The following is a 72,089-nucleotide window of genomic DNA, read 5'->3' as shown; positions in this document are numbered from 1 at the left end:
TTCTATTTTTGAATGCTCATCCACTTTTCTGTAGGAAAGTGGCATACTTAGGAGATGGATATGCAAATATATTTTCCCCTGCTGTTCTAAATTACCACATGCAATGATTCTCTTTCCCACCACCACATGGTGAAGCCTTCAAAAATATGAGTCTGTAGAGCGACTGCCCTCTAGTGTAACACAAGAACTAACAAGAACTATCCCATCATAGTTCTGCATTATCATATTGCACCTGATTATACACCCACCACTTCATAAAATATTTATCTTGTGTTGAACATTTCCAGTGTTGCATATGAAAGAATCAGCTTTCAACTAGACAAATGTAGTAGTCCCCCAGCCCTGTGGAATATCCAGTTAAGAAATGTCTACAGTTGGAAAGATGATATAGTCCAAGAGATTTCCTGAGGCCAAGATTTAGATATGAGAAGACCAAATTACAATTTCCTTCTCAGCTGTGAAGCTCACTAGATGGCTTTGGGCAAAATTATCAGTGCAACATAACTCTTAGGGTTGCCGCAAGGATAAAACAATGTCTCATCCCTATTCCCAGCATGATAATCTCATACTTTGGACCCTAATTCTTGCCATTGAAAGAGGATTTCAGTTTGTCACTCCAGAAATGGGTCCTTTCTGTATTCACAGAATGATGCCTTCATTTCTAAGACCCCAGGTCTTTAGTCATCAGTATGGGAAGAAATGCGTCCACCACATCCCTGAACATCTCCTGCATCAGCTTCTTTAGGTTGGTTACCTTGGCCTCAAAGGAATGAGCTTCTTCCCTAAGAAACAGATTGTGGAAGTCAATGTGGTGACCTCCAGGAAGGTGCACAAGTTTCAGCTTGTGAAAGTCAATCCTGACATGGATGCCACTTGAGTCCCCGTGAAATGCTGAAGGACATTTGTGGATTACAAATCCCATCATCCCTGACCATTGGCCGTGCTGGCTGGAGCTGATGGGAAGTGTAGTCCAGCAACAGTAGAGGGCACCATGTTGGCTATTCCAGAGAGAGAGAGAGAGAGAGAGAGAGAGAGAGAGAGAGAGAGAGATGTTCCTTGAACCAAGCACTCACTTACAGCTTCTGCCCAGCATACATATGACACGGCTGTACACTGACTAGCACACTCATACCTCTCAAAGTCACACAAAATAATGTGAATGCACTCTGAATCTTTCTAATCGGTTCTTGTCCTTTTCAGCTGTCATTCATTTTCACTGCAATATTTTCTTAAATAGCAAATTGTTGTTGAAAGCATTGCTTCTTCTTTTCTTCTTCTTTTTCTTTTTAAAAAAGCCTCAAAATTGTTTTATTCATTGCAGCAAAAGGATAAATTAAAATGTCACTTTGTAAGTAGGAAATCAGGCTTGTGCACTCTTTTTTAAAAGTTTACTTTGGTTCAAAGACTAAACAGCTTTAGCATTTATTTCCCATGATGTATATTGCTTAATAGATGTCAGTGATGCAATACTTGAACCTTTTTGATTAAGCTCCTGTTGAACTTTAGATTGTAATAATCAACAGTCAGTACAATTTAAATTTTAGATTATTTAAGAAGTCTTTAGAAGCACAGACATTATAATATGAGATGATTATTGTAGTTGTTATGAAAGAGGCTGTTAAAATCCAGTGGGAATGTTCATCAGCATACTGTAATCAGCAACTACAGAGAATGCTTAATTACAGTTATTTAGGTGGCATGTTGATGCAGTAGTAGTGCTGAAAGCAGAAAAGTTGCATGAATTAGCACTCGGAGCCAGGCAAGAGAATATTAAAAGGCATCAATATCAATGCGGAATGTTGGATTATGTGGTTGTTCATATTAATTAGCCTTTCTGCGCAAATGATTATGTTCAGCACAAAAATGTACGGAGCATACTTACCCTCTCATCTTTGATATTTATTCAATAGGAAGACAAGTACAACTGGGTTTTTGTTTTGTTTTTTTGATAGGGAAAAATAAAGCATTCAGTCCATAATGAAATGTTTTTGCAGGCAGTTGCCTTTTGGTAAGACACATCTATGTATCACCTTTTAGAAAGAAGCATTTATGTATATTTCAAAGTGAGTCTTTAGCATCAAAGTTGATCAGATATTAAGACAGAGAGATAGGAACACACATCATTAAATTATTTCATTTTAATTAGGTTAACTGTCCCAACACATTAGCCGGTGCAGTTGTACCTCTGAAGTAGAACAGAATCCGTTCCGGAAGTCTATTCAACTTCCGAAATGTTCGGAAACCAAGGCGCAGCTTCCAATTGGTTTCTGATTGTGTAGGCATGGCCGGAAACAATAGTGAAAGCCTTGCCACACATTTGGCTTCCAAAAGAACATCCAAAAACCGGAACACTCACTTTCGGTTATCGATCATTTGGGAGGCAGAACGTTCAACTTCCAAGGCACTCGGGAGCCGAGGTATGACTGTATTAAGTAAGCCTACACAACTTGTGACCCAACATATTGATTACAGTCCATCAGTTGCATATGGTTGCCCATTGCAGACAGTCCTAAGCTATCTAGTTATACAGCTTGTGGGCTGAGTTTGTAGTTCTCAATATGTTATTGGACTACAACTCCTATCCTCCATGAACATTTGCCATGTTGGTTGTGACTGACAGAAGTTGTAGTCCAACAATATCTGAAATGTCACAGATTTGCCATCCCCACACATTGTGAACCCCCTTAGTCATAGCAGATCTAAATCATGTTCCATGACCCCAAATTGTGACTTTCCCCCATATTACCCTCACACTTCTCATGAGGGTGAGAGAAAACACTGCACTCACTACTTTAGACAATATGCATTTGTTTGTATGTTGTTTGATTGTTTACTATTTGTATATAACACCGCTCAATAACGTTGCTCTCTAGGGCAGACTGCTCACAAATAAAACAATAAAAAGTAATATGTAATAAAATAACAGATTGCAGCATAAACATTTCCAGAAGAATAAAAAATGGATAGCTAGAAATGTAAATGGCACACAAACAGGGATTTTGGCCTGGGAGTATAAAAACCTCTTCATCTGGCACCATTAATGACCACAAAGAAAGCGCAAAGTGAGCTTCACCAGAAAGGAGATTTCACAATTTAGGTTCAACTATTAAGAAAGCCCTCTTTGGTATTCTGAGCAGGGGTGCCTGGAGTAGATCCTCTGAAAAATATCTCACAGTTTGGGTTGGTATACAAAGAAGTTGTAAGAATCATGGCCCAAAATTGTTACAGATCTCAAAGGTTAAGAGCAACAGTTTTAATTGGGCCTAGAAATGGACACGGAGCCAGCACAGCTCATAAAGCACTGGCACAATATGATCAAATCTTAATAAATATTATTATTTAATATTCAATTTCTAACCCACCACCTTTGCCATGATGTTGCAAGGCAGGTTACAACAATATAAAAATACAATATTATAATATGCAATAATTATTCTTACTTTTGGTGCAACTAGTATTAAGGAGCAAAACGAGGATTAGAAAAAGTACATGTTGATAAGTTCAACATTGAGTTTTACAACTACAACAACCAAAACCTTCAACCCTTATTTATAGTAATCCTTAGTTCAATTTCTTTCAGTGGGTTCTAGGTTGCAATCCAGGCCTTAGAATCTGCCTTGGGAACAACAACAAGAAGAGTTTTGGATTTGATATCCCGCTTTATCACTACCGTAAGGAGTCTCAAAGCGGCTAACATTCTCCTTTCCCTTCCTCCCCCACAACAAACACTCTGTGAGGTGAGTGGGGCTGAGAGACTTCAGAGAAGTGTGACTAGCCCAAGGTCACCCAGCAGCTGCATGTGGAGGAGCAGAGACATTAACCCGGTTCCCCAGATTACGAATCTACCGCTCTTAATCACTACACTACACTGGCTAGGGTACACAAGTACCCTATGGAACTCGGTGGCTCTTCCTTCTGGGAAAAGAGATGCCAAATCAGCCTGTACAGTCTGTAAGTTGCCCTAGAACTTTTTGTTCTGCTTGCTTATATAGATAAACACAGCTATCCTTTGGGAACGTAGACTGTAAATACAAAGAGCCTAGAGCAAAAGCAAGAAGGCACTTTTGAAGATCCTTGTAAGATTTTGCTTTAAATATTCTGCTTTTTCTGAAAATGTTATTTTGTTGTCAGGCTTAATTTTCTTTAGGAAATGCTGTTTACTTTATTCCCTTTCTCGATTCCCTCTTCCATTTCTTCTTGCAGGCTGTAATTTTTAGCAGCATCCAACAAGATACAGTTTGACCTAAAGTTGTCTTCAGCCTATAGACTGTGGGAACATCTGCACTGAGAATAAAAAAGCTGTGCTATTTCCCTGAACAGAAGTGGAAAGTGTGCATAGCATATTGTAGGATCAGTGTAGTGCTGATCGCTCAGGTCTAACATATCTCCTTCTCTTTTCCCTTTGGATTGGGTCCATTCTTGAGCATCAGTATCAGGAACAGACTGAATCAGGTTGGCCGTTTAGATTCCCTACATGTTTGTTGAGTCCTGCACTCCTCTGGTTGCCCTGTAAATGAGGGATAAAGCCTGCCTTTTGCGCTCAGTTCTGTGTTCTTTTACAACCAAGTTTGCAATGTATAGCATTATCTGTTTTCTCAAAGGAGAAGTGGAAGAATAACCTGCTGTTAATTGCATTTAATTTCTGAGCAGGCAACCTCAAAGGTAACTGTGAAACTAGCAACAAGAATTCCCTTTACAGTAGCAACATATCCATTGTTGATATATGGAAGAATTTTGTCCTTTTCCTTTATTATGTGTTACAGTTTTATTCCATTTTCCTCCCACAAGGCCAGGGCAACATATATAGTCCTTTCTCCTCTGTTGACAATTTAGCTTCACAACTACCATGTGAAGTATGACAGCCAAGAGATTCACCCAAGGTCACTTATGCAATCTTGCATCTGCTGTGCCCAAGGTGGCTAGAGCAAGAAGCAGCTTTTGTGGCTAATCAGGGAATAGAGGGGCCTGGCAGTCAACACTAAAGAGAGGGGACAGAGCCTATATGTGGGCTATCTAAGCCCCTGGCCTCTTCATTCATTGGGCTACCCACCTTACTGGCAGTGTAGGCAGTGGCTGGTTGATTTTTGCAGGGTATCAAGAAGACCCTTCCCCATCAACTGTTTGGCCTTGCTGATGAGTTTTTTGACCTGTGCTGATGTGTTTGTTGTAATTAAACAGAGCAGGGGATAGTCATTAAACACATTAACTGTCCTCATTGGCAGGTACGTGTAGAAATTTATTAGGTAATTAAGTTTTGGTGGTGATGATGACCACGACTTAATTTCTATATTGTTTAATATATTAAAAATATCTCTAAGGAGTGTACAGAAAACAGAAGCAGCAACAGACAATTTAAACAAAAATACACATAAAATATACATCAATCAATATCAATTCATACTCCTTCTGAGACACCCTCCCTCTCAGCCTCTGGGTTCTCATCCAGGGTCCAAACAAACGCTCAACTCACCCACAAACGTCTCACAATGAGAAGAACTCCTCAAAACAGTGGACAGCACCCTAGTCTCTCACTCTAGATTGGCTTTTATGGGCATGTCCAAGGGAGATGGTACTTCCTCAGGCTACCCACAGCTGTGTCTCATTCAGCTGCACTCTCCACACCTAGTTCCAGGTACAGCACCTTTGAGGAGTTTCCCAGGGGGTCCAAAGGATAGGAAAAGGGCCCCCACCCACTCATAGCTCTTTCTTCACGCTCTGTCCTCTCCTCCTCCTCCTCCTCCAGAGGCAACCTTAGGCAACTTTAAAGGGGAAATGTTTAGTTTCAGGGCTGTGGGACTCAGTGGGGTGATATAGAGGATGGTTTACCACTGGCCCTTGGCAGGGTTGGCTCACTCACATTTGGTTCTTAAATAGACTCCTCCTGAAATTGATTACTACTATCAGAGGCGATATATATATATATATATATATATATATATATATATATATATGCAGGTTTTGGTGTCCTCGGGTGTCTTCCCGTGTAAAAGTTGGGGTGTCTAGGCGACGTTTCGACGAGGTCTCACTCGTCATCTTCAGGCTGGTGCTTTCGGCTTCTTGTTACTGGAACAGAGCAGGATCTCAGTGTTTGAGTTCCTATAAATACTGTTGAGGGGGTGTGGTGTATAGCCTCCAATGTTCTGGGCAGAGAGGAAGTTCCCAGGCTAGTGTGCCTTTTCTTCTTTTGTTCCTTAATTACTTGAGGGATATCTTGAGTGATTTCTTGGGTGATATTCTGAGTACCACTTAGGTGGGTCATTAGGTGTGGATTAGTTGCTAAAGCCTTCGAGTCTTGACATCTTGAGCTTTGTGAAGAGTTTTTCTGAGAAGATGGCTGTACTGCACTTAGTTGTGCTCTGGCTTGGCTTCGTGTATAGGGGCGAGCTGTGGTTTTGTGTCCTGTGCCAGCCAGATCTGTGTAGGGATTGCAGGGGGGTGCAGCATCCGGAGGTGCCAACATGGTTTGGCTACTGGATGGTGTCTGTAATTTATCTGTGGAGAGGGTCTGGGTTTGGGTCTGGTGTGGTTGATTGGTGATGGCGTTCTGTGTGCCTCTGGATCTGGTGTCGGTTTTTGTGGGGAGGGCTAATTTCCAGATGTCTGGCAGGCGGGATGTGTCGTCACGCTTGTTCATGTTGTGAGGGTGTTTCTCTATCTCGATGGCTTCCATGATTATTCTCTTGTGGTGATGTTCCATGTTAAAGAGCAATTTGGAATCTGCAAAATTAATTTCGTGTCCTGTTTCTTTCATGTGTTGGAAAAGAGAGGAAGTTTTTTCTTCTTTTTTGACGGCATTCTTGTGTTCTGCGATACGTGCATTTATTCGTCTGTTTGTTTGTCCAATGTACGTGGCTGGGCAGACTTTGCAGGGTATTTCATAGACCCCTTGGTTTTCCAACTGGATTTTATCCTTGGGGTTTCTGAGGATATTGGCTATTTTTTGGTTGGTGCAAAAGGCTGTTTTGATATTGTGTTTATGGAGGATTTTGCTAATTTTATCTGTAGTGCCCTTGATATAAGGAAGGAGGGTCATGCCATTGTTTTCTTCTGTGTCTTGGTTTTTGGGGGGTGTTTCTTTTTGGATTAGCTTCGTAACCCTGTTTTGCTGGTATCCATTGGCGATTAACACATTTGAGAGATTCTGTAACTCAGTTGTCAAGTGGTCTTTGTCAGCCAGGCGTTTGGTTCTGGAGATGAGAGTCTTGGCTACGGAGTTTATTTGTGCAGGGTGGTGGTGTGATTGTGCATGTAAGTAGCGGTTGGTGTGTGTTTTTTTCCGGTAGATAGTGTGTCCTAGGGAGCCATCAGGTTTTTTGTAGACTAGGACGTCAAGGAAGGGAAGTTGGTTGTTGGCTTCTATTTCCATAGTGAATTGTATTTTGGGGTGTAGGCTGTTGAGATGTGTGAGGAAGCTATCTAGTTTTTCCTTCCCGTGTGGCCAAATTACAAAGGTGTCGTCAACATATCTGAGCCACAGTTTGGGTTTGTGTTCTGACTTGTCTAAAGCATTGGTTTCAAAGTGTTCCATGTACAGGTTTGCGATGACCGGTGAGAGGGGTGATCCCATAGGTGCTCCTTCTATCTGTTTGTATCTTTGTCCATTGTGGATGAAGTACGTGTTGGTATATATATATATATATATATATATATATATATATATATATATATATATATACCAATATACCAATATATATATTGGTATATATATATATATATATATATATATATATATATATATATATATATACCAATATATATATATATATATATATATATATATATATATATATATATACCAATATATATATATATATATATATATATATATATATATATATAGCTTCAACATTTTTTAGTCATTGCATTGCAGTCTTTTCATCTAATCTGAAAGACATCAAAATATATTAATCTATTCTATTATTTTATTTTTTACCAATATTAATGTTGAACATTCCATTTTCCCTCCCTGTTGCAACAGATGAATGTTTGATTTGAGGCTTTAAGAATGATTTCCCCATCTGCTATTCCCTCATCACATTCCTGATCAGTATGCTGCTCTGCCTTTTCATTTAGAAGATGAGCATATATTGTTTAATAAGAAGGAATTATTTTTAGGATTCCACCACAACCCAGAGAATAACTGATGGCATAACCATGTCAACAATATTATTTTCAATTCTGTAGGCTTATTTGAAACGTGTGTTTCAAAATCTGAGTGTCGCAAACAAGAAGTTAAGAAAACACACAATTTATTAAAACTGTGGAGTACATCAACCGGAGAAAAGGAAATGAATTCTGATCTCACATAATACGAAGGTATTTGCACTAAAACACACACCCAGTAATCATGTTGCAATGGCTCACTGCAATGATTGTATTTCTACCTTACCAAATGACTTCTGCAGATGTAATAATTTTGTCTGATGACTGCTTCTGAAATAGCATTACAGTTTCTTACTGCATCGTTATTGGTTCGATACACTGTGGATGGCAATAAAAAGCAGACCAATTGAGAATCGCAATAAGGTACCAGTTTGCCATAGAAGGCAGAAGAGCCAACCTCCTCAAAATCTGAATGGCTTAATACATGCCACAAACACTTTCATAACACAAATGCTTCGGATTTCTCCAACCCATGATTCCTGTTCTTCTTTGAGAGCACCTGCATTCTCAGTCTAAATATTGCCCTGTGGACTCCATAGCATGCATACTGAAAAGTAGTTTCAGAGCATGAGTAGTTTCAGATATCCAATAAAGCGGAGTGTTGGAAAATTCAGGATAGATATAAAAAAATTACTTCGTCATGAAACATATAGTTAAACTATGGAACTTTCTCCCCCAGGAGGCAGTGATGGCTACCAAATTGAATGGCTCTGTCTCCACATTCGGAAGCAACAATACTTCTGAATACCAGTTGCTGGAAACCACAGGAGGCGTGAGTGCTCTTGTGCTCAAATGCTGCTTTCTGGTTTCCCACAGGCAATTGTTCAGCCACTGTGAGAACAGGATACTGGACTAGATGGGCTACTCGCCTCATCCAGCAGGCTCTTCTTATTTTCATGGGATATATCTTTGATCCAAAAGCAAGGGCAAGAATCAGGGCAAGGTTAATTTCATAGAGAGTACAGCAAGACAGAAAAACTAAAATCAGGAATGAGAAGCCAGAATTTGGTGTTGTTTCCAGTAACGTGTGAGCTGAAGAAAGAAACTCTGGCGTCCTGAACCTCACCCTGACTACAACTGTTGCTACTAAAGAAGTTTCAGTGACTGCTTACTCGCAAGTAGCGAGAATACTCTGAACCCAGAGGTGCATATTGTGCTGCCACTCTTCAGCTTGAACCTGGACCTTTTTGTGCCAACGTTCTTGAAGGTTGGGTGGTTGTTCCACTTCCTCCTCTGACAGCTCCAGGGGTTCTCCAGCTCGTCCCAACCTGGGGGACCCCTGAAAGAAATCTTCCAACAGTTGTTTCAGGGGACTCTGTCTGCTCTTCAAGGTCATTGACTTATGGGGCATTGGCTTTGTCAGTGGAGGACTTCATGCCTATATTGGGCCAGTGCTAGACATGACAGGGATGCCATTTAGATCAGCCCCAAGACTCAGTTGTTACTGCCTCTTATCGCCACTCACCCCAACACAACTTGCTGAGTTTGTGAAAGCATGTGAATGGAAGGGTGGGAGGCTAAGTGCCCTGCACTGAATCATTAAAAACTGAAATAAAACTGGGCTCAGCCTCAGTTCTACCATGTCAATGAAAACTAGACCTGTAATGTAACAATTTACCCACAGTGTAAGCAATTTGGAAAAAAATACTATGCTGGTGAACAGGTAGGCACATAGTTATCTATCATTCCTCTGTTTGCTGTTATTTGAATAGTGGTACTGTGCTACTCTGCTGCATTTTTTAAAAAAAAGAAGTTCCATAGATTTGGTGCCTTCCTGTTGCATTTCTATAGCCCAAAGAAATACAAGGATGCCGTTCGGTAGTTATTTCATTACTTTGATTGAAGACTTTTCTAAAAGAAAAAAAATGAAAGAGAACAAATCTTAGCCTGAGACCTGTTTTCTCCGCTTCCTGTATCAGGCGCTACACATTCCCTGACATGAACTCTTTGACCAGATCTCCAAGGGCATCATTAACTGTACCTTGCGTAGGAATGTTTTGTAGTGTAGATATAGTTTACAGCAGACTCTGTGCCTTTATCCTATAACAAGCCAAAGCCAATTACAAATAATGAGACATAAGCTGGAGGAGAATGGGGGCACGAAAATCCGGCATCCATGCAGGGCCCCAGCTAATTTAAGGTATTTCCAGAGTGTCACCAAGTGAGCATGGAGGCTTATGGGCTGCCTGTGTTAGTTTGTAATTCATGAGAGTGGCTCAGTCCGGAGGCTATTGCAAAATTGAGTGAGGACAACAATCTGTTTGGGAAAAAATAATGGCTGGCTACATCGTACCGCATTGGATCACACAGCTGTCAAGGTATAATTTCTCCACATGTCACAAAGGTTAGTCCAAGAGGTTCAGTGCTGGGCTTATTTTGTGAGTACATTCAAAGAAATAGTTTTAGCTTTGAAGATAAAACAAAGCAACAAGTGCCCACAAGGTTGGATGGGCAAGAAATGAAGGAAGACAAAAGGTTGGGTTTGGAATTCAAGGATTTGCTGGCTTAAATGCTTGGTTCTAGGAAGAAAAAGAGAGTTCTGAGTAGTAGAAGCTTGAATGAAAGATGAAGGACAGGCCTGCATAATATAGTGTCTTTCTGTTGGGTTGCAGAAGCAAATAAAGATTGAGATTATGGTGAACCTATGTAGATTTGTCCCCCACTTTGTCCCATGGGTTTAGAATGGCTATCAGAAATTTCTCCCCAATCCTAGCTCTTCTTTATCCTGGCAGCTCATGATCTATATAGTCGCTATGTATATGACAACATATAATATCCTATCCAAAGTCCAGTATAACATGAGGTGACCACACTTCAAAGAACAAAAGATGAAATTTGATGTAGTAAGCACTTTTATCTCTCACTATAATATTTAGCTTACATCATCAAAACTTACAAGAAGACTGCCCATTTTTGTATCAGCACAAGCACTGAGTGGGGCAGGGAGAGCTCTGAAACTGCTGGCCCTGTCAGTAATGTTTCGTAGTTCTCAAACCTTCCGAAAAGCTTCCTTGAAATCTCCTCCTCAACATGCTATATTATGGATTTGTGATAATGTCCAGCCAAGTCTGGCTACATTGGCTGAAAAGCTGGCAGTTATGATCCTAGGCTTCAGCTTCATGTGGTGCTGAGGGAAATGAAGGATATCCGTAAGAAACCTTTAGCTCAAACTTCAAGACTTAGCAGCCTCTAGGAACAGGTGTAGGGGGAAGTGTGAGGGCAGTAGTGAGATTACTCCCCCCCCCAATTTATCACTCCAAATAAACTTAAACTCTCCCTGATTCCACCTCCCTTGAATGTGGAAATGACATTGGAAAGGGGACATTTTGTTCATAATATGTATGAAGTGTTAAAATACAGTAGAATACTGTAATGTTACAAAACATAGTTTAAAAGCACTGAAACACATTATTTGTAAATTCTAACTTATTCAGTTGGTCCCATCTTCTCTTGAAGTCATCATACTACCATACTGGAGAATGAGTTACAGTGGCTGAGTGGCTGAACATTGGACATCACACTGTAAGTGCTTATATGGGCTTGTAAGTTTTGCTTTCCCTAATTTTTCTACTTGTTTTCAAACCAGGAAATTTCCAGAAATGTGGTGAAATAGGCTTTCAATCTTCACACATGATGGCGGTGTACGCTAACCTCCCTCCCATCTCCACAGGAGAAATATCACATAGGAAGTAGGAACTCCAGGTTTATCATTAAACCCAGCAATTCCCCACCTGGATAGGGCTCAGAATGGTATAATATTGTATGAGAATGTATACTGAATAATAAGAAACAGTGACAATTTTTACTTATCAAGCAAAACAGCATTTGCCTAATGGTTCACTTCATGAGTAAGTAGCAATCTGGGCTTTCTGCCTAGATATTTGATTTATGCTGCTGTCCAGAAAATATCCCTCTACCCCTGCAAATTATAGCAAAATGGTTTATATTATCAGGATTTTCAGGCCCCTGGGAAACTTGAAGTCATGCAAACAACTTCACTTTCACAGAAGAGAATTAATGACAGACCTGAAAATGCACAAATGAGCAATGACCTAAAATACTTTGCAGTTTATGTGGCAACATTCAGAGCTTTCTGAAATGCAGAAAAACAGTTACTAAAAATATCTTAGGATCTTTCAGATTGATTTTGGAATCATTTCTTAAATGTCTTGGCCATAAATGCATATAAGATCTTAAAAGGAGGGTTTTATTATTTTTACATAGGATTTTTTTGGGGTGGAGCAATGTAAGATTGTCTTCCATAAACACGGTTTTAACAATGAGTCTGTAAGTGACTGTGGAGGCCAATTCTGGATCCACACATCCTTCCACAGTGGGGACATCGGTTTCCAGGTGGGAGTTGCTCACGGTGTGGATTTGCCAAGCATGCCTTCCTCTTAGCACACTTCTCCCTTGCATCCTGAGTTTGAGTGTCTTCAAAGCCCATGGAACCTTTGGTAAAGGCTGTTCTCTAATTGGAGCGCTCACAGACAAGTGTTTCCCAGTTGTTGGTGTTTATGCTACATTTTTAAAAATTTGCCCTGAAACAGTCTTTAAACCTCTTTTGTTGACCACCAGCATTACGCTTTCCATTTTAAAGTTCAGAATAGAGTAGTTTCTTTGATCGCCAAAGAGATTGCACAATATACCAGGTTATTGAAGTACCGGGTTACTGAATGAACAAGGGGTTGGCAATGCTAGCAGGTTGCATGCTCAGAATAAAAATAGGTAGATAGATGATAGATAGATAGATAGATAGATAGATAGATAGATAGATAGATAGATAGACAGACAGAGATAGTATCCCACACATATGACTGGGTTGCCCCAGCCACTCTGGCAAGTTCCAACACATATAAAAGCATAATAAAACATTACAGATTAAAAAGCTTCCCTATACAGAGCTGCCTTCAAATGTCTTTGAAAGATTATATAGTCACTCATCTCCTTGACATCTGATGGGAGGGCGTTTCATTTTCAAGAAGGCCCTCTGCTTGGTTCCCAGTAGCTTCACTTCTCGCAGTGAAGCTTGCAGAAGACCCTTGGTGCTGGATCTCACTCAGTGTTATGGTGAACAATTGGGGTGGAGACACTCCTTCAGGTATACTGGGCCAAGGCTGTTTAGGGCTTTAAAGGCCAGCACCAACACTTTGAATTATCCTCAAAAATGTACTGGGAGCCGATGCAGGTATTTCAGGACTGATGTTATATAGTGTCTGCAGTCACTCCCAGTCACCAGTCTAGTTGCCACATTCTGGATTAGCTGTAGTTTCCGAGTCACCTGTTTTTCTTTTCTCCATTAGGGCTATGGTGCAACTTTAGGTCATATTACAAAGGTAAAATGATATGTATATGTGTTTGAGAAATGTATATGTCCATCCTCTAACAGCTGCATTAAAGCTTAAAAAAAGCTTAGAGATGTGATCTCAGATAGCTCTCATGTCTGTTTTGGCCTCTAGGGCCCCATCTCAGGAGTTCAATAGTCAATCTTCCTTCCTACGGAGCTCTGGGAATTGTAACTTTGTGCAGGAAAGGGGGTCTCCTAACAACTTTCACCACCCTACAGTTCCTAGCATCCTTTGAGAGAAGCCACAACTGATTAAAGTTGTGTGACACTGTACAATACAGTACAGAATAGGCCTAGGTATGCTTGTCTTTTAATGGAATATGCCTTGTATGGATTTTATCACTTCAATAGACTTAATGTTCATTTCATAACACTATAATACATAAATGATATAATTAAGAGGATGGCAATGTTAAGTCAAAATGCTGTTTTGAGTTTTAGTGTTAATCAAAAACATGGTCATTTACATGTTTTGCAATCAAATGTATGTGTATTGCAAGTTACATCCACTTACTACTTTTATAACAGTGATTTATCCAATTTATTATGTTTTGAAATGACAAGAAATAATCAACAAGAAGCATTAAACTGTAGCCTTCAAGCTTATTGAAGCATAATTGAATGACAACTTATCATGTCAAAAAGTTTCATTTTTGCTGGCATAGAAACAAAGCAAATTATTAAATCCATGTTTTTTAAAGCATAAAATGCTAGTCTAGTCCTATTTTTGTTTTCCCTCTTAATTAGCTGATAAGTTCTTCTACCAAAAACCCCATCAGCTTGAGAAAGTTAATTTAAAGTCTTCATTTTCATTTAAGTAGCCAATTACATGCAATATGGAAGATTTACTAATGGCAAATGTTCTCCAGTTTTATTTGAAAATGCATGTAAACTCATCCTTATTTTCTCTTGTTTTGGAAGAATAATCAAGCAATGCAATAAGAGCACTTTAATTTAACAAAGCAGTTTCTTAATCCTTTCCATCAGTTTAATTACACTGGTATAAAAGAGAATAAAATTGATTTCCTGTTCACCCGTCCTACACTGATAATGTAAGAACCTACTTTATCACTTTATGTATTGATGAAAGCATACATTTAAATAAACATATACATTGCTGAAACTACATTTTAGGTCAGGAAAAGAAATGTGGTCTGGGTATGGAAGCACGCCAGAAAACTGCTTAAGGTTTGCAAGTGTTGCCAGTGTCAGTCAGCTGCTTTGGGAGTGTGAAAATGAATCTCTTTTCCATATCAACAAGGATGATTTCAGGGAGAACATAGATTCTGATTCTCAATGCCTTCCAATAAGTGATCATTGCTGTCAAAACTGGAAGAATTATTTATTCAGCACTACAGTGACTTCTACCCCAATTTTCTCCAATAGCATAGTAGGATTCCCAAGGCCAAGGATCCATAAAGACCTTACTTTAGATACCAGCTGCTCACTACTGGCTATTTAAATGTATCAGCTTCATCTTGCCACACAGTATGGAAATCCCCACGCTATTACAAAACTCAGATAAAACTAAAATTAGAAACTGAATAAGCTTACCTCCTGAGCACTGCCACTTTAATGTTTGCTGTTCTGTCCAAGCCCTATAGAAATATCAAACTGGGACTGAAAACTAGAATTGCAAGAAGGCATCAATTTCTCTTCTGACTCACATTCATCACATGCAGCCCTGTTTCTGTTCTGCTGCAGTTCAGCTTCTGTCAGCAACTACATTTATTCATCCTTCGGGCTGCTGTGGTGGAACTTTACCAAAAAGAATTATGTAATTAATTACATCATCATTATGTGATTCCACACCATTCATTTCAATGCAAAATCCAGCCATTGAGATGAAAAACAGATGCAATGCAAATTGGGAGTGGGGAGGTAATCAATTACGTATCATTTAAAGACCAAGAACAACAGCAGCATTGGATTGATTCCATTCCAGATTTGGGAGAAATAAGCAAATATTGGCAATTTCTGCTCCCATTTTCATGAATCCTCCAACATTCCTATCAGGACACACTGGGCAGTACTCTGTCATCTCTCTGCCTTGTGCATGTGGTTTTCTTTGTTTTATTCTCCTTCTAGCTGCAGAGTCTCAGCTGTATCCATATCTGATTTCAATTGTAGGAAAATATTAAATATTTACAAGTTGTGATTATACTTGCAAAATAGCCCTCTTGGTGAAGTTACTTACAGAACACACTTTACTAAAAATACTTTCTCTCTTACTTGGATGGACTTCTCCAGCCCTATTCTAATGGTCAGGGCTGAATGGAAGTGGAGTTCCACAACATCTACAATATCCCTATGCCTGAATTTTTGTTGTTGTTTAGTTGTTTAGTCGTGTCCGACTCTTCATGACCCCATGGACCATAGCACGCCAGGCACTCCTGTCTTCTACTGCCTCCCTCAGTTTAGTCAAATTCATGCTGGTAGCCTCGAGAACACTGTCCAACCATCTCGTCCTCTGTCGTCCCCTTCTCCTTGTGCCCTCCATCTTTCCCAACATCAGGGTCTTTTCCAGGGAGTCTTCTTTTCTTATGAGGTGGCCAAAGTATTGGAGCCTCAGCTTCAGGATCTGTCCTTCCAGTGAGCACTAAAGGCTGATTTCCTTAAGAATGGATAGGTTTGATCTTCTTGCAGTCCATGGGACTGAATAATTCATGCCTGAGTTAGGCAGATTCAAACCAGATGAATGTCAGATTGCTGAGAAAGTTGCAGGGAGGGATCTCTTTAACGATGGAATAAAATATGAAACCCACCCATCCCCTACCTTTCCTTTCCAGCCTGGCCCTGATACCAGGGCTGGTGAGGGGCGTTGGGTGCAGGGGGGACAGCTTCAATACTTTGGGACTTACTTCTGAGAAAACATAGACAGGCCTGTAAACTTATATCTTATGGGAGCACTATTTTTTACAGGCTGCTTTCCTGACAGTGTACATTTCCAGAGCCAGGGTTATTTAAACCAAGCACATCCCAGGGAGCAAATATGCTTAGTTGGAATGGTACAGTACAAAATACTATTTGCCCTCCATTTCTTTTATCCCTCCCCATCCCCCAGCATGACAGTTTTTGGAGAAAAGCTTGCCACGGTTTTCTAGTGAGTGCACAGCAGGTGTGTCAAATATCACAAGCATGTGATATTGACACTTGGCTGATAAGATTTGCATGAAACTATAGTCACTGGAGTCTTGTTTTGCAAATAGACAGCACTGCACCACCTTTATCAATTTCAAAAACACTTAGCTTTTTCATGCATAAAACGAGCAGTAACATTTTCCTAGATTTTTTTTTCCCTAAAAGAAGAGAGGGCATGGGGGAAGAGAGAAGCAAGTATTTCATTTATGATCAGTTCCCCGTAGTGCCAGGATGAACGGAAAAAAATGTGAGGCATTATAAATCCTTGTTTCACCCCTCTGCATTTATTTCCCTGCAAATGTCTTATGCAAATGTGGAACATTAGCATGCTCTTTTTCAACGCAGAGTCTCATATCTTGATAGTTTCTTCTCCCTCATTTTCTCTGTTTCTTCTCACTTCAGAGCAAGTATGTGTTGAAGGTTGTGCTTTATTTTTATTTTTTTAAAAAAAACCTTTAAGTGTCTATTACCCAATTGTTTCCCTCAGTTTTATAGAAACACACAAAGGAGGTACATTTATCACTTCTAATTTACCTGTTCAGAGTTGTCGCTTGGATTCACAGACTGCATATATAACAATGGAGCAGCTATTGCACATAAGAGAAAAAGCCTGAAGCCTTTCCAAGTACTTAGTGAGAATCTTGCTAGTTTCAGCTTCTGGACTGGAGTATTAATTGCCACAGATTCTGCTAATTCTAAGGACTGATTTACCTGAAACATTTCCCCCCCATCAAAGCTTAATGGTCCAGACAATTCTCAAACAACTGCATTTAACTCCATTTTTTTTCTACAATGAACCTGATATTCATTGGTCAGTCCTCTGATCAGTGGCTTCTTCTGCGACCCAAACAATATCATACATACTTACAAATGAGGCAGATAACAACAGATTTGATTAACCCCAAGATTTGCAGGAAAAAATACTTATATTTGCTTTAAAAATTTTTTTGATAGCTTGGGTTGTATTTAATATGGTGCTAAGCAGGTAGTTCCATCCATCTTATTTTTAATTGTTTTTATGAATTGTAGCCATGTGTTATCTATTATTTTATCTGTATACTGCAGGGATACAGAGAAAGTATTGGATGAACAATGACTCGGCATCTGATGATGCTCCTAATCACCACATTGTTCAGTTTAAGATCCATGGGAACTTTACTCCCAAATAAAAGTTCTTGGGATCACTGTGTCATGTGGTAATTCCCACAAATAGTGGCTTTCCCATGCTTATCACATCACACACACACACACACACACACACACACACACACACACACACAGTCATGGTATGTACTTGATTGAAATAGCCTTACACCCTAGGTCACAGGGCCCTATTCTATATTTCTGACCATTCTAATTCTAATCCTGATGTCCTATTCATTTTTGTGCTGCTGGTGGTCATTGTTTTAAGAATGCTTTAGAACAATTTTGCTTTAGCTCTAGAGTAGAGAAATTCAGAAATAATCACAGGTAAAAGCTGGGCTGGGTAATCGAACATAGCTTCAATGGTTGCCCTGCAACTCAGCCTGAATATAGATCACACTGTAGAATTGGATTTGGTACTTGAAATGTTGAAGCTGCTCTTGGGTTTTCATTGCATCTTTTGTTCACGGGTGAGTTAATAACATGTTCTTGTTTTATTTATCTTCCTTTTCCATGTGGGTTAGCCAACTCCAGATAAAGTACTGCCTGCTACAGTATATGCAGCTTCTGAGCCATGTAGTACTGCCATCTTCTTTTCTAAGGGCTTTTCCACTCACATGGCTATTTAAAATGTTTAACAGATTTCTCTGCTTACTAGCTCAGTTCAGAAGGCAAAGACAACTACAACTCCCATTTTCCCCATCAGCAAATGACCCTCCTCAGTATGCATGCATTTTCTAGGCCTTAATTAAAATGGAGTTTGTATTTGCTACCTCCCAGATTTGATTTTGCCTCCATCTTTAGTGGCTGGGAGGGAGAAAACTATATACGTGTCAGAGCAATAATTTTAACTCTTGTCTTTAACTTAATGCACACTACATTCTCACATGTGCTGCTGTCTCCTTCATTTTATCAGGATGTATTATATATTATATACATATAAGTGCTCCAAAGGGTTTAAGAATCTAATTCTTATGCTCCTGGGAGTTATCTTTTATTTTAGCATAAAAAGAGTGAAAACATAAAAACTATGAAATTCAAAAACAAAAATATTTAATAAGACCAAGTCTAAGAAAGCACCAAAGTAATTATGTCTTGTAATTACAAGAAATGAAAGTGCCCAGCTAGTTTGCACTGAAATGCAACATTTACCAGCCTGCAGCGTGGTAGAGATTAGCTTCTAATTGGATGGAATTAAAAAAGAAACAACAGGGGAGTGAATGGAACGGTCTTAAACAGTCTGCACCTTTACATGTAAGGGTTTTCTTTATGAACTTGAATGTGTTCTATGCTATAGTATACCAGACATCCTGTAACACCAGACATCCTGAGAGCTGTTCTATGAGCAGAAGTTAGCACAAATCTGAACACTTTGTTGATGAATACAGGTAACCCATTTACCAATTGTCAACATACCGTGATGTGCATATACTTCCTTGGTATAGTGGGTTGTATCTAACTCTACAAATAATGAAGAGGATTTTACCACACTTTCACAACATCAGTGACCTTATATCCCAAAGCATCCAGCCATTAATGGTAGTTATGAAATCAAGAGCCACATTTCATTTACAGAATCACAATTCTATCCCATACCCCCATTCTGAAAAGCCCATTCTGAAAACCCCAAAACCACACCAACCAATCAAGCTTCACATTCCCAGACCCTCCAAGTGACAGTCCTGAATTTTCCAGTGACAGTCCTAGATTTACAGAAGCCATTCCAGCTTCTGATTTCATCCTGGAATGTCCCACTTTTCCTTAGGACATCCCCATAGGCATAGGAGAAATGTTGGAGGGTATAGAGTTATGTGACTGCTGAACCAAGGGCATAAGATATCTAAAGGGAAGATTTTTCATGTTTCATGTTTTATTATGTTTTTATGTATGTTGGGCAGAGAAGAAGAAGAAGAAGAAGAAGAAGAAGAAGAAGAGATGATGATGATGATGATAACCTTATTTTCATCGGAGAAATGTTGAAGACTATGTATTCCTAGTCTCACATTTCTAACTCAGTTACAAAGCCAACCTTATATCCACAAACGGAACCATTGTTACTGAAACCCAATCAGATTAAAGTTCATTTGAAGCCTTAACACTGGGACATAAAATGCTGCTCTCACTTCTCTACCATGTGTCTCTCCAAACCCATCATTTTACATAGCACATGGGAAAGCATGGTTCTATAGCTCTGGAATAACACTCCAGAAGGCCCTGATTCTCCTGGAAGCCTTGGAGTAGCATGAAATCAAAGGCAGGGCTGCCTCAGCAGAACATGAGCTGCAGAGAGATTGATTTGGAAAGAGGTGTCCATGAATATCCAGTACCCAGACTGATCTGGGCTTTATAGGTTAGCCAGAACATTGAAGTGGACCTAGGAACATGCTGATACACTGTTTCTGTACCAGTCTAATGCACTTCTCTTTTGTTATTCTCATGCAGATATTATCCTCTGACTTCAGAACACATCAGTGCCTTCATTTTTATGTCTACTTTTGAATTAGGAGAAATCCTATTTGGAAAATGCCAAGAGGTGTCATTTATGTTAGCCAGTTAGTGATGGCATGTTGACTCCTAGCTGAAACCAGAACTGACACATCTAGTCAAGAAAGTGCCAGCTGGATGGATTTTTGCCCAGTTCCTCTCCCAATAGAAGGATGACAATGTGCGATTAATGACCAACCATGTGGAAGCTGCGAATTAGAGTTATTCTGCCACTACATGAAAGGCACTCAACAATGAATTATTCTTAGTTATCATAAACAGACATTGGGAAAACCTTGAGAGACTGCCACCATAAGACTTTTTGTTCCTGCTACTGAGAATCCTTCCCCAACACACATCAATTAAGCTTGATAAAGCAGAATAAATAAAAGTCACATGTGGTGTATTTCTGACTGACTGCATTGATTTTGTCCTTGTGGGTAGATTTAATTACACAGTGTATCCCAACATTGGTGTTTTGCTTTGGGTGAGGTGTTGTTTTTTTGTAATTTTGTTGGCTCACTTCATTCAATACCATTCTATTTCTCTGTTAGGGTTATGGAATAGCTTTCACAACCTTTCCATTCTGCAAATTTGTATCAGTGCCAGTGAGTTAAAAAACAAATGCCAATTGTTACAGGATATGACTACAAAAGTTTATATGGAAACTGTAAATGGTTGTTAGGTAAGCCTGATTTTTTTGTTTCTTTCCTCTTTCTTTCTTTTTATCAGTAATGAGAGCTGTTCTTTATGGCCGCTTGCATTTACATGGGCATATTCAGTATTTTGTGCACTGTAATGAAGGGGTTTGTCATTGGTTTTCTCCCAAGAAGCAGGCTTTAATTTCATGACTGCTGTCACCATCTGCAATGCTCATGGAGCCCAAGAAAGTAAAATCTCTCACTGCCTCCATTTCTTCCCCTTCTATTTGCCAGGAGGTGATGGGACCAATGGCCATGATCTTAGTTTTTTTCACGAAGACTCCCTGGAGAATACCATGATGTTGGTAAAGATTGGGAGCACAAGGAGAAGGGGACGACAGAGGACGAGATGGTTGGGCAGTGTTCTCGAAGCTACTAACATGAGTTTGACCAAACTGCAGGAGGCAGTGGAAGACAGGAGTGCCTGGCGTGCTCTGGTCCATGGGGTCACGAAGACTCAGACATGACTAAACCACTAAACAACAACAATGAAGGGGCAGTGACCAGGTACAATCTCTCCAACTGCTCTTCACAGCTTCACAGCCCCATGACCATTGCCCACTACGGTGTCTTCAGTTCTAGCCTCTACTTTTGCTTTCCTACCTCCATTTCCCACAAATTTCTTCTGTTACAAAGATTTCTTCCCTTCAGCAAAAGATGGGCCAAGGGCAAAAGGTCCCTGCATGCTCTGAGACATAGGATTATAGGGGGAACACACAGCTGACAATGGCTGTGTGTAGGATTCTCAATATTTTTTTCTGTCCAGCAAATACCAGTTTAATTGGCTAGGATTACCCTTTTCACGTTAAACAGAATTACTTCACTACCTAAGAACCCAGCACTTTCTAGTTAAGACACGAATGCAACCCAGCCTTCAAAAGAAGAAAGAAAAGAACAGCCTCATTTTAATTTCTCACTACAGGGAACGTTTTTGTTCATTTTCTTTCTCTATTATATAACCAATTATTCAGTCAGGGCTTATCCACACTTACCCTTTGCACCCTCTTTCCAGGCACAGGTCCACACTTTAAAGCTCAGTGTCCCAAGCATCCCCCCCCCCCTATTTAAAGCTGTAGTGCAATGAACAGCAAGTTGGTTGGATTCTCCTGTTCAACTTTAAAAACTGGGTTTTGGCGTGGAAAGCTCTGGAGCAGAAAGGAAAGAAAGTTCTAAAGTGTGGACTATGCCTGGAAAGGGCAGGGGTTGGGCCCCTCAATGGAGATGATGAAATCTATCAGTGCTTTGGCTAACCTTATATTACCTAGCTGCATTTGGAAAGATGCATTTGTTGTCAGAAGTGGAAGTGGAAGACAACTGAAGGATTGTTTCTTTCCTTGTGTTAGGTATATTTGGAAAATATACTAAAATTTAAATAGTAAATAAAACACCAAAAATGTCTGAGGCTCAAGATTAAAATAAAATCAGGTATGGCTATAAGATAGGCTTTCTTAACCTAGCTCCTTCCATATATTCTAGGCTTCATCACTGGTGACCATTAGTCATGCTGGGTGAGGCTGATGCGAATGATAGTAAAAAAAATCTGAAGGGGACAAGTTTGCAGGGAAGTTGCTATGGCATGAGCTGTCAACAAGCACTTGCATTTACTACTTCTCAACAGATCTGATTTTAAAGGTGATCCAAAGGAAAGGAATAGCCACGCTCAAATGTCTCAGCTCTATGACTATTCCTAAATCTACAGAAACAGGAACTTTTTTCATGGCAAACTAATACTGCATCCTATATCATTAACGATCTCTTGACAACAATGGAAAAATTGCCCTCCTGGGCTCCTTTGAGAGAGCGGGCAGGAATAATAATAATAATAATAATAATAATATGCCACTACAATGCTACAGGGTACTTCTAACAAGGAAAAGTGGGGTGTTTGAAAAGCATATATTGTAGGAAAGATTTTACTATTGTTTTTAAGAATTAATAACAGAAGTGCTTCAGTGTTCCTGCATACGCATTCTCTTGCTTGTATTCATTAAAATAAATCTAGATTAATAGAGCTATTTGCACAAAAAGGATTTAGATAGCAGGGAATCCATTTATTTAAGAAGCTTTGATGTTGTAGGTTGAGAATAATAAAAAACCACATTAGTGTTAGCAGTGGGAGAACTTACATACAGGTATTTTGTTTCCTCGAGTACTTTCACAGGAAATGCCTCTAAGTGGATTAGCTGGCAGGAAAGAAGTAAAGTGTAGTTATAAGCGCTTAGTTCTTAAATTTATAAAATAAAAATAAAATAGGATTGGTGTTCCCCTTCTGCCTTGAAGGGTCTGAAAAGCATACACTGAAATATGATTTGGAATAATAATAATATCTCTGTTTTTCTAGCCCAAGTACCAACTGCACCAACTGCTCAGTCATTTTTGTTGCTTTTAAAACAGCGAAGTGGTCCCAAAATAGTTTTGTCACTTTGGGAAAAACAGACACAAAGGAAACATTGTTAACAGAAATGCCAGTGTGCACTGCATGGTTGTTGTAAAATATGGATGGTTTCCTATTATTTACTCTGACTTCACTCACAAGGAACACAGTGCTCAACCTGGTGATAACAGAAAAAACAATATAAGGAGAGAGCTGCAGCCCAAGACAGGAAAAGAGGTGCCAAGGGAACGCCTCTCTATTTTAAATGAATTGTTGGCTGTGCCTCATTTCCAAAAGGAAACATTTAACCCTGAATAAGCACCTGGAACCCATTGGTATCTTGCACCACTTGAGGCATTGGGCTGTCTTTATGATGTATGGTTTGTTTACACATATATACAACCTGAGTCTACAATGGAGGGGTTTGCAGACTTGACAACGAAAGGAGGTGCTGCTTTTCCTATGGCCAAAGTCCTGGCTCACTCTCTCTCTTCTCTGCTTTTCCATCCTGCAGATTTTGCATGCCATTTCTAGATCACCTAACTCATCACTCAACCCCAACCTTTTGTCTTTCTAAGTAACAGACAGTTGAGGGAGGGAGAACCACCCATTTGCCCTCTGGCACAGAGCCGACCTCTTTGTTCCCAGGCTGGCCTTGCTATTCCAGCAATTGAATCCATGCTGGATCCAGGAATTAGAAGGGGGGCTCAGACATACATCCTACCCCCAACCCAACTCATAACATTACCCTGGAATCTTGCACCACTCTTAGATTGGGGTGGTCTGCAACAATGTGTACTAGAACTTTTATTACAAAAGATGTTTAGATAATCAGCCTAATCTGTCCCATTGTCCATGTGGAAACTATGTTTTGAGCGTTGCACTAAAGGGAAAGATAATTTCCTATTGTGCAACAGTATGAACAAAATGATGATCCTCTTTTAATCTGAATTGTCCAATTCACATTTCTCAAAATGGCAAGCAGCTGAAAGTGCCCCAGTAGATTATTTACTCCATCTGTTCATCTATATCAACATAACATTGGCATGAATCATGATTTTTTTTTTTGGTACTGATGCTAAGACAAAATGGATACTTGTGATGGATAGACTCCTGAAATAGGATGCCAACCTCCTTTCCTCTCGCTGTATTAAAAAAGTGTGACATTTATATGCATCCCACATTGTAATCTCAGTCTACTGGCAGTTAGAAATGGGATTGCACCAACCATACAGTCAGAGAGTTTCCCATGTTTAAAATGCTGGTCACTGTAGGGCTTTTGTTACTTTTGCTCTGGGGTCAACTGCTATAATAGCATGAGCCTTGCTAAATCTTCCAATTTCAAACAGAGAGTGTTGTCAAAAAGCACAATCAAATAGATGAAAAGCATGTCAGAGGGAGAAGATCAAAGACCAAAGGACAACCACCCTCACCTCAATGTTCACAGTTAAGACTCATTGTGGCCTCTTCATGAAGGAAGCGTTATACCAGGAGAGAGCAAAGTGGCAGGCTGTTTCTTATTACCTCTCATCCCCATGATAGAAACATCTGAGAGGGGCTGACTAAGTAGTTGAAGCTGAGAGTTGTTGTAACTATTGTGACTTTACGAGTCTTTCCACCTGATCTTGAAAAATCACTTTCGTGCTTTGTTTCTGTGACTGTCTGAAGTTTGTGAGAGGCAGCAACCAAGAGGGGCACTGGCTATAACCAGGTGTGGATATACTCACACAACACATCTTTTAAAGTCCATGAATGTCTCCTTCTCAAACATCTACTCTAGAAGTAGCCACAGTGATGTTTTCCATAAGTTATGGACAATAGCCCCCATCAACTGCAGCCAACATGACCAATGGGCAGGGATGACAGGAGTTGCCATCTACAATGTCTGGAGGTTACCTGTGCACTGTCCTTATGCCATGTATTCAAAATATCAAATTCTATGTGTAGACTGAGAAAGGAATAGTCAAAGTGTATATATACTCTAATTCAGTTTACATTACAGTGGTACCTTGGGTTAAGTACTTAATTCATTCCAGAGGACCGTTCTTAACCTGAAACTGTTCTTAAACTGAAGCACCACTTTAGCTAATGGGGCCTCCTGCTGCCGCTGCACCGCAGGAGCACGATATCTGTTTCCATCCTGAAGCAAAGTTCTTAACCCGAGGTACTATTTCTGGGTTAGCAGAGTCTGTAACCAGAAGCGTATGTGACCCGAGGTACCACTGTAGTAGTAAAAAGATAACTGAAAAGGTCTGTTCAATGTTTTGACTAGCTAGTAAGACCAATTTGGGGGGCAGGGAGAGTGAAGAGAGCGAGAGAGAAAGAGAGGGGGGGGCTTGATCTGTTTTTCAGTTCAAGTCCTAGTCAAACCCAATCTGAACTGCAAACTTAACTCTGCCTTTATTTATTCCAGTGCAGAACCTGAAACATTATTCGAATGCTAAAGCAGCAGGACTCCTTAGATGTGACTGTGAACAAGACAAAAACGAAAAGAACAAGTATGATATCATAACACCATCCATCACTCATTACAATAATAGATTCAGCCAGCAAGTGGTGTCAGAATTGTGACCAAAACAACGCTGGAGAGAAACAAGCGGAGACATGCCCAGGGCATGCAGAATACTAACTGCCTCCATGAAAAAAATTGTCCAGTAGTGACCAAGTATGCTCAGTGGTTACAAAATGTTGGATGTTGTCATGCTTTTCTCTGTTGGACGGGTGATGGAACACAGTACCCTGAAAAAAATGCATGACTGGATGCCTAAACAAGGTAACTCCACATTTGGTTGCAGGTTCCCCTTGTTATTATTCATTATAATCTTGTTATATTCCTATGGGGCATATAAAACAAAAAGGAGGCAGAAACACAAAGAAATGCAAGGACACAATGTAGTGCTTTATGGTGTACCTAAAATGTCTAAATGTATCAGAGGTGAAAGACTGGACGAGGACCATAATTGCTTTCCATCCTCACTAAAGCAGGAAACAGAAAGGTTTGTTAATTTGTTAAACCGCTTGGCCACATTTTGCTTTGAATTCTACCTCACTTGAGCTGCCATAGGTCACCAAATGAGTCTCATTAGCACAAGCCCTGCACAAGGTCTTCTGTTTGTGCAATGGGGCTTTCCCTCTCATTCCCCCCAGAGCCCTGCAAATTGGTTCAGGGGGTCAGGAGAACCCTCAGAATAGCGCAAAGGGAGAGGAGAGGGAGATTGTTCCATCTGGCAAGTTGAAACGTCTGCACTGACAAAATGTCCATTATGGTGTGACACTGAATTCCAACCATAAAGCTAAAAGCATATTCAACGTTTCTGGTTTTCCATTGTTTAATTCTCAATTTATTCCTTTTTAGATTTTTTAATCGAAAAATTTCACTAAGCATATGCAAATTTCCATGATAAGGTTTACAAAGTACGCTGATATGTATAAAAGAAGACACTGGGTGTTAGATGCAATAACGTCATAATAGTTGTCTGCCACTCTGTGGAGATGCTCCATAATTTTGGTGCTCAAATATAAAGGCTTGTTTTCATATGTTCAGAAGCCACGGAACAAAATTACCAGCAGAGTGCTTTGTTTCCATTTTATTAAATACAGTAATTATTGTATAAGCAGCATGTTATTTGGTGTGTCTGTAGATGTTAACAGTTCTATGCAACTCAGGGTTCTGAAAAGAATAGTGCTTTCATTCACTTATAAATAACCAGGTTGTTCCATTTATAGAGTAGACCGAGAGATCAAAGACCACTCAGTCTAACAACAACATTCTGTTTTCCTAGTGGGCCATCCCTCTCATATTAAAGTACACAGCACTGATTGGAAAAACCCATCATGAATCTTGTTCTTTTAATTGGGGGAAATATCACATGCAAACAGCAAAGTTTCAGATCTCACCATTGCTGTAGGTGAGTGTAACAAGAAGTGGGAGGAAGGACCGCTCCCCACATCAAATGGGGGGGGCATACTTTGCATGGATGTGTGCAGCACCCCTGATCCTACATGGCTCTTAGCAGTTTTGCCTGGCATCGCTCCCCACCCCCCCAGGCTGAATACCTGGAGATTTCTGCCCAACCTCAGACAGTCAACCAATCCCGGTGGTGGAGGCGTTGCCTGGGGGAGTTGGCGAGGTAGGGGGTGGGACTTTCCCACCCACACAATAGACGGTGGAATTTACCTGGGGGATCACAGTCAGCTCCAGAGCTTCGCAAGTGACATCACTGGAATTCATCCTACATCTGGAGAGGTGAGACTGGGGCCCAACCCTTATTAGCTTGGCTGGGTGGGCTGTGAGGAAGGCCTTGCCACATCATGCAGCCTTCTTCTCCTCCCCCCCAATGCCTGTTTTGGCCCCTTGGGGGGTGGAGGCGGCAGAAGGGGCCTCCCGGCTGCTTCCCGCGATTCTGGCATAGGCGCCGACTCCATGGGCCGCTCCACAGCCGCGGAGGACAGCTGCCCGGCTAGCAAGGTGCGCCGCGTAGAGCGCGGCCCTTGGGTGGCCCGGTGGCCAGGCAAGCTCGGGCGGGGACCCCCATGCGAATCTAAGACGGGAGAAGAGGGCAGAGCAAAGGGGGTCCCTTCCCCAACCTCCGGCTCTGAGACTTCCCTGCGCCCCAGAAAAGCGAAAGGATTTTCTCTTCTTCTTTTTTTATAAATATTTTATTAAGTTTTCAAATACAAAGTTAGAAACATACACTGAAGAAAAAAGTAAAAGAACAAGAAAAAGAAAAAGAAGAAAAAGAAGAAAAGAAAACCAACCATTCAACACATTTTTTATATAACTAACTGGACTTCCTCGCATCTCCCTTACCCTGCATTCTTTATAATAAAGATATCAGCAAATTATTACCTTGTTTCGTACCTTATTTTGTACTTTTCAAATACTATACCTCTAAATTTAACATACTTTTCATCAGTTACTTATATCTTAAATTAAACATAGTATTACCTTAGATTTTGACCTTTTCTTACTTAAAATATAATTTCCTGTTTCCCAAATCTAATTGCTGAAGCTATAGTTTCCGAATCGTGTAAATTTTTAACATTCATACAACTTATATTGTTTTTGTAAATAGTCCTTAAATTTTTTCCAGTCCTCTTCCGTTGTTTCTTCTCCCAAATCTCGGATTCTGCCAGTCATTTCAGCCAGTTCCATGTAGTCCATCAATTGCGTCTGCCACTCTTCCAGTGTGGGCAAATCTTGTGTCTTCCAATATTTTGCGATAAGTATTCTTGCTGCTGTAGTTGCATACATAAAGAAAGTTCTATCCTTCTTTAACACTTTCTGGCCAACAATGCCCAAGAGGAAGGCCTCTGGTTTCTTGGGAAAGGTATACTTAAATACCTTTTTTAACTCATTATAGATCATTTCCCAGAAGGCCTTCACTTTTGGAAAAGTCCACCAGAGGTGAAAGAATGTCCCTTCAGCCTCCTTACATTTCCAACATTTATTATCAGACAGGTGATATATTTTTGCAAGCTTGACTGGGGTCATGTACCACCTATAAATCATTTTCATAATATTTTCCTTCAAGGCATTACATGCCGTGAATTTCATTCCGGTGGTCCATAACCTTTCCCAGTCCTCAAACATGATGTTATACCCAATATCCTGAGCCCATTTTATCATGGCTGATTTGACTGTCTCATCCTGAGTGATTTTCTCTTCAACCTGCCCTCCATCCTCTTGCAGAAAACTCTTTGCCTGCCCTGCCCGTATCTCGTTTTTGCTTTTTAATTCCACACACGCACCCTTCGGACTTCGTGGCAATCGGGCGCGCGGGTGCGTTTCCTAAGAGAGTGAGGACCCCCGCCTCCTCCCCACCTGCTCCCTCGCCAGCCAGCCAGCTGCGCGCCCTAGCCGGAGAGCCCCGGCCGTCCCCGTCGCGCAATCGGCTGGATCTCCCTTCAGCAGGCCGTGCTCACAACTCGGCCCAGGGACCCCCAGCAGCGGATCTCTGGCTCAGCTGAAGAATCCGGCAACAAGCCCCCTCCTCCCCAATCGCTCCGCCGAAATACGCTCCAAAACCCCCCAGATAGGCCGCCGGCCGCCAAGTCTAGTGGCGCCCTGAGCGAGGGTCTCTCCCCAACACCGCCACCTCGAACTGCGTTCTCCCGGCTACCCGAGCGAACCAGCGGCAGGACCCCGGTATGGGCCCCCCCAATATTTTTTATAAGTCGGCGCCCCTGGATTCTGGGGGGCTGGGCAGGCTGGGGGGAGGGCTTGCCACCTGAGAGCCGGTCTTGGATTGGGGTGGTCTCCGCCTGTCCATGCAATGACGTACAATGGCTACCCATCTTGAGAGATAAGGAGCAAAGAGAATTGGTTGTCTGGATTTTCGCAATGACATAAAAGGACATGATCATGGCTGTCAGTAAGAAGGAAGGGAAGGGAAGGGAAGGGAAGGGAAGGGAAGGGAAGGGAAAGGAAAGGAAGGACACAGAGAGTGCTCCTATGATGGATAGATGTTGAGTCATCCTCCTGGAGACCCTGCAGCCAATCATGGCAAGGTGGAGAAACAACCAACAGGAGGGAGTGGGGAGTCAAAAGGTAGAATGTGAGAGTTTAACTGCCAGATAGAACTTGGCTTAGGATGCAGCTGGGTGCTTAGGGGTTTGTTAGGCAGGAAAAACTCATTTAATTTCTTTAGGACAGTAGTTCTCAAACATTTTTCCTCTGGGCTACACTTTCAGAATGAAGATTGGATCACATCACACCAAATTTTTAATCGATAAGTGGGATCATCTTTAAGGATGGTCCTGGTTGCGGGCAGGCCCCCAGGCTGGTTCCTCCCCCCCTGGTGTGGACGGAGTAATGCCGTCATTCCAGGGTGGCACCACGATCACCCCGGCTTCTTGGCCAATCACTTTTGTGTGGAGTGATCGTGGGGAGGGGGATATAAAAGTGGCAGCATGACTTGTGTCAGGCACCTACTTCCAAACTTGCAAAGCATGTGTTTGTTTAAAGTATTGTTTTATTAATGGCTGGAGAGGAAGGAGGACAATGTTCTTTTAAAAGGGGGAAAAATCCTGTGTCCCTGTATACAGCCTTTAAATTATGGGCATGTTGGTTCATGGTCAATCTTTGTGCTGCATTAACTGTTGAATCAGATCAATTTCTGTGAGTCATGGAGTTTCACAGGAATGTCTTTCCGCTCTTCCTCCGCTATGCATCTTCTAGGAAACAGCAATATAAAGCTGTCAATGCCTCTAAAAATATACGTTTCTATTTGCTTTTGGTGGACTTGAGATTGCTCCACAGCCATCCTTGTTTGCTCTTTTGTTCACAAGCACTAATATGCCCAGAATAAAACAAAAGACCAGGTAAAAATGTCTGGTCAGTGCCTTGAAAATTATAAATAGTACTTCAGCAGATTTTCACATGTTATAAGACTATTGTTTACCTAAACAAAGCTGAGGGGAAATGTGACTAGAAGAGAATAACTATTTTCCCAATTGAGCTAAGATCCCATGTAACATATGGACCAACTGAGTTAGAAATGTGTAAGAGTACTCATTTCTATGTATTTCCATTAAAAAAGCCTGCTAAGGAAGAATTTCCCAATTATCTATAGGGCACAAACATAGAAAAATATAGGTGGAAAGTCAAAGATTTATAATTATAATTTTCGATTTAATGCTGGAGTGAGGCACCCCAGATACAGAGGGCTGGATATAGCCCAGAGCTAGATTTCATACTGCTTTTTGAGTCTCCATCTGACCACCTGCCTTTCAGCAGGGAGGGGAAAGGGCTTTGATGTTGTACAGGTTGTTCAAACTGAAGCTTTTTTTCTCCCTAGAAGTTCTATCACAAGCAGATTAAAGCAGGGGGCAAATTTCTCCGCAGACTTGTGTTCCTCACAAATATACCAAAAGTAATTTATGCATTATGCCACTGATAAATGCAATTGCATTTTAAAATTTATGACTTTAAATATTTGTAAGTTGGGACTTGAAGTTCATCTGTGCGTTGGCCTTATTTCCATTCATCTGCAAGGATTACCAAGATCTTTTTATCTCCCCCCTCCCAAACAGGATATGTGTCTGTCTATCTATCTATCTATCATCTATCTATCTATCTATCATCTATCTCTATCATCTATCTATATCTATCTATCTATCTATCTATCTATCTATCTATCTATCTATCTATCATCTGGAGTTATGAAGAACTAAATATATGCCATGATTTCCGTGGGGAAGAGCTATGTTAGGGTTGCCATACATCCAGAATTTCCCTGACATATCCAGAATATTGCAGTCAGTGTTGGTGCCTGGGTACACGGAGCTGGATTCACTGGGCTTCTTGCACCAGCTTGGAAAACACCAGGCAGTTGCATTCTCCCCCACAAGCTACCCTCGGGATGATTCATCACTCTTCTTTCCCGATGCGCTTCTGCGACATATATCCGAAGACATATGTTCACAACACGTTAGCAGAGTCCAAGCAGAAGCTAGGCATTGGAGGTGTGGGTTTCTAAGCTACTTTATTATGTACAAAACAGAACAAAAGAAAACATGGCTCCTCTCTCCTTCTTCATCTCCGAGAGAGCAGAAAAGCAAAAGTACAGCATAACGGAACAGTGTAACTGAACTTCCGTTCTCATGACTCCAACAGTATGGAATGTCAACACAGACATGTGATGAAAACAATCACACATCCTGCAACGGGAGGAATGAAATCACAACAGTTGGCAGCAGTGTCCAGGCGGAAATCAGGTAAATGTCTGGGAAAATCCGGACATATGGCAGCCCATATCAGCAGTGTCTTTTTGATCCAGAGTTTTGATCCAGTAGAGGAATCCCAATATTAGTGGGGGGGCAGAGGACTCTTTTGATGATTCCTCCCCCTTAATGCCACCTCCCATTCTGTTCTAAAGAGTCCCATTGAAGGTTACAAAGGGAGGGGGAAACTGGCAAAGGTCACCTTCCCTCTCTTTCCGCCCAGTGGAAGCATCCCTTAGTGTAACTCTGCTCTGGCAATGCTACTGTTGTTTGAAGCAAAGTGTGAATCCAGTCCCATATCTGCTGCCAGAGCCTGCTCCATGGGTTCCAATTCTGGGGTTCTAAAATATGAGGTTTTGATTGGGGAAGGAAGCTCACAGACTCACTGCCCCAGCACTAAGTCTACCTGGTGATACTCTGAGTTTTTCCACAATGCCCACCGCCACTTCCTCACTGAGTATCATAACCCACTTTCGGTTGTTACCCATTATCATGTTCACAAAGTTGCCATCATTTTAAATCTATAGCGGATGTCTTTGTTTAGCAAGGACACCAAGCCTTTGACCATTCCAAAACTGTTTTCACTTTCGTCCATTAGCTTTGCAAACTCTGCTGCTCAGACCTTTTATCCGTCTCAAGTTCCTAGTCCTTGGTGAATAGACACTATTTGATACAATTGAGATATCCTCTATATAAAACGGTCCAACAGGGCTGATCATGACAGTACAGCATCAGTGATCCCTAAAACCCCCAAAGCAGAAAGGGTGCATAAAAGGATAACCACGGTTGTCAACTTGTCTCATAAAAGAAAGTGTGAACAACATGAGCATTAAATAATCATTTCTGACAGTCCAAGGCATTTTGTTTAAGACAAAGAATTCATCTTTAAAGTTTATAACACTATTTCCCCATACTTCCTCTCCCTGCCATAACAGGGCTAAACATGCCATCAATCAGAAAACCAACACAGCAAGACCTTGGGAGAAATCACTCTATAGAGGTGACCAATGATTTGACAGATTCATTAACATTAGCACCTGCTGTCACTGTGAGGATCACATTTTTTTAAAAATAGATACAATTTAACGAGGATGTAATTGCTACAATCAGATTATTCTTTATGTGTCCAATATATGGATCATTACATAATGATAATTTTATGGATAATAATAATTTTGCCTCAGATGTTGCTTTTATTCTTGTTGATACAGTATTTATTATTGTTTTACTAGTCATGTGTACTTCAAAAACATCTGCAGTACAGATGAATGAATATGCCAATTTTGGTTTCTTGTTTTTCTCATCTTAAGTTCAGTTCTCCACAACTGTTTGAGATGCAACTTTGTCTATTATACACATTTTTTTATATTTTATATTTTTATATTTTCACTAGTATATCCAGTCCATTGAACCCACTATTGGTCTCATCTGCTAAATCTGCCAGGACCTGTCTTCACATGCAGAGAAACTCCCTCACTCACCAAGCATTTGAGACCCATCGGCTACTCTCACCTGGTTTATGGAGGTTTCTGAACATACTGTAGAGGGAAATGAGGGGCAGATCGTGCTTATCAACCTGGGAAGGGAGCCCATCTAGGAGAATAAGACTCTGATCCTAAACCTCTGCTGCCTTGTGGGATATCTTTGGGGAAAGAAAAGGCTAAGGAGTAAACTCTAAAAAAATCTGGAGTGGAATCCCTAAGACAATCGGATAGTCTAGGACTGATCCCAGTTTTATAGCAAGTATGTTTTTGCTTATCATCCATTATACAAAACATGTCTTATAATACCTGCAGCTCATTGTGGTCTTTAGTATATCATGTATTCTCCCTGTATCCACTCATTTCAAAGCAGAGAAACATATCTGTTGCTTGACACTCACAGATGAGATTTATTTATCTGAAACCTTCTCAAATCAGCTTTCCAACCCCCAGAAGATGTTTGCACTTGTGTGATATTGGAGGATGTATCAGAGGAAAAATATCGCAAAACAAAGCCATAAACCATGGAAGGAAAAACGACAAAGATGTTTCCACACTGTGCAATGATGGTGATGTCCAAGTGTCATTACCTTTGTGTCTGTTCATAGTTTCAAATAAGAGCTTATTATCTGAGCCAAACATGGCTCATAAACATACTGAGGTTTATTTAAAGCATTAAATGCAGAAAAATCCTTCCTCCACCTTCACACTTAAAAATATTGTTTATTCCATCTCCAGGCTGTAATTTTCTAAATGCCCTGGTGTTTATTTCCCCCCTAGTCAACAGCATCATTTAACTGTACTATCAAATAAATATAAGACAAAACCACAAAAACTTCACACAATAGAGTTAAATGTATGAAATGCTAAATTTTGATATGCCAATGAAATCTTAGTAAGATGTGCTAGCATATCCAAAGTGTAAAGCACATATGAGAAACACAACTATGTACTCGAAAAATAATAACACCTTATACCAAAAATCACAAAAAGGGTGAATTAAGGTTGCAAAGGCAACTGCCAATGTATTAGCCTTTTCAAAAAACTTTCAAGTTGTTGACTTAACAACCTCAGTAACGGTCCTTTAAATGTCATTTTAAAACATGCAATTATCTAGGTTTTCCTAGGAACAGCAAAACCACAAATCTATTATGTATTTAAAATATGCTTTTAGGTTAAATATGCTTTTCAGAGATCCTCTGTGAGAGCTTTAAATTAAAGATATAAATAAGGAACTGGTATTGGAGATATTAATATTGTGCAGCTTGAAGTGACTGGATGCATGAAAACTGACTCCCTTTGAAAGGAAGCATTGTCCAGAGATTATTCAAAAACTTTACTTGCAGAACTTTCTTTATAACAGAATTAAAACATCAAATGATACATCCAAACAGTTTCATAAAACATAGGCTTCTCCAAGCATAGGCTTAGCATCATCTTAGAAATAAAATAACTTACAATCAGAGCTTGCAAACATAGCGCTTTTGCACTCTCTCTCACTCTCTCTGTCTCTGTCTCTCTCAGGTTCCATTTTGCCTACACTCCAGCCCTAAGGATGTATACTCCTGGACAGCCATTTATACCTCCTTACTCCGCAGAGCTTGTCAAGAAAGGCAACTCCCTTCAAAATGGTGATTTGAAATCCAATAGCCTCCCATGTGGTCTAAGGTTAAACACTCATGTGTTAGCTAGCAGAAAACAACAATAATTATCAATTCACTTATAGCTCAGTGTCCCTTTCTTGGCTTAAATATAGCCCCATGGAAAATCCCCATGTTAAAGCCTTCAGTAATATGCATTTAGACATTCACCATTTCAGTGTTAATTAAACCAATTATACTTAACAATTGGGGCAGGGCAGTGGAAAAGAGAAGGATTTAGGAAAGAGGTGGGAAGGGACCTGCCTGCTTGCCTCTCAGCTTCATAGAGGCAAGCTCCTGGCTAACTTGAACTGAGGCGGATTGGAAGGATGTGCAGGCAGGCAGGTGACCTCTTCTAGACAGGTGAGGCAGGATAAGATAGATAGCTCTTTATAATTAATATATAGTTCAGGGAGAGGTAATACATGGTTGGCGACCTGATCTGGCCCCTCTCAAGTAATTTTTTTCCTGCTGCCTCCAAGGCCTCACTGATGCTGGTGACAGCAAAAGGAAAAACATAAAGCAGACATAGAGCATACAATTACCTGGGCACAATTCAAAATGTTGGTTATGACCTAGAAAGCCCACACGGCTGAGGTCCAAGCTATCTGAACAACTGTACAAGCCTGCCCAGGTTTTGGTATATTTGGGGGAGGTCCTTCTCTCAGTCCTGCCACCCCCACAAGCACGCTCAGTAAGGACTAAAGACAGGGCCCTCTCTGTGGCTGGTCCCAGACTTTGAAATTCCCTTTCTAGAGAAATTACACTGGCTCCCTCCTTGTTGTCCTTCTGTTCCATCAGGCTTTTGAGAACAGACTGCATTTAATGAAAGGGCTCGTGCCATGCAGTTTATAAATATACAAATAGAATGACAGTTTTAATTCTATCGATGTTGAACTGCTTTTTATAGACCCCAGCTATGTTTTAGCTGTTCTTATTTTTATCTGGAAATCACCTTGAGTCCCTGTCAGGGAAAAAAGTGTGGGTATAGATAAATAAATAAATCGATAGCAGCAGCAGCAGCAGCAACAACAACAACTGGGTTAGGAAGAAAGGACACTCTGCCCTGCCAAGTGCCCAGAAGAAATGCAAATATCCCCTTTCCCAGTCATTAGATTGATCACCCCCTTCCTCAGTGGATCTACGCAGATATGCTGAGAAGGTGGGGGGTGTTTGTCCCTGTGGGTTGGCCACACCCACTACTGGCATGTGGTTCCAAGAGAGTTGGCCAACAGTTGGCTTTTGAGGCAGAGGTTCTTAGCCACCCCCAGTATAGAACACCTTATTGTTCAATATGGTAATATTTCCCATTAATATGGCACTATCAGAAGTGGTTCATCTGGTGGGGCAAAGCAAATAAAAAAATGTGGGAGGAGCACTCCAGTATCATTGCATATTGTTGCTCCACAGTTCAAAAACTGCAAGGTATCATTTTTCAAATTTATCCAAAGGCCAAACTAAGACTCAGTTTGAAGACTGCAACCTAGGTTTTTTTTAATGAAGTATGTTTGAACATGTATATAGTGTAAAAAATGAAGTTACTTCCCTCCAAGTATGCCTTTTAGCATGAATGATAGTACTTAGAGATGGAAAGATATTTTAGATCTACTTAGTAACAACACACAAAAATAGAAACAAACGCGAATGATACTATTAAACCTGAGTGCAAAAAGCTAAAAAGCCTTGGTTTTTCAGTACATTAAGCAATTAGGATCCCTAATTTAAAAAGGACTATTTTCCTCTCTCATCAATTTAAGCAGATGTAATGCTGCCGCTCGTTCACCTTCCCTTTGGCAAGTACGTGTTAGCAACTGACAATCATCAGACATGCTGAAAAGAGTCCATTTTCATTCTCTTTGCCTTGAACCTATGGTTGCTTTTGGAAGAGAGATGCTTGCATTTGGAGGATGGGTGGTGTGAGGTTAAATTCTCTATGTCTAGGCAATGATGTCCTACCAATCCAACTTAGTCATGTTAAAACCTTAATTTTTTTTTTGGAATAGATATCAAAGAGGAATAAAAAAAAAGTTTGCTATATATTTCTTATCGGCAGAGTGGGAATGCACATCTTTGAGGCTGCATTTGTTCATAGGAACACAGAAATTTCACTCCATGAAATTTAAATTAAATTGTCACAGGTCTAGGTGCTATGATTTGAATTAAATTGGGCTGTTTCCTGGGTTGCATGCTACATTAAACACATTAATTTTAAAGCAGTTAAAGCAAATAGATATTCTTGCATGATTTTTTTTTTAAAAAAACCAACATTTTCAGCTCAGTCCTATGGCTGCCTAGTTAACAGAGTTCCATAGCACTCACTCCTAAATATGAATGCATAACACTTCAGTTTGCACTTCAGTTTGAACTCAGAAACAAATTTCATTCATTTCAATGGGACTTTCATCCAAGTATAAACATGCTTAGCACAATTCGTATGGCATGTTTATGGATTCATTCCCCAAAGAGATGCACAAGATGGTAGTGTTTATGTCCTCAAATAACATCCCAGTTTCTCCTTGCAGTCTGCCCTCAATTACTTCCTCTTGGAAAAGTATTTTTAGAACAGCAGTCAGTTCCAGACCCTTAATAAAGCACTCCAGACCAAAAATAGATCATCGCATGCCTTTGTAATTTTGATCTGTATCCAAATACTGATTGTCACCTGTTTCACTCAAACTGTCACCATGGAGATTGGCACTTGCACACCAAGAGGGCTAAACGAAAAGCCAGAAAGGAGGTTGCATCCTTGGGAGATGATAATTCTGTGAACTCAATTGGTAAGAATTTGATGTACCGGTTCATTGTATTTACTCCTTTCTCTCCACTTTCCCTTTATGTCAGTTGTTGATGTGTTGATGAATAATTGCATTTTTTTTTAATAGCTTATCAATAAGAAGTAAACAAACAAACAAACAAACAAAACAAACTCTGTTCAAATGAATGGCTGTATCTGCTTCTCAGAGGCCAACTGATTGTAGATATTAGGGAATATTCAGTCAAAAGTTCTTCAGGATTTTTTCCAAGCCATTGGAAGAATGGCATGGAAGTAAAAATGCCCTGAGCTATGGACACTTTAGAGTTGGGAACTGCAGGTGCTACAATCCTATTGTGTCCATGCTCTCACCTTCCACTGCCTCAGGCTCAACATTTTACCATGCATTTTGCAATTGAGTACACAAAAGGAATAATTTCCCATGCAGTGACAAATACATTTCATAGCCCAGTACTCTTTGTAATTGCCAAGTGGAGGGGGGTGTTTCCCTGTTTTTTAACATTTCACACATAACGTCAATCAAAGGTGCTGGGCCACCTGATGGTAAATCCTTAAAGTTCTCCTTGACGCCAATTAGTTACTCATTTATTTACTCATTAACAGACTTCAGTCACCTTGTCATGTTCTCAATCAGGATTGATTACTAGGCTCTTTTCCAGTCCTTTGGGAATCCCATAGCTTATGTGTTATGTAAACATCCAAGGGAGCCCAGTCATGGGAGCAGAACTTATTGATCTTTCTAGAAGCAATGTTGGAGAAACCACAGAGCAGAAAGCAACTGCTTTGCCCCAGGCAATTGCACAAGAAGTCTGATATTATAGAATCAGCTTAGTTGCTACTCCCCTGCAACTACAGTATTGTAACACAGGAAAGTACAGGACAGGAGGATCATATGGAAAGAAGTGTGCTATTAGTACATTACTTCCCCACCTATTGCTGCTGAGCTTGTGTTTGGTTGCACATTTGGGGTTGATGGGGTAGTGGATTCTGCTGGGCAGCTGTTGATGAGTAACAGCAGTTAGAATATCACAAGGTCTTGAAACATGGGGATTGTCCCACTGCCTCCTCATTATGCGCCCATTGACAATAACAGGAAGCTAAGTCCATCTTGTTTCAGAGCTGCCCTGTTACTACCTAGCATCTCAACCAGCCACTAGAACAATGTTTTTGATGCTATGCGGACTACTCTAAGGAGGTAATACTTGAGGAAAGCTGCATTTCATCCATTTCCTTCAGTTGTCTTGGAGCCATCCATAAGTAATGCAATCAAAGCCCAGATCACCTCCAAATTAGCTGGTCCAGTTTGCAATTTGGCCAAATCTGGTGCAGACCCAGCAAATTAAATGGTTAGTGGAGTTACATAAAGAAAAAAGATTCAACAAACGACCAGTTGAAAGGCATGAAGACATTCCAAGAAACCTCATAAACCCCTTAATTGCTCTATTTATTATATGATACTTTTTCTTTCTCTGAGAAAAATTGGCTATAAATCCTCTAAGTAAATAATCCTGATTCATAGGGATGACATTCCCCCCCCCACATAATGGTGCACCTTCAACAAGGTTCTGCACTCCTACGGTAGCAGGGTGGCAAGTATATACAGAGATATTGCGGAGGGTGGACAACCAGACCATTCCTATTGTGAGACTCAAGTGGCTTTAAAAAAAAACACAGCTGAAAAATTATACAGTGGTACCTCTGGTTACGTACTTAATTCGTTCCAGAGGTCAATTCTTAACCTGAAACTGTTCTTAACCTGAAGCACCACTTTAGCTAATGGGGCCTCCCGCTGCTGCCACCGCACAATTTCTGTTCTCATCCCGAAGCAAAGTTCTTAACCTGAGGTAATATTTCTGGGTTAGCGGAGTCTGTAACCTGAAGCATCTGTAACCTGAAGCGTATGTAACCCGAGGTACCACTGTAGCACCATTTTCACTACAAACTTTACTTCATGTTAGTATGGAGTAAAGTGTGACTGTGGGTATGGAGCCAGGAGAAGGCAGTTAATCCTATTAATTGAGGAGGAGATCTTGTGTAAATGGCACTAGTTTCTTCTCCAAGAAGTTTGCTTACTACACCACATACTTTTCAAAAGCAGCAGCCTATGAAAGAAATTTGAGGTTTCTTTCTGCTACAAAGTACAATTGCTCTTTTACAGCTAGTCATTAGTGGTTAGGCATACAATGAACACATCTGATCTCGCGGCAGTAAATATATGGTGCATAAATGGGGAACTTGCAGAAAGGGTAAATCTGTGCCAACAGTGCAATCAGAATGTTTATGTTTATCACATCCCTTTATATAGCACATTACAAATCGGTCTTCAAACAGTTGAGAATTGGTGAGATGGCAGCCACCATCCAGGCAACATGGTAAATACTGCATTGTTACATACCACCTCAATCTTTGAATGGTGTGAGTTTCCAGAGGTCCAGATGCCTTCTCAGGCTTCATGTTTCCTTTGGAATCGAGGCACAGTGGAGACTGTTGTATCTTTATGCTATACAGTTTCTTTACATATATTTACAAAACTTGCCCCACAGCTAGTTTTGGATTGTTTGTGCTCAGATCTGATTGGGATGGTGGAAGGCTACCGCTGTTACCATTTTCTGTGCCTCTGTTGTTGCCTCCCACAATTTCTTACTCAGTTGAGGCTTGTGTAAATCATAATCATGACAATTTATACCCCAACAATCTGGCTGGGAACCAGAGCCTAAAGCAAGAATGGCTCACTTGTGGTCCTTCAAATATTGTTGGGTGGGATCTTCCCATCACCCCAGACCATTGACCACATTGGCTGGAGCTGAGAGGGGTTGGGTCACAGGTTAGCCACTCCTACATAGGCATGTGTGTGTGCTTCACAAATGTCTCTAAAACATTTAGAGATGGAAATATTTGCAGGAGTTAGCTCAAGTGATGTGTACCAACCTGGATGGCTTTAATAGAGGATTACACACATTCATGGAGGTAGAGACCTATCAGTGGCTATTAACTGTAATGGCTATGCTTCACCTCCACTGTTAGAGGCTGAACGCTTCTGTCTACCAGCTACTAGAACAGCAGTCTTTGTGTGCCTGCTGGAGGGCTGGAGGGCTCACTGTGTGTCAGTGGCCCCATTACCGGAAAGTACCTTCTGAAGTTTTTTCTTAAAATAAAAAATAAGAGCAGGAGAAAGTGAGAAAGTTCCATAGCCTTACTTCATACCAAAGCTGTATCAGTTACTGCCATGGAAACACTTAATCTAGTAACTCTCACAATAGTGTGGGCGGGGTAGGATAATACAGCTTTCCCTGTAAACTAGCAAATAAAAGGAAACCCTATAATTTAACACATTTTGTCATTAAACCCTGTCTTTAACATCTATAAGTCTATTCTTCTACATGAAGCAACCAATCTGGGGTTTGGTCAAGGAGAATGAACTTCTTAATATATACCACCAGTGTGTTTTTCTTGCCACACAGTTTTCGGAACTTGAGAAAACCTGTGTGATAAATGCATTACTTTAAGTCCTAAGCACAACTATAAAATGTGTTTTCTGTAGCTAGTACTACAGTTTGAAAAAGACACATGGGATATGCCTAGTATTTGTGAGGGCAGCATCATACCATCTCAGCCTGGATGTGGGAGCAAATACAACTGAATTGGTTCCCCAGAAAAGCAACAACACCAACAACCAAGCCCCTTTATATAAAACTACCACATCGGAGGAAAGGTTATTTATTTGTTTTCATTCATTCAAAGGAGGAGGACAAGGCAGGGTGCACAGGCTTAATGGCCAACAAGACCTGCTTAGTAGAGTTGGGCAAGCACCAAAATGTTCTCTCTCACGCCCCCCCCCCCAAGTTATTTGCTGCCCTTCAGAGTTAAAGTTCTTCTGAGTCGGTTTTCTGGGCTTTCAACATCAGTGCTTGAAGGGCACATATCAGCTCTGTACATACTATCCCTGAGTTTGCCCATGGCAGGAAGAGCTCACTTAAGAACACAAGAAGAGCCTGCTGAATCAGGACAGTGGTCCATCCACTGCAGCATCCGGTGCACTGGACAGTGGCTAATCAGATGCCTGTGCGAAGTTTACAAGCAGGGCCTGAGCTTTAACAGCATTCACCTCTCCTGAAGTTTCCAGAAACTGGCATTTAGGAAGCATTACTGCCTCCAGGTGTAGGTGCACAGCATAGCTGTCATGGTTAGTATATTTGATAGCCTTATGCTCACCTAGGGAAAGAGAAGTGTGTAGCAAGAAAAGAAAGGGTTTGGCAGTGGTGAGAAATGATATGCTGAGCATCTTTTCCCACCAGGGATTATGGGGCCCAATATTGCCAGTGGGCTGCAATGCTCAGAGAATATTTTTCATCAGAAGAGGAGTCCATCAGACATGTTACTGGACCTTGGGAATCTTTTCCTGCTGGGGATAATGGGTCTTGTAGACAAGCATCTTCATATTTCGTAAGAAAAAATATTATCAGATATTGTCAGGCTTCGGGGAATCAGATCCCTCCCCTGGTGGCAGCAAAGAAGCAGATAAAAAGAAGAATAAAAAAAATTCCTTCCAGTAGCACCTTAAAGACCAACTAAGTTAGTTCTTGGTATGAGCTTTCGTGTGCATGCACACTTCTTCAGATACACACTGAAGAAGCTGGGATCTGAAGAAGTGTATACACTGTGTATACACTGAGAAAACCTGTGTGCTAAATGCATTACTTTAAGTCCTAAGCACAACTATAAAATGTGTATACACTGTATCTGAAGAAGTGTGCATGCACACGAAAGCTCATACCAAGAACTAACTTAGTTGGTCTTTAAGGTGCTACTGGAAGGAATTTTTTTTATTTTGACTATGGCAGACCAACACGGCTACCTATCTACTATAAAAAGAAGAGTTATTACCAATTCAGTAATCACAGCGAGAGACAAAGGAATGCGGTCTCTCTCTAGAAATTGTGTTGCTTCAAGTAAAGTCTCTACTATTCTACGTCACCCCTACGTCGGCTAATCTGAGCTTTCGGTTCTACCACCCTCAATGCCAGCCAAGTCTTGGGGGAAGAGGGGTCAGGAATGCTTTCCAAAGACACTGAGTCTGTCAGCTGTCTCTTCCCCGGTGTTTCTCCTTCCTGCTGTTCCTCTTCCAATATTTCCCAGCTTTCCCCCTCTGCATCCTCTGAACTATGACCTTCTGCAAACCACTGTTCTAAATCTATGCTCTCCTGTCCCCGGAAAGGTTCGGGAGAAGGGGGCAGCCCCCACCATTCTTCCTCAGTCCAGCCCCTGACAGATATGGGATTATGTGTCCTACTTTACAATGGACAGTTTTTAAAGGCCTACTAGTGGACTGACCTTTATTTGAAGGGCGATAGTCCTATAGCTGAAAAGGTCATATATTTCAAAGTGTTTGCAGTGGGCGTCCCATGTAGGTCTGTTTGTTCTCCCAACCGGGCATTAGCATAGAAAAGAAATCCTACCATACCCCTTCCACCCTGGACAGCATGAGGGGCAGGGCTGTGAATGCAGAGGCAGGCTGATGCTCTGGCAGGGTCAATATTGAAACCATAAGCATTTGATCCACTGGTAGATTCATAACATACAAAGCTGATTTTAGTTCTCATTGATTATAACCATTTTATTGCATCCATGAATGAGACCAGCTAACTTACAGTATTTGTCTTATTTATAGTTTATTAAGCAACAACAAGTAAATAACGACAACTTGAACATAAAAAGTGCGTGAAGCACATTAATCAAACTTGGTTCTTGTAAAATTGTGAAGAGGGACAGTAGGATAATTTGAACACTAATATGCATCCTAGCTGTTATTTAGAATCTGTTCCCTTTGGGAAAGAAATATGGTAGTACAGAGTATATTGTTATTAAAATTTGGCCTGGCTTTACATGAAAGGATGGGTTAATAAGTTACAAATCTGGGAAGATGCTTCCGCTGACATTTCCATTTATCTCTCAAAGGCAAAAAGTAAGACAAATTGGATGGCTCATACTTGCTTTTTCTGCATCCATTTGGACTAGCGTGTCAAGATGCTTGCTACTCAGGGGTTTAAAATTGATGTTCATTTTTTTTCACCTGATGTTCCAAATGGATGCAGAGAAAATGGGAATTAAATGATTGCTCATATTTTTAAACCATCATCCTATAATTTCAGCTGTTCTCAAAAAGAGGATATAAATCTCAGTCTAAAGCTAAAATTTAACAGTCGAGTGCATGGGAGTGGGGAGCAGGCATCATAAAATGACTTGCATTTAGTATGATTTGAGGGGGTTTTTTAATTAAAAAGGGGTATTAATTACAAAATTCATAGTAGCATTGTGTATCTACCTACAAACTCTGTTTCAAATCTCACCTCTCTGGGTATTATTAATTTGATGGATAATTCTCTTTCCATTTGTTTATGTAGAATTCTTATATCTCACTTTATAGCCCCAAGAGGTTCTCAAGGCCGCTTATAAAAAGTGATCACTATTAAAATAACACTAGTATTATTATTATGATGTATTATTTAATAAATTTCTATATCACCCTTCATCTGAGGATCACAGGGCAGTTTACAATATAAATATACATAACACAGTAACTAACAAAAACAACACCCCCAGACACACAGTTTAAAAGACCATAGATAGTTTAATTAGCCAAAGGCCTGGGGGAAAAGGAATATAATATCAGACAGAAACCAGGCAGCAAATGCCACCATCCATGTAACTTCTCCAGCCCACAGCCTCAGCTAAATGTGATTTATCAATGGCGCGGCAGCAGCGGGAGGCCCCATTAGCTAAAGTGGTGCTTCAGGTTAAGAACAGTTTCAGGTTAAGTACGGACCTCCGGAATGAATTAAGTACTTAACTCGAGGTACCACTGTATTGTTGAGAAACATGCAATTTTATGTTGGTTTCTATTATCAGATTACTCATGGATCTGGAAAATCTGGATTGATTGTGGGAAAAGTACAGACCACCACTTGGTTGAGGAGGTAGTTTTCTGGATTCCAGCATAAAAACTGAGAGAATGAGCTTTGAATCCACATATAAACCAGATTTCTTCAGGTAGCATTTTTGCCTAATAGGTAACAATAACTTGCCACCAAATTATTTGACTTTTAGGGTGAAACCCAATGCCATCAGGACAGATTTCTGCTCACACAATAAGAGTTCTTCTTCTGCTCCTCCTCATCCTCCTCAGGAACTTTAAGTAAGCCACAACCCACATCTCCCCTGGGATCTCTAGTGATACATGTCTGTGCAGACTTTCCAAGTGTCCCTATTTTCCAGGAATGTCCCTGATTTAGAGAAGACACCCCAATTTCTTATTTGATCCCGGAATGTCCCACATTTTCTTCGGATGTCCCTATTTTCATTGGAGAAATGTTGGCATGTATGGAGTTATCTGACCCCCGAGCTATCTGAAAGCAATCCTGTATAGGGAATTTTTTTTAATGTTTAATGTTTTATTGTGTTTTTCTATATGTTGGAAGCTGCCCAGAGTGGCTGGGGCAACCCAGTAAGATGTATGGGGTATAAATAGTAAAATTATCATTATGGAATGGGATGTCCCTGGTTTCATTGGAGAAATGCTGGAGGGTATGAAACTCATCCTTAGCAGTTTTACTTTTAAGCATTCAGAGTTCTTGTTGTTATGCTCTGAATTTTGAACGCTGAACACCCACCTCCCCACCCACTTGCTGGCTGTGTTCCAGAAAGCACAAACAGAGTCAAATTAAAAATAGCTGTAGCACCAATATGCAACCCAATCTACTGACAGAATAGCCGCCTGCAGATGTGTCTTGTATCAGTGTCCCGACATGCAAGCGCCAAAGCACCTCTCCACAGGTAAGAAATGAGAAATTTTCAGGGCTGTTGAACACCGCACATTTTCACAGTGGATCAAGACAAAACTATTTAGTCCAGGTGCTCCTGTAATTATGTTACATTGGAAAGCTCAATATTGTTCAATGGGCCTCAAACTCTCATGTCTGAGGTACAGAGACAATGGAGCTATCACTAGAATATTGTGTTGCAGTCATGGAATAAAATACAGGTCAAACGTAGGTATTTATACTTTTTCTTCTTACTATGTTCCTTAGGAAGATCTAGATGCCAAGGTTTGTACTGAGATGTCTCAGTTCCAAAGGAAGATATTGCAAATAACTAAAAGTTAACGATTCACATAGATTATATTGCTATTGTGTGCTATTAGACTTTTAGACAACAAAAAAGCCAGTAACATTATCTGTACATACCGGTAACTATTATTAGAATCATCCTCTGTATGACTCAAAGGGATGCTTGAGAAATTTATTGTTGCAGATTCTGATATGATCTGGTACCCAGTCCAAACTTTCCAGAGTAATGTGCATATCAGAAATTAAGCTACCCATTAGTACTAGAGAAGCTGTTTATTACAATGCATCACTGTTTTAAATTTTAAAAATAGAAGTGTTTGGTTAATGTGAATATATAACAACAAAATCTCGAGTTAATATCCCCTAGATGTGCTCAACAAGAAACCAGCCAAATTCTGTATCAGTTCTGTATTGCAGTAGCTATCACCTTTATTTGTTCTGCTTTACACTTCCTTTAACAGCCTATAAAATGTGCATAACAACAAAATAAAAGTCCACACATTTTATTCTTTGAAGACCATTAATGGTTTAACAACTTCCCATATATATATATATATATATATATATATATGCTTTCGTAGATTTTCACGGGTACAGGAATGCAGGTTTTGGTGTCCTCGGGTGTCTTCCCGTGTAAAAGTTGGGGTGTCTAGGCGACGTTAGACACCCCAACTTTTACACGGGAAGACACCCGAGGACACCAAAACCTGCATATATATATATATATATATATATATATATATATATATATATATATATATATTCTTTGCAAGTGTTTGCCTTAGATTTCCTTTACTTGCCCATTTAGTTAGCACTAACCTCGGTGGTAACTAAAAATAAAAATAACTGCAAGTTATTTCACATGTTTGATTGTATTTTGTGCAGGGGTAATTGACTTATGAATTGGTGTGGAATTCAACTGAATCAGAAACCAACTGTCAGTTAGGCAATTGGATTTTTGAAAGGCTATGTGTAACATTTAAAACAATGGGAGGTTTCTCTATATTCCCCACCCCACCCCTGCTGAAAGCTTCCACATGAAACTACTCTAGGGATGGCTTTACAACTGAAACTGAAACCATCCATAGGATAATGTCAAAAACCTGAGGCACTACTTCTTGGCTAAAGTTGTTGCTGTGTGAGTGACAACTTTACAAATTGGCCTCTGAATTGTCTAGACACCTTGAACTTAATCATGGGTTCATAAAAAAGAAGCAAGAAAGAATATGAGTTAACTGCTTTGGAAAACAGTGGATTGTGATGCTGTGAGCTGCTGCATCCACTTCCAACTTACTTTGTTCCTTGATTCAGAAACTGACCTTCGGGCAAATGTAGGTAAACAAAGAGAAAAGGAAGTCTAGTTAAGGGTGCAGTCAGAGCATCTTTTCTCACCAGGGAATGGGACAAGGATTACAAAACCTAGAGTTCCCCCCAAGACACTGACATGACAAGCATCGTTTTCATCCAGGAGAAGACCCTCTGAGACAAAGATTCTCTACTAGGTTCCTGGGAATCCATGTCATCAGCGTTTGTCCTGCCACAAGGTACATTTCTGAGCTTTGAGGAATGGGGAGGTGGCAGGAGCAGAAGTGGCCTACAGATAACATACAAGAACACGATGATACATTACATCAGTGTCCTCTGTCAGCCACAAAAGAGCCTTCTCTTCCCAGTGCTAATGGGTGCATTGCTGGTGGCAGTGCTTTAGCTGTGCGTCTTCCCTCTGCAAGTATCATGGGTAATGTCACATGATCCACAGCCTCATTGGGATCATACATGAATTGGTTGGCTCAGACAGAGGCGGAGTATGAAGGAGAAGGGGTGTGCATTGTGGGAACTGGGGTTGACTTCAGTTATTATGGAAGGGGGAGTAAGATCACCAGTTCTCCTCCCTGCCTCTTCTATAGAGTGTAGAGCCTCACTGAGGTTTGGGAAGGACCTTGACCAGCTGCTGGGAAGGACGAGTAGGAGGCAGCAGGGGAGGGCACAGCCTTGTCACTGATGGCCAGGCACCACCTTTGTAGACTGGTACAGACCCACATGACCAAATAAAAATGCAACAAAGTGAGAGAGTCTCACTAATAAGTTTACCGTGCCACCCCTTTAAAACTTTAACTGGAAGGGCATGGAAATTGTTGGGACATTTCTGTCCAGTTCTGAACTTCTTGCTTGGTTCCTGAATTCTTGACCTCTAATGCTAAGCCTGCTGCTGAGCCTTTCTTTAGCCATGGCTAAAGAAAGAGCTTTCTCTTACTCATAAATAACAGCCTATGTTGTTATTCTTTAGGTAAGAGGCATGATAGGTAGCCAGATTACAAACTGCTAGGATGTGTTAATTAGGTTGAAGACCAGGAAGAAAGAGAGGGGCATTTTATTTTATATGAAGATTTCTAAACTACTTCACAACAAAAGGTTGACAATGAAGTATGATGAAATATAAAGTACAAAAGGTTAGAAACCCAGTTAGATCAAGACAATAAAACTTGTGCATACAGTGCATACAATTATTACATAAAATGGCCGGGTAACACTTCAAGGAAAGTGTAATCATCCTTACCTAAAAATGTCTTTAATGGACATCTAACTATGAAAATATTAGGGTCTTTGTGGATGTAAGTTGCTAACTAATTCTATAGGACTGGACCTGCAACACTAAAAGCCCACAAGAGAACATCTTTTTGATGTAATATACATACCGGTATGTAACAACAAATATCAACTACACTTTATGCCTTGTTTGCTTATGTTTTTGCTTTGCACATTTTTCCAGAGGAACACGGAGATTTCTTGAATCAAGAGACTAGAGACAATTAATATGATTGGAACAATGAGTTTCTTGGACTAAATCACAGTACACCCAGGCATTTTGGTGCTGTTGCTTTGGCTTTTTTAGTTGCCAATTTTATTGTTGGCTTCTTTTACTGTGAACCAATTTTGATGAAGCCGGTGGTATATATGTATGAACAGGGATGCACAGCATATTGACATCCGGGGCCATCAGTTTCTATACGGAGCACCCATATGTATAGCTGATGGGTAGCTAATCAAGCAGAGATGTTTTGGATGTTTTGGACTGCAACTCCCACCAGCTCCAGCCAGCATGGTCAATGATAGAGAATGATGGGACTTGTAGTCCTGCCCAACAAATCTAGACAGTGCCATATTGGCTACCTCTGCTTGATCAACTGGATCAGGGACCATGTTTTTATGGCAAAGCTAGCCCTCAAGTGGCACATAAAACACTCATTAATCAGGATTAGAAGCATAACATAATTACATGGCTCCAATTTTTTAAATAAAAAAAAATGCTATGAAACTCTCTACTTCAAAAAAAAAAAAAGATTTAAAATACTTTATTAATGGTTTTATACCAAGCACTGTTAAGGGGGAAATATATTTGATTTTCTTAAGTGTGATATAATGTTATATAATTAGCTTCCAATCACAGACAAGGCCCTATTCATCTGGATTAGATGGCATTAGCATAATAGAATTGCTTCTTAAGAAAAAGAAAATGCTGCAAAACACTCAAGGGAGCCTAAATACACCACACAGATATTAATGTAAAATTATAATTAAATTGAAACTATCATAAATTTGCCGTACTATCACCATAACATTTCATTAGCCAACATATATTCATTGTAGTGCATGAGCTCAACAAGTTTACACATCACCCGCTACAACAATGCCTTGTTTTTCCTGTAACTTCAAAATTATCTTAGAGATGGAATATAGGGCAAAAAGTTGTGTATTATCTCCTTCGGTATCATCACTCTTCTTACCCAGACTGATGCAGTATGACATACAGTGGGACCACAACCTACGCAAACTCCACCTATGTGATCACAGCTTAAGTACCGGTAACTTCTAGGAGATAACCATTGGTCCAATTAATGTACTTTTCAGGGTGTCCTACCCTCTATCTATCTACCTACCTAGATATCCTAGAAGTTACCGGTACTTAAGGTTTTGTTTAAATTGAGCACCATTGCTTTCCTGTCTATTTCCTCCTGAGTTGTTCTTTTATTTTCTTACATAAAGAACTGTAAGAACTTGTTCCCACCAGAGGGGATGCGTCTTCATAACATTTTTAATACAATCAAGATTACCGCAGCATAGTCTCTAATTACGCTAATACTAGCCCTCAGAAGACCTAGTAAATTTACAAAGCAAGCAAGCAAGCAAAAAGGAACTATGGACCACGATTATAACAGCAGGAATGACAGTTACACAAATGAAACCTTACAAGGTTGGCTCCAGAATGCTGGACTTGAACACTGCTGTCATTTCAAACTTCCAAGAGTGTATTGTTTGGCTTCTACTGACCATTATCACCTTGTGTCTATTTAAATATTGTCTGCATGGGAAATATAAAAATAGTCCACAGAGATCTTTGTGATACTTCACTTTGCAGCTACTCCCATAGCAGTAGCTTGCCATTGGAAGACCACAGAAGAGGCTGGCTGCATCTATTTTGGGAAATGGCTCTGTTGCAATGTTTAACACAATAGGGTCACTGTGTAGCACGAGTACTTTGAGACAGTTTGGATGCCCTCCCCATGATATGAAAATTGGAATAGACAGATGATACGACATCAACTCTTCCATGTTTAATTTTGTGAGGGTGTGATACAAAATGGAAGCTAAAGTTATGGTTGCTTGAGGATACAAGTAAACACTTCAGCAAGTTTTAACTGTAACTCTTTATTGTGCTTGTACAAAAATAAGATTGTACGGTGGTACCTCGGGTTAAGTACTTAATTCGTTCCGGAGGTCCGTACTTAACCTGAAACTGTTCTTAACCTGAAGCACCACTTTAGCTAATGGGGCCTCCTGCTGCTGCCACGCTGCCGGAGCACAATTTCTGTTCTCATCCTGAAGCAAAGTTCTTTGAAGCATTATTTCTGGGTTAGCGGAGTCTGTAACCTGAAGCGTATGTAACCCGAGGTACCACTGTACTCTACACAGAATTCTACTATTTGTTGTATTTTGGATATATATTTTTTAAAAAAACAGTTAAAAAACAGTTCCCTCTAGCAAGCTGGATACTAGAGGCAGGATATAGTTGTCTGGAAACTGATGTATGTCAACTACTTTCAGTCAGGTCTGACTATAGTTTGCTTTTAATTCAGTGGATCACTTGTTATTTTATGATCAAGCATGATAGAAACATTCTTTCACATACCATATTTTTCGCCCCATAGGACGCACCGCCGTAAAGGACGCACCTAGTTTTTTGGGGGGGGAATAAAGGAAAAAAAATATTTCCCCCCTCCAGGCACGGGGCTGGCGCGGGGGAAGCCTGAGCTTCCCCCGACCCCAGCCCCCAGAACAGCCTGCTATCTGCAAGCCTAGGGAGCCGCGCCAGTCTCCCCAGGCTTGCGGACAGCTGTGCGAAGCCCGGGGGCGCTCTTCAGTGCGCCCGAGGCTTTGGAATGCAGGCAGCTCTGCGCAACCCTCCGGAGCCCGGCGCGGCTTGGCGCCGGGCTCTGGAGGGTTGCGCAGAGCTTCCTGAAGCCTGGAGAGCGAGAGGGGTCAGTGGGCACCGACCCCTCTCGCTCTCCAGGCTTCAGCGAAAGCCTGTATTCGCCCCATAGGACGCGCACACATTTCCCCTTCATTTTTGGAGGGGAAAAATTGCATCCTATAGGGCGAAAAATACGGTAAATACATTTACGTGAAGAATTTTGAGAATGGTAGGGGATTGTATTGGAAAAGGACAGGCTTGCAAGAGATGTAAAATGGACTGTAATGTGGAATTCAATTCCTCTATTTAATTATCCTATATTTTTAATAGAAGACATAGCAACAGAGTTCACACACCTGACTTTACTGCACAGATGAATGAGCCCAGCTAAAATGTCATTCAACTCTGGTTAAGACACATGACATTGATAGATGAAACCGAAAATTGCCAATTCAAGTTGACCCTTTCTTGATAAAACATGGCTGCTTTGAGCACAAGTGAGATAACTACCTAAATTAGTCATCATTAGAGTCCAGCAAACTCTGGGAAGCTTGACTTTCGGCTTTGGCACAAACCTGAACTATTTTTATTTGCTCTTCAAAAATAAAGGGGAGAGGGTGCTTAAGCAATACAAGTTATAGCTCTTCTATAGATTTATTCCACAAGAAATTTGAGATTTCTTTCTGAAAACTCCTTGGTGTAGTAATCCTATATGGAAATCAACCCCACTTAATTCAGTGAAATTTACTCCAGATAATTTAGGTAATTTACTCCAGGTAATGTATTTAGAATTGTAGCCTAAAATACAATTTTTAAAAACACATTTTCCACTTCTCTTTTCTTTCAGTGGTGAGCATTGTATAAGGGACTGCTCACTTCATTTCTGTATAAGCCAATGAAGCTTCTGCAGTATTTTGAGAGCTCTTGATGAGGACCAATAAACATCATTGACTTAGCAGATGATGAATGACTCATAACAAAAGGAACTGGTTTCAGACTGTGCATGACAAATTTCTCTCTCTGGGAGACTCAAATCTAGTCTCGCTAGTTTTAATAGGATTTATCACTGTGCAGACATTACTTTTAGCCATTTTCTGTGCTCATCGGCTATTTACCATTATGGTTTGCTAATACTATTTAGAAAACTATTTGGCTACTACTATTGATCATTTATATGGTACATTTTCTATCTGCATTGCAGTGCTTTCCACTCCTCATTGTGTCTGCCCCTCCAGAATAATAAGTGTGATGTAGGTTACTATCATTCCTACATTACAGGCAGTGAACAGAATGTGAGTGATGCTTAGCTTGTATGAATTGATTGCATAGGCAAAGTTCAGTATAATTACATTTACAAAAAGCAAAAAGAAATCCTACACAAAATACTAAAATTAGTGCTGAGTCAGAAATGTCCCGGGCCCCATTCTTAGGTCATGAAAAAGAGAATTATGGCTTCAGGGAAAGGGGGAAATTGCAATATTAGGGGTGACTGGGTTTGGGAGCTTCTGCTGCAAAGTGGTAAAGGCTTGTTTCTTCACCTTTTCCTTTTTATACATCTTTCAGGTAGTTTTCCCACTGTAACATGTAGTAGCAGCACTCTCACTTGCTGGATCATTTGCAGGGAAACCAAAATGCTTGTTTACAAAGCTCTTGTACTACCAACTTTATTGTACGCTTGTGAAATATGGACCACTTATAAACACCATCTCCAACTCCTCAAAAGATTCCATCAATGCTGTCTCCGGAAAATTTTACACATCACTTGGGAAGACAGGCAAACTTCCAGGGTACTGGAAGAAGTAAAGATCACCAGTGTTGAAGCAATGATTCTTCAACATCAACTTTGTGGGACTCGTCATGCTGTTTGGATGCCTGATTATCATCTTCCAAAGCAACTACTCTATTCCCAACTCAAGAATGGAAAGCGATATACCGGTGGACAACAAAGAAGTTTAAAGCCCCTCTCAAGGCAAATCTAAAAAAAAAATGTAACGTAAGTACTGATAACTGGGAAACGCTAGCCTGTGAGCACTCCAACTGGAGAACAGACTTTACCAAAGGTTTTCATGGACTTTGAAGAAGCACAAACTCAGGGACAAAAAGAGAAATGCGCTAAGAGTAAGGCATGTTTGGCAAAGCCTCACCGTGATCAACTCCCACCTGGAAACCTATGTCCCCACTGTGGAAGGATGTGTGGATCCAGAATTGGCCTCCACAATCACTTATCATAGAATCATAGAATCATAGAGTTGGAAGAGACCACAAGAGCCATCGAGTACAACCCCCTGCCAAGCAGGAAAACTCTCTGTTATGAACTCTCTGTTAAGCCCATTAATGGAAGACACAATCTTACTCAGCTACGAGTGATCACCATAGAAGAAAGAAGCCCTGATAGTCCACACGATGACTCTTCTGAAAGGGCTTCCCCCCAAGAATCCTGAGAGCTGTAGTTTGTTAAGGATGCTGAGAGTTGTCAGGTGACCCCTATTCCCCTCCCAGAGCTACAATTTTCATAGTAGTTTAAAAATCATCATCACCATCATCATCATAATTCTCAGTCTCTCTTCACAGATAACTGTGGGTCTCATAACAAGTCTCAGCACCCTTAACCAGCAGGAATCTTGGGAGAAAGCCATGTCTGTTTAAAGTATTATGATACTGCTTTAAATGTATAGTGCAGACAAGCTCAATTTTTACCTCCATGACAGAATATAACACGGGCTGTAAAAACCATGCCTTCACATATGCTAATATTTCTTATCTCCTTGTTTTTGCTATGAAATCTATCAGTGCTTGTACTTTCTGATGGATCACAGATAAGGGATGGGTGGAGGAGGTAGGCGTGTCGCTCTACCTCCTGACTTGTCAGGCTCTGCACCTTGACCTTTGACCTACCAGAATCCATTGGCAGGATGGGTGAGACATGCATAGAGCAATCCTTCTTTTTGAAAGCACCAGGTTCATAGGTGAGCAAGTCCCAAAAGCTAGGAGGAAAACAAAAGTGCTTAAATAAAGCAGCTTGGAAAGTCAGAAATGGCAACCTTCCATTTCATTCAGTATCAAAAATTTAAATAAATTGTGCCTATAGAAATCCTTTACACAATTTTTGTGACAGACTAAAAAGAAGAAGTTAACAGCTGTTATGGCTATAAAATCTTCCTTTATTATTGGTATACTAATCCCAGGAAGACAAATAAGGCTCAGCACATGCCAGGGATGCAGGCCTTCCAATCATAAACAAAAGATACATGGCATCAGTAAGGAAACCTATTGGCTGTGTCAATAATCTTTTATTTAGCAACACATGTTGGTAATGTAAACAGCATGGCACTAGATCCCTTTGGTAAGTTTAAATGCTTGGATGTGCAAAGCAAACAATAAAAGTAAATCTTGTCATGTTTGGTTTCATGGCCCTATAAATATGCAATCAGATGTCGGCACAACAGCTTGTAAGTTAACAATATCAAGTTCCCATTTCCAATAAAATGTGGGAAGCATAATGTGTGATTATTTGCTACTTACATTTCTCCGATCTGATTCTATCTGCTGGAGATCTGCTACAAATAAGGAAACAGGCAGAAATACAAAATCAGCTTTTAAAAACAAAACAAAACTTCAGTTTGTAACTAGGGCATGAAGGTGATAACTTTATCCTGAAGTTTCTTCCTTGCATCTGGAAGAGATGGAAGCTCTTCAAATGTTATTTTAACCAGGTCAAAGCAACATATGGAGGATGTGAGTGTCCACTCCTGTCTCCAATGCTCACATCCTCACTTCCCCCAGCCCGACCTTCCCAGCTTATAGGGAAGGTCTTAAGTAGCTCTGAAGGGGAATTCCTTGTGCATTCAGGTGAACCTGCTTAGTAGTGTCTAGGTGATCAGAAACCCTGATTGCATGTGGTTCTTGGTCACAGGGAAGGTTCTAGGTTCATTTAGGCAAAGAATCATCTTTCAGACCATTCAATTCAGGAATGAGAGGGCTGAAGCTTGCAGGGATGGGGAGGAATAGAGCAATAGTGCACATTGTACACCTCATCACTTCTGTGAGTTCCTTTCTTTCAAATGAAATGTGGGTGGGATTATAATGTGGATTTGTAGCTGGTTGATGACTCTCCATCAGCAAGAGCAGGGTGTCACAGGTTTTTGTCCTAGGGCAGGTGTTGTTCAACATCTTTATAAATGATGTCAGTGAAGGTCATCAAGTGTGCGGATGACATCAAAATGGGTAGGATAGCTAATACTTTAGAAGATTTTTAAAAAGATTTAAAATCGCCTTGATATTATGGGGAATTGACCAAAGCTAACAATATGATTTTCAACAAAGATAAATGCAATAGTCTACATTTAGGCAAGAAGATGGCTAATACAGCCATCTTGGCTGCTGACAGAGGCTCTGTACCATTCACAAGATCATCAGGTATAGCAATTCCTATCATTTCTATCTATGCTGGCGAAATCTGATACAAGTAGGAAATGTGGATTTTCTTCCAGATGTTAAAAGGGATGTGACCTGTGACAAAAATGTAGAAGTCCCGCAAACGTTGACTGTTAAGGGTAAAAAAATTGCTTCAACCCAATGAACTTTGTTGATAATTTATAATTACATTGCCACACATCTCCTATGCAAAGACAAGTGATAGAAAAATAGGAAGTTCAGAGCTATCAAAAGTGGATGATCCATGACAGTCTAAGTCACAATGAAAACAAAGATAAATTATCTGAAAGAACACAAAATACTGGTAGTTAGCTGATTTGCGTCCAGGGAAACTGAATGACAAAATACTCCTCCCAAGGGTTTTAAAACCAATTAAACGTTTGTGCATGCCCTGGAGAATGAAACGATGAGTGGAAGAGAATAAAGAAGGTGACTTAAAAAAAAACAAAAACCCCAACATCTCTCAAAGATGTGGTGTGGATTAGAAGACTGGAGGGCTTTAAGTTTACTGCAGTACAAAGTTTTTCTTGCTTTGTGTAGACTTTGCTCCATTTTGATCATTTTGATCACTTTGTTCCTCTGTTTGTTTCCCATTCCTTTTGGTTTTAGCAATGATTACCCCATAGCTACAATGGTTCCCATATTTCTCTCTCTCACTTGAAGAAGAGAATTAAAATTTCACCTCAAGCATTCATGGTTCCAGAGAATTACTTTCTGTGCAAGAAAACAACAAAGAAAAGACTTTTTTTTTTTTTTACTGAAGACAAGCTTTTATATTTACAGAAATTAAAGTTGCCTTTAGACAATTTGGCATGGAGAGATGGAAGAGGATATGCTAAGCTCATTACCAAAGAAGAAAGCTTCATTAAAATGAATTGTAGCAGCTCAGAAATACATATTTGTTTAACACAATATAACTTGGTTCTTTCAAAAAGTATTATAGAAATACTGCATTATAGAGGCACAGCCCTGCTCTATTCTCCGTGCACTACCCCTACACATGAAGAGGACTCATTACTAGTGCCTTGCAGATGGCAAATATGGGTTCGTCACTAATCACTCTGGAAGGAGGGAGAAAGATCAAGTCTTCTGGAGCCTGGATAACAGAAGTGAAATATTGTTCTATGCGAGGATATGGAAACATCTGTCCTTCATCAAGGAAGAGAAGCTCTTCATGCATTATAACATCCCTTTAAAAAGCACACTCATCTTACCAAGATATAAACCCATATATTTTTATCCCTGAGATTAATTTAAAATGTATCTATAGAGACATCATTTCTTAAAACTTACATTGCTGAAGATACTAAATGTAATTCCTTCCTGTTTAAAAATAATAACCTTATTTGACTCCATGGATGTAATTTCTTATTAAAGTCTGCTGAAAATTCACCATATAAAATTATGAGGAGTTTTCTTTTAAGGACATATGTTCCATTCATCTTAGAAAGGAAAAAATGACTCAGGAGATGAAAGGGGTATCTCTTCTTTATTTCTTTTAGAAAGTACCATATTTTCAAATAGGACAGCTAGGCATACGCTAACTTTAAAATGGTTTGAGGCTCTCCATGGACATCTAGCTAGTTTCTGTGAGAACAGGACGCTGGACTAGATGGGCCATTAGTCTGATCCAGCAGGGGCTGTTCTTATGCTCTTATGTGCCTTGTCTTCTCCTTACTCCTAGGTATACAGCATGAGGACAATGCAGCAGAAGAAATTCAAGGGTTCAGAATCCTATTAGCCTGACCAAACAATACATTCTTTGACCATCCAGTGACCGAGCACTATGAAAGGTAAAGGTACCCCTGCCCGTACAGGCCAGTCGTGTCCAACTCTAGGGTTGTGCGCCCATCTCACTCTAGAGGCCGGGGGCCAGCGCTGTCCGGAGACACTTCCGGGTCACATGGCCAGCGTGACGAAGCTGCTCTGGTGAGCCAGCACCAGCGCAGCACACGGAAACACCAACCGAGCACTATACTGACAACTCAACAGCAGCTACCCTTTGGGAGGGATCAGCAATACAGAATAACCATAGTTTCACTTGAATATCATGGCTAGATTTTCTTCAGCTCACTTAGTGATGGCTAGGATTATTTATTATGGCTAGGATTATTTATTTTTGCTTTTTTTGTTGTTCAACCATTTAGAGACCACTTTATCCTTTGTCTCTAAGCAGTGTACCAGTGTGATTAAAATGATACAATAAAAGTAAAAATAAAATAGAACTAACCAGAAAATCAGAAAACTTCCTTTATTTATTTCAACAGAAAATGTCATTTTAAAAATTAGTGATGTCACTATGGCTGCATTCCCTGTCATCTGGGAAGATTTACTGGATCCATTCAGAGGCAGTGTTAGAAGAACATAAACAACATTCTGAACTGTATGGGTCCTAGACCAGACAGTTCTCTATGAGATGAGAAACACACACAAACACACACACACACACACACAGAGAGAGAACTTGTGCAGTAAAACTAGGGCTTGTAGTTTCAGAGAAGAGCAAATCTCTTCATGGGACATGAGCTGCATTCAGGCAGCACTTTATTCAGACTTCCTTACCTATTCAATTCCACATTTCATGTGGAATAAAAGCTACCTCTGGAAATTAAGTCAAATCTAGCAGACGTTTTGCACTTATTTTTGTATTGTTTCAAAAAATAAAAAATAAAAAAATCCATTTGCATCCCTGTTAACTTAGAAAATCATGGCAGCTTTGCATTGTAATTTTCCCGCAGTTTTCATGATCATGCCACAGCCGCTGATGTGATGAAATTTGGGGTGGTATCCTGGCAAACAGTTCTTTCCTGCTGTTTAAAATTTAGCATGACATGGCAGTACATTGATCAAAAAACCATAAATGCATAATACAATGGTACTGCAGCGTAAAAGGAATATTCAGTTTTATGCACGCATGTTCTCTCTTGTGCAGACATGAGTCATGTGTGCCAGAAGCCCTCTTCAGAAGGTTTCCCCAGGATTCTACAATGCACAGGGAGGCTCCATGAGTCTAAGATCTTTCCCACTTCAAACAATAACCCTCTAATTTGTGCAAGATAAAAAGAACTTCTGCCCCCTTTCCATGTTTAGTGTTTAGCACAACTTCAGGATAGCAAAGAGCTGCAAGGTGTCAGATTATCAGCCATTCAGTATTTCTGTTGGTGCCATATGTTCATTTCCAAAATGCTTAGTTAAAAAGAATCATCCTACCTCAGTGATTGCTTTGTTTGTTTGCTGTCGTTTTTGCATATATACACACTTGTGTGCCCTCAAAGACCGTTGCATGCACCTTTCTGTTTCCCTTCTTTAAATCTAGAGTCTAAACAGGCTCCAGTGCATTAAGTGAATTCATGACTGCTGTGAGAGAACCTCATAAAAACGTCCCTTCTTTCACGCCATGAGCACCTTTAGGAAACTGATGTCTAATTGCCTTTTTCTAGAAGTCATAAGGCCTGCAAGTGCCAGGCATTTCTGAAAAATCAAACCCTAATTTGCTATTCAATCATTCCTACCAATCTTACCACTTGCCCAAGCAACTTCGAACACTTTCCTCCCTCATACATTTCATATTCCAGTTTATTTCTTTGAAGTTGAATTTCTTGGGCATTCCCCGACAGTGTTTCTAATCTCTCACAGTCTCTTTGAAGTATTTCTCTTCTGGCTAGGTTTTGCTCCTCCATCCAATTTAATATCTTTTTGCAATTTTCTTTATTAGGGCGAACCAGACATTCAGAAGCTCCAGCTCTACAATGAGGTGTGCAAGGTTAGATTATGAGGCTCTGTCAGTAAACACGTTGATGCAACTAAAATATAGTCTTATAGACACCGAGTATTAACAAAGACATAACGTGTTGCTGTCACCAGCAATCTATCACAATTTTACGCCATCTTCTTTGATTCCCTGATTTTGCCATTTGTTTTAATGAGAACTTAAGCTCAACAATCGTAATTATTTTTAGGAACATTAATTGCAGATATAGATAAAGTCTGAACAGTAATGAGGTAATCTACACTTGTTTGCTGATGGGTAGGAAAGCAATGAAAACTAATGGGCCACAAGGCTAATGGACACAAATCAAAGAAGCTGCTGTATATGCAGGAAGAGACCTGCACTCATGGAAAAAGTGCCCGATTATGGAAATTACCAAGAGTGATGCTCCCACATAGACATAAAGCAAAGCATTTGGGAAAATAGGAAATCATTATCAGTTACTCCGTTAGCAAACTCAGATGGTTAAGACCCTTATCAGTTTGGAAGCAAAATGGGGTTTCTCAATACTTGAGGGGCTCTTAAGAAAAGTCATCATAGATTTATACAGCAATCCTCTATATATGCATTTTAGTTCAATTATGATTATATTTATATTATTTACCGTATAACTCACCTTTTTCCCCTGACACGGTCTCAAGGTGCCTTATAGCTCAAATAGAAACAGCTAAAACATAGGAGGGAAAGCAGTATTTTTTTTAAAAAAATCAATTAATCATTAATATTATATATATATATATATATATATATATATATATATATATATATATTCTATTGAAACATATAGGATATAGATCATTACAATACATTACAATAAAAGCATCATAGCACCAGCCCTTAAAAACAAAACGGTTCCCAAAAGCCTTTAGGAACAGGAAAGTTTCTACCTGCTGGTAGAAATACAACAAGGAGGAAGCCAGCCTAATTTGTCTAGGAAGGGTTTTCTAAGACTGGAAGGAGCCACTGAGAAGGCCCAGTTGAGTTCAATAGGCCTCACACCCAGGTAAATGGGTGCAGCGTTACTATTTAAGGGAGTAAGTTTCATTGAACCCAGTGAGACTTACGCAGTAGAGACAGACAGTTTTACATTTTAAGGCTGCAATTTACTTTAAAAACAAACAAACAAACAAACAAACAAACAAACAAACAAACCCATTTATTCAAAAGTTACAATACAGTTACAACACAATATATTTTCAATCAATATATCCCCTCCACAGACACTTCTGTGATGATGGTGGCATTAAAATACCCTGTTCTTCCTCAATAAAAGAGGAAAACAGAGACCAGATCATATCAAAAGTATCTTTTTTTGGAATTTACCTGAACTCAGCTGGAATTACTTTGGAGTAGGCATGAAAAGGACTGCACTGCTAAGTTCTGTGTCATACAACAGGGATACCCAACATGGTGCCCTCCAACGGTTTCTGGATTGCAAGTTCTATCATTCTTGATCACCCGCCATTCAGGTTGGGACTGGTGGGAGTTCCAACAACAAGGGAGAAGGGTACCATGTTTGCTACCTCTGCCACACAAGGCCGAAATGAAAGACAAGGGAACCCCCCCCCCCCAATACACACAACTCTCCTTCCTGCTTCTTCCACAAATTGGTAGCTTTTTAGAACACTCTCTATATAAAGTGTTTCTTCTGCACACTGGGAAAAAATAGTAACAATCACCTCAAAAAGTAAATAAAATAATAACAGCCTCAAGAGGTTTGGGACATTTCCGTCATCAGGAATTTCACAATTAAATCCTCCTCTTATATATTTAAAGGAGTTAAAATATCTGCCTGCCTATTAGACGACAGAATGAAGCCTTATTTTGTTGTCCTCATTTGCTCTCTTGACTACCATCTTCTACAGACATAACTCAGATGCCTTCAGGCAAGGATAATTCCACTTGACCCGCAAAAAGCTCAGGGCTCTTTTTGCTCTACACCAGACAGTTGTTGCTGCCACCATGTTAGACAAACAGCCCAAAATGCTTTTAATGCTCCTCTGTTGCGCAGGCGTCAACTGACAGGGAGCTGCAAAACAACAACATCAAAATGGGATTTCCTTACATTGGTGATATAACCGGAATTGTCCCAGGCAAACTGGGACAATTGGCAAGTAAGATAATGCTGATGTTAAAAAGGGTGGTAAAATTGAATTGGTGGCAATAGCCTGGCATCAGTTGTGTGCATTGTGGTATGCCAGCAGCATGCCAGTCTCCCAGTCAGGCAGCAAAGCAAGTGGGTTTATGACACTGGGTAAGCTGCTGCATATATCTGGTGGACTATGGTGGGTTTGGTCTCTCATACTAAATGCCAAATGCAGCTGACAGACTCATAGAGCTCTCTCAGGATCTCCTGGACTATGCTAGAGACAGCATCTCCAAAGCTCACATTTGTAGCCCATATTCTGCTGAGTCAGCTAACTGGTTCATTACTCATGCCCATGTGAGTCACATGCCAGGGGCCCTAGGTCCCTGCCATAAGGATGAAAAGGATGACTCATCCATGCCTCTCAAAGTCACAGCATGTGACATCATCCAGATTGTGTCTAGGAGACACCTGTTAATCAGGGCTCATGAACTTTCTGTTTTGTCTGCTATGCATTCCCATAATAAGTGAGTCTAGCAAAATATAATTAACACTTTCAAAGCTCAAGCTCACACTATTATAATGACAACAGGTCTACCACTGAGGACATCAAAAAGGGCAATTGCCACATACCATTCCTAATCTCCTCAAGGGTGCAAAGGTCTTCCATATCTCATAACCCATATGTCTCATAGTCCATTTCTTAAAGAGAGTGCTAGATATTGCAGCCATTTTGAGAATAAATCCTTCACCTGCTCAATGCTATAAAATGGTACCAGCATTGAAAATGGTGGTGACAAAATTATGGCTGAAGTAGTCTCAAGGACAGGGAAGATAATGGAGGCATTACCTCTTAGGCCTATGTGAATTGTATCCAACTAAGTCATACTCGAGGGACGTGGGTGGCACTGTGGTCTAAACCGAAGTGCCTACGGCTTGCTGATCAGAAGGTCGGTGGTTCAAATCCCTGCGACAGGGTGAGCTCCCGTTGTTTGGTTCCTGCTCCTACCAACCTAGCAGTTCGAAAGCACGTTAAAGTGCAAGTAGATAAATAGGTACCGCTCTGGTGGGAAGGTAAACAGCGTTTCCATGCGCTGCTCTGGTTTTGCCAAAAGCAGCTTAGTCATGCTGGCCACATGACCTGGAAGCTGTCTGAGGACAAAACGCCAGGTCCCTTGGCCTATAGAGTGAGATGAGCGCCGCAACCCCAGAGTCATCCGTGACTGGACATAACCGTCAGGGGTCCCTTTCCCCTTTACCTTTACCTAAGTCATATTCAGAGGAGCTTCACTGAAATATATGGGCTTCAATTAGTTGGGACTTAACTGGAAGTTGAGTGCAGAGCCTTACCCATCTCATTTGCTCTTCTACCCTTTTTTGGAGCATATTTGCTTAGATGTGGAGGCTTCTTCTTTCCCTAGCTCTGTGGTCATATGAAACTCTGCCCATTGTTAATAAACATTTTTTCTTTTTACCTGTTTGTTTCTTTATGCTTTTCTCCCTTTTGTTTTTTTCCTTTGGGTTATTTGTTTGTTTAGGTAAAGGGATTTATTTGGCAGTGTCTCAGCCAGACAGGGCTTTTCTTTTTTCAGTACAATATTATATGACATAGCTCTAAGTTCAGAGGCACAGGCGTCTATGGTTTTGCCACATTTGTTTCACATCAGAGGGAATAATTCTTGTTTTGCATTTCGGGGTGACATTGCACTTGAAAGTGAAGAGGAATGATGAGGCAGCAAAGGAAAGGAAGTGATAACAAGATACACTGTGGATACTGAAATACAGGAAACTTCAGAGCCAGGGAGGTAGAGATCCCATAGACAAATATATTGTCCTAAAAAGGGGGGATACAGTGGTACCTCGGATTAAGTACTTAATTCGTTCTGGAGGTCCGTACTTAACTTGAAACTGTTCTTAACCTGAAGCACCACTTTAGCTAATGGGGCCTCCTGCTGCTGCCGTGCCGCGCCGCCGGAGCACGATTTCTGTTCTCATCCCGAAGCAAAGTTCTTAACCTGAAGCACTATTTCTGGGTTAGCAGAGTCTGTAACCTGAAGCGTATGTAACCCGAGGTACCACTGTAAAGGGAATTGTATTCCATATCCAGGCACTGACCCATTCAGGTTGTACTGACCCATGCAGGATTCCCTTTTGAAATAAATCTCATCCTCCTCTTGGCATCACACCAATACTAAGAAGCAGGACATCCTTTTATAATAAGAAGGTGATAAAAGGCCATAGACAAGTTTGTTGATGTTGCATTCAGGTATAGTAATCAGCTAATTATGCACACGAAGTTGGCTGAACTCGTAAAGAGAGCTTTATTTGCCATTCCGTGTTACAGAAAGGGATGTTTTAATCTTTCATAGCATTCGCATAAGCGACATTACAGCATGCCAGTTTGACATACAGTAATGCATCTGTAATGAAAACGTTTTAGTGGTACCCTAAATATTGAAGTGGAGGGTTTGTTTTAATATCTCTTTGGTTGAAAACATTTCATACATGTGGCGGGGGACATGCTACAAGAAGAAGTTTCTAAGCTGTAACAATAATCAATACAAAAAAGCTTCAGGGAATCACCATACGGGCAACAGGTAGGACAACTTATGATATAGTTAAATGTATTGTAGCACTAGGTTGTTGCCTCTAGCCTCTTGAATCTTTATTTCCTCTGTGAAAGTTGCTTCTAGTTTTCTGCCTCATTCTCAGGGCCCCTTTACTCAAAGGATTTCAGACAGTGTGTGTTTTTGGAGTTTCCCTTCCATTGTGAGCTGGCCAAGTTGCATGTATGCTTTTGGTTTCCAGTAAACATTTCTCCAGCACTCTGGAGTCTCCCTCGTTGCTTTAACTTCCTAATTTGAAGAAAAAGCCATGACTATTTAAAGTGGTATGGTACTGGTTTAAATGTATGGTGGTACCTTGGGTTACATACGCTTCAGGTTACATACGCTTCAGGTTACAGACTCCGCTAACCCAGAAATAGTTCTTCAGGTTAAGAACTTTACTTCAGGATGAGAACAGAAATTGTGCTCCGGCGGCGTGGCAGCAGCAGGAGGCCCCATTAGCTAAAGTGGTGCTTCAGGTTAAGAACAGTTTCAGGTTAAGAACGGACCTCTGGAACGAATTAAGTACGTAACCAGAGGTACCACTGTATAGTGTAGATCGTGCCTTAGGGTTACCTTTGTGGAACTCAAGAGGGAGGAGAATGAAGACAAAACTTAGGGCTGCCATACATCTAGATTTTCCCAGATATTACCGGAATTCACGTCTGCAGGGAATTTCTGAAAGGTGGCGCTTTGACCTGGATCTTAGGCAAGTCAATTGAAAAAATTGGGGGTGGGGGGAGCTCAATAACTTTTGGGATTTCCTTAAAAATGCTCAACAATTTTGGGGTACAGGCACCACTGGGATTGGTCAAGGCTGCTACATCCTCCCAATACCATTTAGGGAACAATGGAGCCTGCAACATGCTTCCTTTATTGAACTCTAGTGTGAGAAACCTTAGGCCAGACAACCCCAAACTTAGCCCTCCAGCAGATTTGGGATTACAATTCCCATCACCCCTGACCACTGGGCCTGTTAGCTAGGGATGATGAGAGTTGTAGTCCCAAAACAGCTGGAGGGCCAAGTTTGGGGATACCTGCCTTAGGCCTTCCAGATGCATTTGAACTAAAACTCCCATCAGCTCCAGCAAGCATAGTCAGTGGGCAGAGATGGCCATCTGAAGGGCAAAAAGGTTTTCCACACCTGAGTTAACCAATTGTCAGATGCTCTTATACACAAATAGGAAGAAAATAGCAGTCCTTTGGCACTGTTTCGTAAGGGCAGGACAGATATTTCTGCAACTTGCACATTTAAATCTGAGATCTCTGCACATGTCTCTGTTTGACACATTTTATTTCCCTTACCAATGTAATTCTCTTGCTCAGATCCTCCTTTGTCCCTAAACAGGTGAATACTGTGTAGGAGAATGCCAGGCTTGTGATTTATTCCCAAAGCTTTTAGCTTTAATAGCTGTGTGCTGTATGTTAAATTATTGTTTTTTGTGATGTACTGAACACGCATGCAGCTGTTGTGCACTGGAGATAAATGTGTGATTTAAGTGAGTGGGCAGCTCTTAGATAAAGGCTTGAGTGTTTTTTAAAAGGAGAAAATAAAATGAGACATGTGATATGTACATGAATGTTTTGTTCTGTCTTTAGCAATCTTTTGTTTCTTTTCTGGAAATATATTGGGGTGGGGAGGGGGATGATAAAGCTTCAATCCTTAATATACTTCCTGCAGAAAAAATCCCATTAAGCATACTGGAATTTACTTTTGTGTAAAGATTGCTCTGTAAGATAATGGCAGGTTGTTAGTCTAGTTTCTTTCACACTGTCTCCTTCAGAAAGCAAGACAAACTATTAGATTGTGGCTGGTTTAGGGAGGCAACATTTGCGGAGAAAACAATGAGGAAAGCTGACCTAGCTGTATAGTTTAGGCAGTGAAGGAGGAAGAGTAGTGTGGGGGGAGCGCACTGCCCCCGGCAGCGTGATCCCGGTGGAGTGCTATCATGGCTGGCCCCCATGCTGGGCACCACACCCCCACAGGCGGCACACCCCGCCCCTGTCTGCTCTCCGCTGCCGGAGCATGAAGCTCTGCCACTGAGTTTAGGATGGTAATTTTCTTGTGTCTGAATGTAAGATAGCCAGTTAGGATTGGCTTTATCTGGGGCAACCAACCACAGAGCCTGTCAACTAGCCTTTCATTCAGGACTTCCAAAGTGAAGCCCTTCTTGTCCCAGTGGATGAGTAGAACAGCTTTACTTAGTGGAAACTACAGTACCACATTGTTGCAAAGATAATGGGAGAGAGTTCTGCACTGATATGCAGTTGTTGTTTTGCTACTACCACCATTTTTGTGATCCTAGCAGTGATGGGGAGTCATGCTCCCAGTAGTGTGGGTGGCTGGCAGGCACATTTTTTTGTTTTTTGTTTTGTTTTGTTTATCCACTTTGGCTCCAGTGTGAGAGCGGCAACACATTGCCCTAACTCTTATTGCTGCATTAGGATGCCATGGAGTGCTGTGCTTAAAAATAAAAATAAAAATGAACAGAGTAGCCAAGTTAGAGAAGGCATTTCAGCTCAGCAATATCCAACAGTTAATCAGGCAATCAGCTGAAATTGTTGATCTGAAAACAACAACTATGCAACTGGTCACCAAAACCAGCTTCCTTCTTGGCAGATTTTTAGGAAGACAATAGAGCACATAATTTTTTAAAAAATAAATCTAATCCTGCAGAAATATCCAGTCCTTCAGCATCTGTTCTTCAGTTTGAAGGTGAAGAAATAGCAAATAATAATAATAATTTATTATTTTATACCCTGCCCATCTGGGCAGCTTCCAACACAATAAAAAACACAATAAAACATCAAACATTAAACATTAAAAACTCCCCTAAACAGGGCTGCCTTCAGATGTCTTCTAAAAGTCAGATAGTTGTTTATTTCCTCGACATCTGATGAGAGGGCATTCCACATGGCGGATGCCACTACTGAGAAGCCCTCTGCCCGGTTCCCTAGGGCGTTTGAGTGGGCAATGGGGTTGAAGGAGCCAAGGGCTAGGAAGAGGAAGAGAAAGAGAGCGGGGCTGAAGGGAGTAATCCTAGAGGAAGCAGTGAAGAATGAGGAAACTTTAAAATTCTGTTTAATCTCATGGCTATCTGCAAATTCTTTGTAGTTGTTTAAGTTGTAATTGATGTGAGGTAATTTTGTTTTATTGTTTGCCAATAGATACAGTGACCCATTGTGCCACCTGACAATTAAGTCAGACTAGCTTCCTGATGAGGTGATTGCCTATGTGATTAGCCATAAAAAAACAAAACAAAGGGAAGGGGCTTTGTGTGAGATGGCAAATGGGTATGTGTATGGGTATGGGATCCCCTTGCAGATACTGAGAAGGAAAAAATCCAGAGTTTAGAGTTGAGTGTGGGCTGTGATATGACCTAGAAGTAAAACAGAAAGCTGGAAGGCCAAAGAGGCAAAGCCCCGTGTTTGATTTCTGTTTGAATGCAAGGCATTCAGGAGAAACAAGACCCTTTTGGATTGTTAATGCTGTGATCCCCTCCATCGTAGGCTCAGGTTGTATATTTGCAGTATTTTTTTCTGGGGGGATGCAGGGGTATGCATACCCCTAAACATTTTGTGAATCTAAGTTTGGCCTCATTGAGGGGCAGTATTTGAATATGAGTAGGAAAATGAGCATACCCCTAAACATATAAGCACTGTATATATGTGTAAATAAACCATATATCCTAAAGACACCACAGTCCCTGCTGTGCCTCATTTCCAAAAAGAAGCACCAACCCTGTGTAAGTGCCTGGAACCTCTGGAATCTTTCTTTGCTCGGAGACTGGGGTGACATATTTTTCTGTTGTTAAACTGGGATCCTTGCTATTAACTACAGATTATGCCAGCATTTCCCAAACTAGGCATAGTTCGTTTTCCTCCCGGAATTAAAATTGGGGTCATGATCCTCTTTTGCTTCCTGCTGGCCCAGAACAATAGCCAGGCATTCTACAGAAATAAGTAGTTATAGTAGCCCTATTCTGGCAGTCATACCTTTAAAAAGATGTGAGAGAGGGAGAGGGTTCATGAGCATCCATTCCCAGCCTCCTTGTCCTTGGCTGTTACAGCAGAAAAGCTTCCTATAGTCAGTGAAACCTTTGCATGTTCTGGAACTCCACCGGCAGTCACTTGTGTGGAGGGTGAAGGGATGGAAATGATGGCTGAAAGCAGTGTTGTTCTGCACACTCTCCTTGTGGCTTTTAGGTAGGCCACATTCTCATTGCCTGAATAGAGCACTGGCCTGCTGGTGCTCTGCTCTTTTGCTTGCCAGGATAAGTCGGGGAATGGGCAGCACTTTGTGGGCAACAATGATGCTCCTGAGGTTGCCATGCTCATCAGCCATAGGATAGGCTTCTTCAGGAAATCTCGGTGCATGCTTGCTCCTTCCCATGGGACAATCTCGGTGTCCATCTGTTGGCAGAGAGCATCAGCTCTGCATGAAGATTTCCTATTTCAATGGTTTAATTGAATATGGTGCCTTCATTATTTTTTTAAAAAAATCCAGTTCCCCTACTTGAGGCATATAAATTTCCCTGAGTGTACAGTTTTAAGACTCCCCATCTCATCCAAGTGATGTCAGCTGCAAGGAGTCAGAAGCATGGCTCAAGATCCCCCCAGTTTGAGCACAAGTGATGCTTTTCATAGACCTGGATAATATCACAGACGAAATGGACAATAGTAGTCTCATGTTTTCATTTTTTCAGCTATCTGTAGGGGGCAGCAGAAGCTAAACTAAACAAAGAGGCAAGTTGTCCAATATGGGGGAAATGGAATCACCGAACTGTGTATCTTCCCTGCATGTAGGTAGATTGTGATGGGCCTGGATTGCTGCAAAATTAACATTTCCTAATTAAAATTCTCCATATTAGCAAACTCAGGTTCCATGTATTCCTTTTTTTTATCTAATCTCTTCTTTTATATACAAAGCTACTGAAGCTGAACAAAACCAGTGAGATAAAAATTAACACACAAATTGTTTTTCCTCCCTTTGGGCAGGAAAAATCCTGTTTACAAGGAAAATGCAATTATGTATAAATATTTATGAAAATAAAAGGGGGGAAAAGTCAGACACCAGTGATTGTGGGGGGTGTTTTTGTTTAGGGTAGAAAAATAATCATGAAACAAGGCAACATACATGATATAATTATTGAGATTTCTACTGAGTCCTGATGGGGAGCCTATTTTCTACACTTAACATTTTCTACTATTTTAGTGCCAATAATTAATTCTAAATGGTAAGTCAGCACCTGACAGAAAAACATTCTGAGTTTTAATTAAGCAGAGATACATTGAAGTTATCTTCCATCTTGAAACTACTAAACGTTTTTACATCTGAACAAGACTTTAAAAAAAACAACAGCTGATATTGTTATGAATTCATGCAAAAGAATTGGGAATGCAAAGGAGAAAGATTCTGTGAAGAGAATGCAATCTGACCAGAGGTTTAAATGAAATTACTTTAAGAGACAACCTTCACCATGTAATGAGACAACTGGATCTATTCGTTTGGCCATGTGAGCGAGAAACCAAAGAATTCATTCACCTTTCATTATTACTGTTCAAAGCCTTTGATGCAGTCATTGCAGCAAAAAGTTACAGCTGAATTTTAAGTTGTACCTGTATCATATTTATTTTTAAATGATGTGCATTTTCACTAAAGACTTCACATTAATATACATTAACAGGAACTTTTTCTGATTGAAATCAATCAGAAATTGAAATCAGATGAATACAGTGGTATCTCGGGCTACATACGCTTCAGATTACATACGCTTCAGGTTACAGACTCTGCTAACCCAGAAATAGTGCTTCAGGTTAAGAACTTTGCTTCAGGATAAGAACAGAAATCGTACTCAAGCAGTGCGGCGGCGGCGGGAGGCCCCATTAGCTAAAGCGGTGCGTCAGGTTAAGAACAGTTTCAGGTTAAGAACGGACCTCCAGAACGACTTAAGTACTTAACCCGAGGTACCACTGTACTGTTGTTGCTGCTGTTGTTTTCTAGATACCTTGGGGAAGAGAACATGAAATCCTATCCTATCCACTAGGGATAGCTAACCCAGCATGGGGTCTAATCTGAACTCCCTGAAAAAGACAGTGTTTGTAGGCCACCATGACTCCACTAGCAGCAGTGGCAAACAGGGTTCAGTAATCAAATTTATCAAATTTATCAGTTGATGTCAGGGACCGTGCTGAGGAGGGCTGCACTTAGAAGGAATGGTGGGAACCTTCCAATGACTCCTGATCAGGATCCTGAATCTTCACAGCAGCAGGGAAGTAGTATAGATTTAGAACAGTGGTTTTCAGAGGGGCATAGTTCAGAAGGCAGAAGCTGGGAAGTACTGGGTGGGGAACAGCTAGGAGGAGGAGAACTGGGGGGGGGGAGAGAGCTAAACAGACTCACTGTCGCTAGAAAGCATCTAGCCACTTAGCCCAAGGTCAAGGAGAGCAGATAAGGTGGCAGCACAGAAAGAGCAGAGTGCTTGCGAGATCAGGTTGCAAGACATGGAAGTGATGGGGGGGGGAACTAGGGAGGAAGTGGGTGGAACACTTAATTGGGAGCACCTTCATTCCGAGGAATGGATTCTTTGTTCTCTCGCTGTGATCATTAAAATTTCTAACTGGTAAGAGACTCCCTTTCACTTTGTTCTGCTTATCTACGGCCAAAGGGAGTGAGGGGGCGGGGGGAAGGAAGCCAAGTCCCTGAATCCTGACATTTGATGGCTGGAGAGGGGAAAATAATTTCCTATTGCCGCTGATCTCTGTATGTGCCTGTCCTCTGTGTTACTGTGCATGCAAGTGTATGGAGTGGCGAATCCTACCAATGGCAAGCAACCCTTGGATTGATGCCCAAAGATAAATGCAGCCCACAGGCCGAAAGGGTATAGCCACCCCTTGTTTTCTCACTAGGGCTGTGCAAGGACCCACCACATCAACCCTGTGATTCCACTCTGCAGCCCTAGATTAGGTCACTTTGGTCTATGCTGCACAGGCGCTGCCCACCCTCCTCTGGATATTTCTCTCAAACCATTCAAGGGAGAGGGAAGGATAAAGGGTTTTGTTTTGGTTTTTGTGTGGGGTTTAAGACCTTAAAAACCAAGTAGACATTTTGTGGGTTCACAGCACTGAGGAGGTTTGCATGCTGGCAGATCCAACTGCATGATGCTGGCTGGTCCCTTCTCTTTTCTGAGAGGCTTCCATGCATGCAAGGAAAGTTGACCCTGAAGATGCAGTGGACAGTACCAAGGGAAGATCTGATCCTGCACAGTGCCTTTCTTTGCAGGCTGCCTGCTGCTCCTACACAAGCGACTTTGCTTACATGAAGGATCTGATCCTCCCGCTGAGGTAAAGGTAAAGGACCTCTGGACATTTAAGTCCAGTCAAAGGCGACTATGGGCTTGCAGCGTTTGTCCACAGACAGCTTTCCAGGTCATGTGGCCAGCATGACTAAACCGCTTCTGGTGCAATGGAACATCATGTCAGAAATCAGCACATGGAAACACCATTTACCTTCCCACCACAGTGGTACCTATTTATCTACTTGCACTGGCGTGCTTTCGAATTGCTAGGTTGGCAGGAGCTGGGACAGGAGCTCACTCTGTCATGGGGATTTGAACCGCTGACCTTCCAA

The 72,089-nt window shown here is 40.7% G+C and overlaps 1 protein-coding gene across 1 annotated transcript; it reads left to right on the top strand.

The window, feature by feature from the left end:
- Positions 1-27,540: 27,540 nt before the first annotated feature.
- LOC310704368 (uncharacterized protein) lies at positions 27,541-57,784 on the top strand. The gene is made up of 5 exons (XM_083497728.1): positions 27,541-27,599; positions 31,971-32,071; positions 33,013-33,077; positions 37,889-37,975; positions 57,683-57,784. Exons 2-5 carry the CDS (start codon positions 31,977-31,979, stop codon positions 57,742-57,744), a joined length of 309 nt encoding a protein of 102 aa, XP_083353854.1. The 5' UTR covers positions 27,541-27,599; positions 31,971-31,976; the 3' UTR covers positions 57,745-57,784.
- The last annotated feature ends 14,305 nt before the right edge of the window (positions 57,785-72,089 follow it).

Source organism: Podarcis liolepis (genome assembly GCF_965112155.1).
Source record: "Podarcis liolepis genome assembly, chromosome: 3".
NCBI lineage: Eukaryota > Metazoa > Chordata > Lepidosauria > Squamata > Lacertidae > Podarcis > Podarcis liolepis.
The sequence above is the reverse complement of the archived record's forward strand: the minus strand, read 5'-3'. Positions and strand labels throughout refer to the sequence as shown.

What these genes read in the sequence shown, in the direction of transcription:
- LOC310704368 (XM_083497728.1), top strand. Translation starts at nt 31,977, where the DNA reads ATGTCAACACAGACATGTGATGAAAACAATCACACATCCTGCAACGGG. An exon ending in GGAGAAATCACTCTATAGAG is followed by an intron (nt 33,078 to 37,888) that starts GTGACCAATGAT and finishes GTCACCATGGAG; the next exon opens with ATTGGCACTTGCACACCAAG. An exon ending in TAATTCTGTGAACTCAATTG is followed by an intron (nt 37,976 to 57,682) that starts GTAAGAATTTGA and finishes CCTTACTCCTAG; the next exon opens with GTATACAGCATGAGGACAAT.